This window comes from Syzygium oleosum, unplaced genomic scaffold (assembly GCF_021117445.2).
Source record: "Syzygium oleosum isolate NSW1041296 unplaced genomic scaffold, Sole_v2.1 Sole_v2.13, whole genome shotgun sequence".
NCBI lineage: Eukaryota > Viridiplantae > Streptophyta > Magnoliopsida > Myrtales > Myrtaceae > Syzygium > Syzygium oleosum.
Genome location: NW_026607497.1, coordinates 10,900,978 through 10,973,066, shown reverse-complemented (window position 1 = coordinate 10,973,066; position 72,089 = coordinate 10,900,978). Strand labels below are relative to the sequence as shown.

The 72,089-nt window shown below is 41.2% G+C and overlaps 4 protein-coding genes across 8 annotated transcripts; 2 read left to right on the top strand and 2 right to left on the bottom strand.

Moving 5' to 3' along the window:
• Positions 1 to 15,594: 15,594 nt before the first annotated feature.
• Positions 15,595 to 21,062, bottom strand: LOC130139630 (uncharacterized). 5 transcript variants are annotated; one of them, XM_056317021.1, is made up of 7 exons: positions 19,475 to 21,062; positions 19,295 to 19,393; positions 19,130 to 19,200; positions 18,405 to 18,518; positions 17,641 to 17,788; positions 16,412 to 16,485; positions 15,595 to 16,154 (listed from the first exon to the last, which is right to left on the bottom strand). In XM_056317021.1, exons 3-7 carry the CDS (start codon positions 19,169 to 19,171, stop codon positions 15,882 to 15,884), a joined length of 651 nt encoding a protein of 216 aa, XP_056172996.1. In that variant the 5' UTR covers positions 19,172 to 19,200; positions 19,295 to 19,393; positions 19,475 to 21,062; the 3' UTR covers positions 15,595 to 15,881. The 5 variants fall into 5 exon arrangements, with proteins under 5 accessions (XP_056172996.1, XP_056172995.1, XP_056172993.1 ...); XM_056317020.1 differs by having other exon boundaries at positions 19,295 to 21,062; XM_056317018.1 differs by having other exon boundaries at positions 18,405 to 19,393; positions 19,475 to 19,570; positions 20,860 to 21,062.
• A 2,557-nt stretch (positions 21,063 to 23,619) lies between these two features.
• LOC115687998 (probable serine/threonine-protein kinase At1g09600) lies at positions 23,620 to 46,615 on the bottom strand. Its single transcript, XM_056316941.1, has 9 exons — positions 46,176 to 46,615; positions 29,806 to 30,580; positions 28,029 to 28,313; positions 27,262 to 27,579; positions 26,566 to 26,793; positions 26,040 to 26,140; positions 25,449 to 25,563; positions 24,831 to 25,292; positions 23,620 to 24,229 (listed from the first exon to the last, which is right to left on the bottom strand). The coding sequence occupies exons 2-9, from the start codon at positions 30,247 to 30,249 to the stop codon at positions 24,026 to 24,028; spliced, it is 2,157 nt and encodes a 718-aa protein (XP_056172916.1). The 5' UTR covers positions 30,250 to 30,580; positions 46,176 to 46,615; the 3' UTR covers positions 23,620 to 24,025.
• Positions 46,616 to 54,429: 7,814 nt separating this feature from the next.
• On the top strand, positions 54,430 to 54,911 carry LOC130139614 (class II metallothionein-like protein 1A). The gene is made up of 2 exons (XM_056316938.1): positions 54,430 to 54,550; positions 54,690 to 54,911. Exons 1-2 carry the CDS (start codon positions 54,462 to 54,464, stop codon positions 54,850 to 54,852), a joined length of 252 nt encoding a protein of 83 aa, XP_056172913.1. The 5' UTR covers positions 54,430 to 54,461; the 3' UTR covers positions 54,853 to 54,911.
• Positions 54,912 to 55,953: 1,042 nt separating this feature from the next.
• Positions 55,954 to 56,808, top strand: LOC115668258 (uncharacterized). Its single transcript, XM_030589739.1, has one exon. The coding sequence runs from the start codon at positions 55,954 to 55,956 to the stop codon at positions 56,806 to 56,808; it is 855 nt and encodes a 284-aa protein (XP_030445599.1).
• Positions 56,809 to 72,089: the final 15,281 nt, after the last annotated feature.

The window sequence follows — 72,089 nt, the reverse complement described above, 5'->3', positions numbered from 1 at the left end:
ATGCAACCATGCTCGGAGTGAGCGGTTGTTGCCCCGTCACGATCTCGAACGGGCTCTAGTTTGTGGACTCGCTTCGCTGTAAGTTGTATGAGAACTGAGCTACGTCGATCAGTCTTGCCCAATTTACCTGTGTTGTGCTTACATAGTGCTGGAGGTATATTTCGAGAAGTGCATTCACCCTCTCCGTCTGTCCATCAGTTTGGGGATGCAAACTCGTGGAGAAGTTGAGATTCAACCCCAGCAACTTGAAGAGCTCAGTCCAAAACCGCTCAGTGAACCGAGGATCGCGATCGCTCATGATCATCCGTGGGACTCCCCAGTATTTGACGACGTGCTTGACGAATGGCTTGGCCACCTCCTCGGTCGGACAATCCTTTGCTGCGGACACGAACATTGCGTACTTGGAGAATCGATCCACTACGACCATGAGGGTCCGACATCCTTCGGACTTGGGTAGATTCACAATGAAATCCATGGAGAGACTCTCCCATGGACGTTCCGGGACGGGAAGTGGCTCAAGGAGCCCTGACGACGAACGTTGCTCGATCTTATCTTGTTGGCACACGAGGCATGTCCTCACATATGCCTCAACGTAGTCTCGTAAGTAAGGCCAATAGTACTGGTCCTCGACGAGCGTCATAGTGCGGTGGATTCCCGGATGTCCCGCCCATTTTGAATCATGGCACTCTTGCAGCACCTCCTTCCTTAGTCTCCCGTAAAGCGGCACATATAGTCGTTGTCCCTTGGTGTAGAGGAGATCGTCCTCCCACCAGAATTGCCTGATTTTGCCTTCCCGTGTGTACTCAAGAAGTTGCCGAGCCGTTGAATCACGCTTGAGCCCTTCCTTGATACGGTCGATCCATGGGCAGCTAGGTCGACTTATGATGTTGGCCAGCTCCGTCTTTCGGCTCAAGGCATCGGCCACCGAATTGGCCTTTCCTGGTTTATACTCCAGCATGTAGTCGAACTCGGCAAAGAAGTCCTGCCATCGAGCTTGTTTTGGACTCAGCTTCTTTTGGGTCTGAAAATAGCTCGCGGCCACGTTGTTCGTCCGCACGACAAACTTTGATCCTAGGAGATAATGCCTCCAAGTACGAAGGCAGTGCACCACCGCGATCATCTCCTTTTCTTGGACCGTGTAACAACGTTCGGTCTCATTTAGCTTCCGAGACTCGAACGCCACCGAGTGTCCATCCTGCATGAGAACACCACCTATCGCAAAATCGGAGGCGTCAGTCTCTACCTCGTAATGTTTGGCATGATCGGGTAGCACGAGCACTGGCTCCTCGATCATGGCCCGCTTCAGCCGATCGAACGCTTCTTGGCATCGACCCGTCCACTCCCACGGCTTTTCTTTCTTCAACATGTCCGTGAGTGGCACGGTGATGGTTGAATATCCCTGAATGAAGCGTCGATAGTAATTTGTGAGGCCGAGAAACGACCTCAACCTCAACTCAGTTACCTTAGTCGAAGGCTCCCATTCGACCATAGTACGGATCTTGGCCATGTCCATCCGTACTTGTCCGTCCTCAACGAGATGCCCTAAGAACGGTATAACCCGTTGGGCAAAGGCACACTTCTCGCATTTAAGGAACAGGTCGTTCTCACGCAAGACCTGGAAAACTCGTCTCAGGTGCTCGACATGCTCCTCGAGCGTCCGGCTATAGACAACAATGTCGTTAAGGTAAACCACAACAAACCGATCAAGGAACGGGTGAAGTACCTTATTCATTAAGGTGCAGAATGTGGTCGGCGCATTGGTCAAGCCAAATGGCATGACGAGGAACTCATACGATCCGTATCGTGTTACGCATGCGATCTTTGGCTCGTCCCCTTCGGCAATCCGTACTTGGTAGTAACCCGACCGAAGATCAAGCTTGGTGAACCACCGGGCTTCCCCAAGCTGGTCGAATAAGTCTGCAATGAGGAGGATCGGGTACTTGTTCTTTATGATCAGCTTGTTCAACGCCCAGTAATCTATGCACATACGGAGGGACCCATCGTGCTTCTTTTGAAATAGAACCGGGGCGCCGAATGGAGCTTTGGACGGCCGAATGTATCCCGCATCGAGTAATTCTTTGAGTTGCTTCCGTAGTTCTTCCAACTCAGGTAGGGCCATGCGATAAGGTGCCATGACCGGTGGTTGAGCATCGGGCACCAGCTCGATCCTATGATCCACCTCTCTTCGAGGCGGCAGCTTCTTGGGCAGCTCAGGTGGCATCACATCTTGGAATGAATCGAGGACGTGGGCCACTTCAGTTGGCACTTCACTCTTCTTGCCCTCGCCTTCCTCATCCTCGACCTTCAGGGGTTGCTAAGATGGTCACCTCGCCCTTGCTTGCTCCTTTCTTGAGCTGTATAGCCGAGAGCATCTTCCGATCGCATCCTGACTCGCGATGGATCGGGACCATGCATTCGCACCACGTGTTCAGAATACAAATACAATCCGCAAAGGGCATTACGCCCGCATTTATACGATCAAGTAATCCTAAACCCAACACAAGATCGTAATCATCAAGGGAGATTACCTCAATGTTTTCCTTGCTGGTCCATGGGCTAAGGTGAAGCTCCACGTCCCTAGCCACACCGCTAGTCGAGACTTCTTTGGAGTTCACTGTTTTGAGCCATCCGGCTCCTCCTTTCTCGACCTGAAGATTTAGCTTCTTCGCGGCCTCTTGGGATATGAAGAGGTCGGATGCACCAGTATCCACGAGCATACTCATCGTGGTATCCCCGATCTTCGAACATCATCCTTTTTGACTCCTTGGCTTTCTTGGCCTTAATGGAACCAAGGATTCGCAGCGAACCCAATCGCGCCTCCTCTCCCGGCTCATCTTCTTTGCATAGGGCCGCCAACTTGCCCCTCTTAGGACATTCCCGAGCCATGTGTGGCCCATCGCAAAAGAAGCACTTAAAGGTGCGTACCTTTCGTTGCCCCCAACCGCTCGACTCCAGTTGGGCCTTAGGTGGTGCCGGTGTTGGCTTGGCTCCATTCGAGCGTTTGTATTTGTTCCGGTCTCCCCCACCATTGGCCCTGTCCCTCAGACGAAAGTCGGGCTTGGCTGAGAACGAAGCTTTAGGTTCCTCTAGGGACTCGGCCACAAAAGTGGCCATCGTGAGATCTTTCACGTTGCACCGCTTGAGCTCTTGTTTGGCCCACGGCTTAAGGCCACTCATGAACTGATGGTACGCCTCCGTGTCATTCATTGACGGGATCTAAAGTAGTAACTCCGAGAACCGCTTCACATATTCACGGACGGTACCTCTTTGTTCAAAGCGCTTCAGCTCGTCGCGAGCTTCCTCCTCCGCATAGGCGGGATAGTAGTTTCGTCGAAATTTTTCGACGAACTTAGCCCAAGTCGTGATAGGGTCGCCACTCCTATCATCCGACCTGCGACGCCACCACAACAAAGCATTATCAGCTAAATACATTGCTGCTGTGTTTACCTTGCCCGTGTCGTTGTTTATCCCCGTGGCTTGGAAGTACCGCTCCATGTACCACAAGAAGTTGTCTACGTCTTTGGCCACTCGCGAGCCTTTGAACTCTCTCGGCTTGGGTGCGTCCATACGTGGTTGCATGGTGATCACCACATTCACGCATACTGCTTCTACTTCCGCGAGCTTCCCCTTGAGCTCGGCCATCTCTGCGCGCATGGCCGCCATTGTAGCCTCCCAGGTTTCGTCCCGCTGCTGCAACTCGTGGGTCACGGGCCCCAACACTTCGTCGCGGAGTTCTCCCATGCCGATTTTGAGCTCTTACATCTCGGCCAAGAGTTCCTCCCTTCCAGCTTCCACTCCTTCGACGGTCTATTGTAGGTCATCTACCATCCCTCGGACGTCCGTGACGGTTCCCTCTAACACCATCATTTGATGTTCCAAGTTGCCCGTTTGATCTCTCGAGCTAGAGGCAGCACGACTCCTCCTAGTTTGGACACCGACTCTCTCAGTCGCCCTTCCACGATCCTCGCGATCCTCACTTTGGACATTCGCGGCACTGGAACGTGGGTCAGCCATTGTGCTAACGAAGGCTCTGATACCACTCGTCATGGGTCGATCGATTAACAACGATCCCACACCCGTGCGGCCTTAGGATTTCTACCAAGTCAGCCTTGCACACACACATTCGAACTCACAAGAATAGAGAGAAAGCTGCGTAGTTGTATTTCTTGCAAGAATAAGCATGTACAAATGAAGGGAGAGGGTCCCCTATATATACAAGTGAGGGTCTAATCTGATCCGTTGATCCCATCATGATCCAACGGTGGTGTTTGAACCGATACCATCATTACATAGCTACTCAAGAAGTTGCAGAGACCCTAGGGGCGTGGGGAAGCTCAAGGGACGCTTGCCAAGGGAAGCTGCAGGGTCGTGTGTTAGAAGCAACTGAAGGGTCGCGGACGGTGTTCACGCCTAGTCACAGATGGGCCACATCCCATGCACGCATGGGCCATATCTCGTTCATGGACAGCCTCGTAGCCCTTCGTTCCCTTGGGCCGTGTCACAAGCATATGACTACTGGCAGGATCAACCAGGTAGCATTCATTCACGACATCCCCCAAGTATAATCCATCATGAAGCCCGAGAGCTCCACGTGGTCAAAGACAAGGCAAGAGCGTCATTCCAGTAAAGCGATAAACACTTAGAGATTTGGGAACAATGGCCAATGAACCCTTTTACCCATGAAGAAAGTTCCACATCTGAGAGAACAAATAAGCACTCATGATCCATCCGAACAATCATATGAGATGTTCGTGGAATGCAAGCCGTACTATTGAGTCCAACCAAACATCCAAAAGGATGTTGTGATGAAAGGGATAACGAAAGGCAAAAATTTCAGCCGCAATAGGTATGCAACATAGGAACTCACATTTTGCATCAAACGTTTACTCGTGGAGCAACAATTGATCGAAAGTGAGGGAAGCAGTTCGATACACCAGCACGGAGCCTGCCAACACACACATTCTTGTCATCTCTCACATGTCATCGCATACACTGGAAGTAAACCAAGCCGACTAATCTATAGCTTTTCGAGCATGAGAACTCGAGGAGCACATAGACTCATCAAATGAGGCCACATCTGCATCACTAGACGCGACAACAACAAGATCTTGTCCCTAATCATGGCTTTAATCTCCGTCTCTATCTCGCCTCCCCTTGGCCACTAAGGCCTCGATCATGGTTTGATCTTTGGCTCAAATCGGGACTCGATCGTTCACCTGATTGTAGGACGATCATTGCACCATCATAGCTCATTTATTATGCCGCGAGGCATAGTCTCTTCTTACCGAAACGACTCATGGATTCATCGATTCCCTAGGAACTCGATTATCGATTCATCCTGTATGGCCGCTTGGCTTGTCGATGACCCATGCACTTGGCCATAATGCCTGCATGAGGGGACCCACACGATGCATGGGTCATCAGTCCATCCATCTTTGTCTAGAGGTACTTTATTTGATCGGTCATGGTCTATTTCATCGGTTATTGATCCATATTATGACTCAATCTTGTGCGCATAACACAATTTCATGCATCACCCAACAATTGCCCATAGCCTAATCATGGCCTTCGAGCACCTCTACCACCCTAAAGATCCTTATGAGCAATTTTGCTCTCAGCAGGAGGAGACATTCAACATGCTTGAGATGGGACGTCTTTAAAAAAAAGTAGAAATTAAATTTTGATGAGATTTTTTGCAGGGATGCTTAGAAAAATGTGAACTAAATTATGGATACATCAGAAAAAAAAATTTGACGGTCGAAAAATATTACTTTTATTTTTGGTATTTATAAAATTGAAATAAATTTAAAATTAGAAAAAATAGTTGGATGGTGGGAAAACAAATGGGGGAGCCATTTCATGACTCAAACAAAATTTACAAAAAAATAATGAATTCAATTGGACAAGAAATGATCGGTAAAGTATTGATCAGACCATGTGAACCAAGCGCTCAGCCATGAGCCTTGTGCAAGACTGATGCACTCAACTAGGACCGATGCACTCGGCCACGATCATCAGCCGCGTCCCATGCACTCGGCCATGATAGTGGGACTCGATGCATGGGCACGATGCAAGGCACTAGGCACGCAATGCATGGGCACGAGGCAAGGCACGGGGACAGGATGCGAAGGCACAACACAAGGTGCACAATGCAACACTCGGCCATGAACTAACGAGCCTTGGCACGATGCACAGGCACGATCATCGATCACATCCCATGCACTCGGCATGATGCATGGACACGACGCAAGGCGCAGGGACATGATGCATGGCGCAGGGACTCAATGCACGACTCTCTTAAGGTAGCCAAATGCCTCGTCATCTAATTAGTGACGCGCATGAATAGATTAACGAGATTCCCACTGTCCCTGTCTACTATCCAGCGAAACCACAGAAAGGGAACAAGCTTGGCACAATCAGCGGGGAAAGAAGACCATGTTGAGCTTGACTCTAGTCCAACTTTGTGAAATGACTTGAGAGATGTAGGATAAGTGGGAGCCAAAATACCACTACTTTTAATGTTATTTTACTCATTCCATAAAACGGAGGCAGGGCAATGCCCCTTCTTTTAGAACTAAGGTCCGCGCATGCGAGCCGATCCGGGCGGAAGACATTGTCAAGTGGGGAGTTTGGTTGGGGCGGCACATCTGTTAAAAGATAACACAAGTGTCTTAAGATGAGCTCAATGAGAACAGAAATCTCAAAGATAACAAAAGGATAAAAGCTTGTTTGATTCTGATTTTCAGTACAAATACGAACCGTGAAAGTGTGGCCTATCGATCCTTTAGATCTTCGAAATTTGAAGCTAGAGGTGTCCAAAAAGTTACCACAGGGATAATTGGCATGTGGTAGCTAAGCGTTCATAGCGTCGTTGCTTTTTTATCCTTCAACGTCGACTCTTCCTATCATTGTGAAGCAGAATTCACCTAGAGTTGGATTGTTTACCCACCAATATGGAACGTGAGCTAGGTTTAGACCGTCGTAGGACATGTCAGTTTTACTCTACTGATGACAGTATCATAATAGTAATTCAACCTAGTATGAAAGAAACCGTTGATTCGCACAATTGGTCATCGCGCTTGGTTGAAAAGCCAGTGACGCGAAACTACCGTGTGTTGGATTATGACTAAACGCCTCTAAGTCAGAATCCAGGCTAGAAGTGATGCATGCGCTCGTCGATCGATTGCCAACTTGCAATAGGGGAGTTGTTCCCCCAAGGGCACGTGTCGTTGGTGAAGCCCTCACAATGGATGAACCGTGTGAGCCGCCTTGAAGCACAGTTACTATTGAGCGACAAGTAGAATCTTTCGCAAACAACTTAAATACGTGACGGGTATTGTAAGTGGCAGAGTAGCATTGCTGCCGCGATCCACTGAGATTCAGCTCTTGTCGCTTTGATTCGTCCATCCTCCAAATCCTAACTCCACAAATAAACCAACCAATTTCTCTTCCTAAACTAATATCAAGGGTCACCGTCCATAATGTGACACTAACTACTAAGTTTCGAGCATATGCATTGATCGTGCCATCATCATGCCCATGACTCAAGAGGGTGCATCATAAGTCATATGTTGTATACCAAGGCATAAGCGGTGAGGAACTTGGTTGGTTCGGTATGCAATGTGACTATGGAATGTAGATGGTGCGCTTGCTTGTGTGACTGGTGAATGTGGATCGTGTCCATGGACCATGTGCCTAGTGAATATGTTGCAACAAGGCACAAGAGGCGAGGAACCTGGTTGGTTCGACCAACAATGTGCCTATGGAATGTAGATCATGCACTTGGTTGTGTGCTTAGTGAATGTGGACTGTAAGCCTAGTGAATGTGGATCGTGTCCATGGACTGTGTGCCTAAGAAATAAATTATTTTTTACAAAGCGAAAATGCTCTGAGTAACTTGTTTCGGCCAACATGCCAACTCTTTAACATGACTTGAGTGCATAAGAAAAAGTCATATTTTAATAAGCAACCCCTGTATCCGTTGTGCCTAGTGAATATGTTGTAACAAGGCACAAGAGGCAAGGAACTTGGTTGGTTCGACCGGCAATGTGCCTATGGAATGTGGATCATGCACTTGGTCGTGTGCATAGTGAAAGTGGATTGTATGCCTAGCGAATGTGGATCGTGTCAATGGACTGTGTGCCTAAGAAGTTAATTGTTTTTGATAAAGCAGAAATGCTCTAAGTAACTTGTTTCGGCCAACATGCCAACTCTTTAACATGACTTGAGTGCATAAGAAAAAGTCTTGTTTTGATAAGCGACCCATGTATCCGTTGTAAATGGAAATTTTTGTAGTCCTTGTACTAATGATGGAAATCCCTGCCCTCCTTGGTAGCTCATGATATGCTAACTTCTAAGTTCCAACATTATGCCATGACTTGTGTACATAAGAAGAAGTCATGTTATAACAAGGCATAAGAGGAACTTGTAACTATAATACCAAGTGCCCACGAGTCACATGGCCCGGTCGTGCGCTTGAATTGTGTCCCTGTGCCTTGCGTCGTGCTCGTGCATCGAGTCCCTGTGCCATGCATCGGGCCTCCGTGCCGTGCGTCATGCCCGTGTGCATTCAGTCACCCCATGCTTCCTTGCGTCATGCCCATGCATCGAGTCCCTGTGCCATGCACCGGCCCGTGCATCAAGTCCCTGTGCACGAACGTATCAAAGTCCCGGGCTTGTAAAAGACGAGATTGGTGGCGCTTTTGCGCCATGATGATCAGATGGTTGGCTTGTAATATTTCTCAACAAAAACCTTCTTCAAATCCTGCAATTCTTCATTCATAATCATATCAAATTGGCTTTTGTCCATCGCGGAACAATACCAGTTTCCAGGGCCTAACTCGATTCAGATGGGCATATGAGCTCCAGACACATCTCCCTAATGTTGATAATTTTCTCATGTTGATGGAGTTTAGGTCGCACCCTTGTAGCATAGCGATTAGCAGCAGGCTAGTTGATGGTACTGATGACTGTAGTAAATCATGAACTAATTGTGTTACGGGATGTAGACGGTTGACATCAACACCAAGGAATATCACATGCCCCTGTCGTTGATGTGCGAGAATGGATTTAATAGCTCCATATCGCTGCCCCCAAGCTTGGCATCGATCTTGAGGCTAGATTTGCTGAATATTGATCGTTCGCTTTATTGGCCTGGATAGAAAGGCAACACTGAGTAACTAACTCGACTCGAATCTCACAGATCCATTTGAGGTGCTTACTATGACACCTTACCTCGCACGACGTTGAGATATTCAATTTTAGTTTCAATTAACCCAATGAAAATTCTAAATGAGGAGTCCCCACTAGTCTATTGGGATCGACTATAAACCAAGTGAGGTATGAGAATATACATCAGCTCATACCACAATGGTGCAAGGATTGTCCCCACTTGCCTATTGGGGTCGACTAGAAACCAATTTTAGTTTTGAATGCAAGTTGCGCCCGAAGCCATTTGGTCGAGGGCATGTTTGCTTGGGTATCACACATGGCGTTGTCCCTAACCCCTCGCCTTGAATTGGGCGGGTGAGACTTGGGTGTGTATGTTGGAATGGGCGTATGTCTCAACAAGCTACAAACACATCTCCCCGATATTGACAATTTTCTCTTTCCAGTGGAGTTGAGGCCACACCCTTGCAGCATAACGATTAGCAGCAGGCTAGTTGATAGTACCAATAACTACAGCAATTGACGAACTGATCGTGTGCGCGATGCGGGATGGTTGACATCGGTACAAAGGAACATCACATGCCCTACGCCATTGATGTGCTAGAATCGATTGAATAGATCCACATTGCTACCCCAAGCTTGGCATTAATCATGAGGGTGATCATTCACTTCATTGGCTAACATGCATGGTAAGGCAACATTGAGTGACTAACTCGACTTAAGTCTCGCATATCCATTTGAGGTGCTAGTACCAATGTCCCTCCTAGATATGATGCAAAGAAGAAATTGAGTACACCATCTCTTGACTCTATAAGGACTATCGCTGCATCTTCTAGCAGCTCAATCAATCTAGCCACATTAGAAAACATATGTTGATCGTGCAATCTTGATAAAAGAGCGATTCTTCCATCCGAATCTCTAATTTTCAACATTGCTACTTTTGGATAAACGGTTTACAATTGAGCCAATCCCAATCGAATGTGCTGAAATCGACTATGACCTACTTTCAATCAAATTTTTATCCATGACTGATCACCATTAGACTCCAATTATACTTGTTTTCATCAACTTCTATATTGATCAACTTGCCATTAGGAGTCGCCAATTACTACTCGGCATGTCAGGCTTCCTCTTGTCAATAACTTCCCCATCACCTTCAATCTTGAAACCATCAAAGGCATTGCTATGTGGACATCAAGCCCGAGGCACCTGTGAGACACCAGCCATTCCGTGAGGCTATGAAACGTCACTTTATCTCAGATCAATGGGAAGTTATTCTTTGACGACCACATGCAATTTCCTCTATCCATCACCGCATATGGCAAGAAGAACATCTTTCGTGCGATCCCGCTGAGTTGCAGCATGTACAACATGATGATATTTTTTAGGAAGATGGCAGGACTCCTCATTCTAATGCACCATCATGTTCATGAACGAGCTCAAGCTCCGTAAGTTGAAGGACTACTTGGCGAGGAACTTGCTATCAATCCCACTCGACATATTATGGGGCATGGATCTGGTGACGAAGGAGAACCCCACAAGGCACATAATATCACTCAGTCACATTCTATACTTTTGAGTATCACGAGGTGGACAACTTGAACTATGCGACAGTGAAAGGGTTCCAACACAGCTTGAAGCTAACCACCCAAGGCCTCGTGCTGTTTCCGAATTACTCGATCATGGCATTTCGGAAAAGGATGTCAATCATCAATTTTCTCAAGGAGCACATACGTGGATTCAGAATCAGCCAATTTGCAAGGAACATGAAGGAATTCGAGCGGGCATTGAAGGGGGTGAAGGTCATAATGACCCAACTCAGATCGAATGAAAGTACCTCTCAAAACGGGTGAAGAAGATCCACGAGTGAACTACTTGAACAAAATACAAAATTGAAATCAAGTACAATGACATTCCTTACTTGGATTTCAGCAAGAACAAACAAGAAGCATTACATGCCGATGGAGTTTTGCATGTTGGTCGAGGGGCAGAGGTACCGGAAGGAGAAATTAGGCAAGGAATGTCCTTGTACTTTATCTTTATTTTGTATTTCTCCTAGAAGTATTCACTAGGTTGATCTTTTTCATCTTGCCATCGGAGCTCTTGCAGCTGAAAGATATCGGGTGAGTAGTCTCGTCGGTGAGCCTCACAACCGTATACTTAGTTTGGTCCTGAGGTAGGTCATTGTGACCTTTACCCCTTTAACCCCTATGCGACTTCCCTCTTATACCATGCAAACTTGCCATGCAAACTTGCTGATGTTGAATCCATGTATATGCTCCTTGAGGAAATCGATGATCAACGTCCTCTTCCAAAAGGTCATAACCAAGTAATCCAAAGATAACGCAACATCCTAGGAGGGCAGCTTCAAGTTTTGTTGGGACCCTTGAACGTCGTGCACTTTAGGTCATTTGCCTTGGGATACTCGAAAAGATAGAATGTCGGCCGACCAAGATCATGTGTCTCATAGGGTTCTCCTTCATCACCAAATCCATACCTTGCAATAACGTCAAATGGGACTAACGACAAGTTACACACCAAGTAGTCCTTCAACTTATGGAGCTTGAGCTCATTCACGAGTATGACGGTGCATCCAAAGGAGGAGTCCTCGCTATCTTTCCCGAAATATATCTTCACGTTGTGCGTCCCGCAAGGCAACGGGACCGCATTAAAGATGTTCTTCTCGCCATATGTGATCAAGAATGGAAGAAACTGCATGTGATCGTTAGAGCATAACTTTCCTTAATCTGAAATAGAGTGGATTTTGATAGCCTCACGAGATGGCGGGTACCTCACAAGTGCCTTAGGCTTAATGTCCACATCGCAATTGTTTATGATGATTTCGCGATTGAAGGTGATAGGAAAGTTGTTGGCAAGAAGCCCGATGTGTCAAGTAGTAGTTGGCAACTCCGAATTGCAAGGTGATCAAGATAGAATTTGATGAAGACAAATGCAATTGGAGTCTATTGGGGAAATAGGTCATGGATAGGAAGCCGGTCGAAAGATGGGTCATTGTCGATTTTAGCACATCGGACCAACGGTAAGTCATTCATCCAAAAGCAACCATGCAAAAACTTGGGGATTCTGATGGAAGAACCGCTCTTTTATCAAGATGCAGAGATGAGCATGTTCTCTAATGTGGCTAGATTGATTGAGTTGTAAAGCATGTCAATGACAGTGCTTGTAAAGTCAGAAGATGGCGTACTCAATTCTTTCATTGCGTCATGTCTAGGTGGGACAACGGCTAGAAGCACCTCAAATGGATATGTAAAACTTGAGTCGGATGAGTCACATAGTGTTGCCTCCCATGCAAGCCAATAAAGTGAATGATCAATATTTCGCTAATCTAACTCTCAAGACTAATGCCAAGCTTGGAGGCAGCAAAGTGGAGCGATTCAATCAATTCCACGACATCGACAACGAGTATGAAGCAATTAGAAATACTTCAAATGACTTCGAGGCATTATGAAGTATTGACCATAAATGATTTTGCCATTACAAAATAAAAAAATTTCAGGTCTCTACCCTTCCATAGGGAGAAGTGGGTTTAGAGTTAATGTCAAATTGGGGACCCACTGTTCTTAATCGGCACGGGTTCTCCCAAACCCTAGCATCGCACGACATTGGGATTTTCATTTTAGTTTGATTTATCCTGTGAGAGGTCTATGTAAAGGAGTCACCACTAGTCTATTAAGGCCTGCTAGGAGCCAAATGAGATACAAGAGTACATCTCACTTCCTACGTAACCGGAGTTCTAAGTATTATCCAACTAAAGCTCTACCGTACCTATACTTGATTATTTGTCAACGGAGTGTTGCCTGCGGCCTTTTTGTCCGATTATGATCCTAAAATGTAAACTATCCATTCGAATAGAAAAGCAAATCACGGCACAAAAATAATATAAAAGAATAACAACCAATTCATCAAAAATAGTAATAAAAGAACGAATAAAAAGATAGATTGCAGTAAAGTAACCCAATATGTAGTGGGTAAAAAATATAAAATGGCCTTATTATTAAGCTCTAGGACACCCACCCCATGAGCTAAATTCAAATCAAATTCAATTTCTTCTAAGAGATTAATCTATTTGAACCTAAACTAAAATAAATATATTATCATGATCTAACTACCTAATCAGGCACGACCAAAAAAAAAACTACCTAATCAGGAACTATTTTTTAAATTTTTTTTAAATTTTTAATTTTCCGATTTGTTTAATTATTAATTTTATTATTATTGCTCTCTTTAAAAAGAGGACACGGGCCAAGTCCTTGGGCCCGATCCGTGCCTAGGGGCAGATTTGAAGTTCACAAGTCCAGGCCAAAAATGAAAATGGGCTTACTAATTTTGAATACAAACACACCAAGCCCATTGCCCATCATAACCGCTTCAAGCCCATTTTCTATCGCAACAGTACTAAATAAACCCATATTTTATCATTCACTATTTCTCTCCTTTTATTTTTCCTTATTAATTCGTTTTTATCTTCCCTGATCCCCTTCTTGCGTTCATTCTCTCGCTTAGTCTCCCTTCCGAGGACTTGAAATTTTTTTCTTCTTTCAAAGAGGAACCTTCTTGAACGTTTTTATGAGCACAATATTATTGAACCTTCATCTATGACCAAATACTTCCAACTCTCAAAACCAAGCGCTGCCGTCATCCATCTACAGCCATTGGACCGCCGCCATCGTCCACCGGCCACAACCTCACACAATCATGATATCAACTCCCGGCCATCCCAATCCAAACAAACAGCTCCAAGCACCAACATCGTTCACACCCACATAGATACCCAGAGCACAATTTCAAAACAAAAGCACAAGTTCAAGAGATCTCCAACCACAATTTCAACGAAATCCTCAACAAATTGCTCGTTTACAAAAGAAAATGGACATAAGAATCAATATAGTTCTACTCGGATTTGGAAAGAAAACCTCGATATTTATTCAGCTTCATACATGACTCAACTACATCCAGCAATGGACAGAACAAACGTGCAAACATGGACAGAAATCAAACCAACAATAGGTGAAGGAGATTCTCCGCTAAGAAGGAATGGATTCACAAAACAAATCAAGCGACAGATATTTTGAAGAAAGCCATTTAAGAAAAGTCAGATTGCGCTTTAATTAATCTATAATACAAGCTAATTGACACGGATCTAACTTGTACATTTCGTCGAACAAATGATGAGCATTTCGGAAAAATGATCTTATATGCAATACTAAGACAACATTTCGATCCAAAGTGTTTCTAGAAAAGTTTTAGTTCATATCAAAGAATATAGCTCTAATTCTAATCGTTTTCCAAGCAAACATCAATATCGACTTCAAAAAGCAGCTTTACTTGCAAAATAATCGATAGAGAGCATCTCGAGTCTTACCTTGCCAAAGAGAAATTACTGGTCAAGCTATCATGAGGAGGTTCAAGAAATTATCGCTGGTGAGGATCAAGTCCGGCGAAGGAGCTTCGAAGGACGATGCAGAACTTCGAGCTTTCTCAGCCAACTGCAGAGCAGAACTAAGGGGCCAAAACACCGCATGTGACACTCAGTTGATAAATGACCAAGTTTATATACCGAAAGGGCATTACTTGAATAAGTAGTGTAATCACTCCCTGTATTTAGATCTCTAGATGCATAGGAAATGAGATATACTCCCGCATCTCACTTAACTTATAGCCGACGGAATTTTCAAAGATTAATCAATTAAAATGAACTTTCCAATGTCGTCCAAGGTAAGGGTTTGGAAGAACCCGTACTGATTGAGGACCATTGGTCCTCAACAAGACATTACCTCTAAACCCGTCTTTCCACCGTCGGGAGGGTCATGACAGGACATAACACAAAAATATGAATGTTCGAATTTAGTTGAATCATGTTCATCCCATAATAAGATTAAAACCTCTTACACACCCTATTTATATGAATAATAAACATTTGACCTTTCTACCAATTTAAACATGTCTCACATTTAATCAAACATAAGTATGTAATTTATATCAACATGGCAAGTTTATTTACATTTAGACACATATATGTTTCTTTAGACGCATTTTGCATGTTCATATATAATAACCCAATCTTCAAATGTGTTAAATTTGTTGTCTTTTGTGCTACCCTTTTACTAAACCTGTACAGTTTAAGTTTTAAAGTTATGGCATGATTAACAAACATAGAATATTTGTGACACAAATAAAGATTGTCACAGGGAAACATAAGTTGCCAGCCATACTCATGTTTAGCATCTATTCCTTTCTAGGAGGGTCTGACAATGATAGCTGCATCAAAAGCATATGAAGCTATACTCGACCATTTCCTAACCCCAAAATCACATGATAGGAGTGTGGGAGGGGTAGTAAAACATTGACTAAAAGTAATTGACATCCTCAAAACACAAACCGACCATTGTTTACAGAAGACTGACTGCTGTTTCTTTTTCTCACTCTAGAGCTCCTAACTGCTGAAATGGTAACTTGAGGATCTGCATTGCCTCCTGGAAGATAGCGTCCAATTGAATGCAGAGGAGACAACAAAATCTGAAATACTACAATACAAAGAAATACAAACATATCCTTACCATCTGAAGACTCTAAGAGACATTTACCAGAAATAAATGTCAACGAGGACAGAACCTCATCGTTTGCATTTGATCCCTCCGATTGACAAAGCAAAGGTGCCTTACACCATGGTCAGGTCTAATGACTTGATCCTTCTACCTTATTCGAGTTTCCAGTTTCTCATCTCCCAAATCAAGTAAGTCATTCTCAAAAACCACATCAGAGGCATTGTTTGCATCTTTTACAGATGGTTGTACAAGTGGGGCCCCAGGTGGTCTTTTTTCATTTCCTAGATGAATCTCAGGCAGATATTTACGCACATCTTGATTTACAAGATTACGTTTTTCACTTCGATGATCATGCTTTTCAGCAGATGGAACCGTCATGTGTTTTTCTTGGAATAGCCGCGGTGCAATACCACCAAAGACCTGCAAAGAAATGGTTAGAAGGCACTTATCAGTTCTAGAAATAGCTTACAAGGTAATTCGAAATCTCACAGCTAACAGCCACTTACATGAAGGACAGTACTTCGAACGATAAACATTAATAAGAACACCAGAATTGAAATTTGAGGGCCTCAAAATATTTAGTCCTAACCAAACATGAAACTAGCCTCTTGTATGCACCACACCAGAAGATATAATGCTGACCAATAACAATATGGAGACAGAGGAATAGCAGCCACCTTATGAATCTGTATCACCTTCCTTTTTGAAAGCTGGATTTTCTTGTTCCTGCAATTGTCAAAACCAGCTACTCCTGGAATATATTGACAGGAATTCCTCAGTGGTAGGGCAGAAATAAACGAATACAATTACTTGCTTTAATCATAATGAATTGTACCAGAAAACCCAGATGCATACACCGAAAACCATGAGTAAATTTCCTAAAAGTCTAGAGGTCGGCTCTTGATTGAGATTCAATAAAGAAGGAAACTCAACTAGCTTGATCAGAGGAAGTTTTCAGAGAAATGAAGGCGTTTAATAGAAGTTTGCGTCAACAATCATTCCCCATACACAAAAGAAAGAACTTATCAGTTGTCATATTTCAAAATGAAAAGCATTCAGCACTTGGGCAATAATAATATAAGCAAAGGTTTTTTCATCCCTTTTTTTCCTCCTCTTGGTTTCTTCCATCTTTGCCATGCCTCCATGGACATTGCCTAAGAACAAACTCAAGGGAAAGATTAATAATTACTTGACCAGCCAAATCTATTCGCCGTTCAAAAGCTTGAGCCTGCTTCATCCTTTTGGGGATAGTATCACTTTTCAGAAACGCATTGAAAATAGAATATATCTAAAAGAGAGAGAAATCAAAGCCAGATCTCATTTCCTCAGGGTCAACCCATTGGAAATTACGTTTTTAGAAAGAATTGAAGAAAGCTCCAGGATCATATGAAAATGTCCCCACAGTTGTTGCTATGACCACAACAAGGAGTCAAGGACAGAGAAATCTGCCAGCTGCCAGATGCTCACAGCAGCCAGCAAGCACAAATTAGGATGTTTTTTACGATATTTAATTTCCTACCAGGTTCAACTTTCATCGGCAATTTAGACAGATAGGAGAGAAAAATCTAATGAAAACCTCTTCGTGAAACGACCCCAGTCCAAACACAACGAGATGTTTCAGAGGGGCCAGTAGCCCCATAAGAGTCATCTCCAATAGTAAAGCCAATCGCGTGCAGGCCTATAGAACCCTCCACAAATGCCAGCACATTATTCAATAAGCAAACCATTTGATTAGGTTCACTACCAGAAACTAATTACCAGGCCACACTGTATATGTTAAACATATTAGCACCTGATCTTTTGCCTTAGATAATAGATTTTCAACTGTAAATTTAGGGACCATCCTAAGAATAGATAGATTGCCATAGCCATCACTCAAAGAACAAATTCCCTGTCCTAGCCATACCACTGTCACCACCCAAGAGTTCAGCTGGAAACGTGGGCCCCAAGGTATTAGATTTGTTAGAAAGCTGTAACTTCTCTACTTTTGCAATCAAATTGCAAGTCGCTTTCTCTATTCTGCGACTTTTTCTTGCCGTGTCAGTTAGAACACACTGCCACCAAAAATAGAAAAATGTCAATATACTGTAAAATTCCAACATTCTCCTTCTTATGCACATAAAATAAGTAGAGTTGCAACACCAATCATAGGCCTGAAGAGATTAGAAAAACCATAACTAGCAAGTGACAAGTACTAGTCAAGGAAGATCAAGCATAACCATCTACACTGGTGGTGATTATGTCTAATAAAGGATATTTTTTCAATTCTATTACCAATTATACTGGAAATAGCATGTGTGCAAATTTTTGAAAATATTACATGAAAGGAAAACGAAGGATGCGTACTATCATAAATTACATTACACGAAAAAGAAGGATGCTTAACTTTTGAAAGTTAAGATGATTGAATCCATGATACATACCCAACTACTTTTAGAAAAGAAACCAACTTAAGTCAAGATGAGTGCATATAACACCCCACTTAACATACATGCAACCAGCTAAGATTGATAAGAAAAAAAGAAGCTAAGAGACATGAAAGGAATCCGAGACTTAGAACATGAGTTCCTTTCTATGGTTAATCTGTCATTTACTATATACATATCAACAAAAATTAATTAACAGCGGAATGAACATGCTTCATATGTTGACAACCAATAAAATGATTACCGTTGTTGTGGAAGTCCTTCTCTTTTCACTATTGAGTTTAGATAATAATGAAGGCCTAGTTTCAGCTGATGATTTCCCAGCTTTTTCCTTCAATTTGCCTCTTGTCCTTAACCTCTGACAAATGGGAAAGAAGGTCAAAACTATCCTGGAAGACGAACACTCTATAATTGTCACTATCACATCACATAATGGTGTCTTGTAGTTCCATTCCATACAACAATTGGAGTCAGATGGAGGTCATATCCACTTTGCATGCAAACATCAAACAAGGAATAGTATAACCCAAAGAATATAACCCAAAAATCAGAACAGAAGCACTGAAACCAACTCTTTCATTGTCAATAAAAGTAAACTTTCGAAGGAACTTCACTGCGAGCCATTCTTTCAACCATGAACAGTATTTTCATATTCAACAAGCTAAAGCATCATTCAAGCCCCAAGTGCAGATCATTATGACAATGTATTATTTTTTTCATCATATTTAGGTTAATTTTACTCAGGTTTCACAAAACTAGAGCAAAAGCTAGCATCCATTTACAGCACAGTCAGTTTGATTGCTTTACCCCTATTCCAGTAAACTTCTCAGCATTTGACCATGTGACAACTCATATACCAAGTAAAGTAAATTTAGTATGGCCAGAGCACGTAACCCAGACATTACCCAAACTCTCAGTTCCTCACAGGTGCAAAGATCTATTTGATCCAATAATACAGACTGTAACTACCTTAGAAGCTCTTTTTCGACGAACATAATCCATCAGAGGCATTGTAACAATAGGAACACCTTCTGCAGCACCTACGAATGCATAGTGAAAGATCAAATAATGTTCCAGTCAGCTCCTCTCATGATTTCTTTTCGCAAAGTGATATTCAGGAAAACTTTAACAGACCGGATCCCGCTGTCTTTCTTCTCTCCAGCTGTATCTCCACACTGGGAAGACTCTCAACAGGCTTTACCAATAATTTGAGGAATTCAATATACTCAGGATCTGGAAGGTGTGGAGGAATTATTACCTAATCATTCTACAAACATGCACACATGCAGCATGGTAAAGCTGGTAAAGTGGTACCTGTAATTAGGGTCCCTTCACGACTATCTTTCCTTAAACGTTGGGCCGGAAATCATTGAAAAGGAGCATACTCAACAATTGTTTTAAAATGAGCACCTGAAATGGATTAGAAAAAGAACCAACATTTAAGATTATTTTTTCACTCTTTGAAGGTCATTTCTTTGTGTAAATTGTTGAAGTATTCAGTCCAAAAGGATTCCATGACCCAGAATTCAATTCTGCAGAAATATATCCTGGGAAAAAAGTATAACCACTAACTTAAGCAGAAGAACACTTTCTAAAGTACACTACTTTAACAGGCGATAGATCCATGGGTGTTACTGAGATTTAGTTGAAGAGTTGCATGATGACCAACTGGAACTAAATTCGCTTTCTCAAGTATGCACAAAATTCACAGCACCATAACAAAGTATTTGAAATGAATCTAGTCAAAACTACCCTTCTCGTTCATAAACACGTGCCCATTAAAGAACCCCGCAAATTCAGTAACATCTTCCAGCCTCTTGAACTTGATATAGGCTCTAGAAAAAGTATAGCGCTTCTGGCTACAATATGTCAAGGAAAACAGAGTGAGATGATGCACGTCCTCTCACAACATTATCTTCAAGATAATAGAGGAAAGCATCAAAACAGTGGGCCAGAATTCAATTAAACCCAAGCCATAGATGCTAGGTAGACCATGCAGGTTCACATGCAGACAAATTACAGTGCACAGATGGGGAATCTACATTAGCAAGCATGCAAGGCGTTCACAAAAGAGAAGGGGTGAGGGAAGTTCCAGCAGAATATATCGAGAAATACCAAAAGAAACCTCATTTAAGAACCGCAATGTTGAGCTGGATTTTGAGTCTAAGATGTGAGGATCATACAATGTCACCCCCATTTTACAAGAACAGGAGAAAATTTACCGAAAGACCTTCAGAATGCCAAGGGGTTAAACTATGGAGCAACAAAACTACAGCCACGTTTGGTGATGACAACTCACTCCTTGCAAGACTCTAATGTACAAATTAAAATCATGTCGAATCTATTAGCACGTGCATAATAGACAGGCCGCCGTGATTGTCCTAATGGATTCACTTTCATTCAAATTATGCAATCAAGCCAAAGGACCTATCCCCTGGCATTCAACAATTTCCAAGGAGTAACAACGGGCATATGTGCCATTCAACTTCCACCTCAACCTCAATAGTCATGGACTTCTCGGTTCTAACTCTCACTTACCCTGTTGTGTTTGCATAAGTAACTACAGAGCCATTCAAAAGCACCCCTCACCTCAAGAACCGAAAAAAAGAAACGCAAAACAACCTGTGGGCTACGGCGATACATGAAATTAAAGGAGACAATACCTGACCAAGAACAGAGCAAGCGAAGGCCCCCTTAACCTGCTCTTGCCAGGACGGAAAGAGACCCAGTGGTACCGCCCGGAGAAGACATTGTCGATTTGCTCGGTCAGAAATGCCTGCGTAATCGACGGTGGCAAGTGACGCCAAACCACCTTCGTTCGGTCCAGCGGTCGCTTCTTCATCGCCGATCACCCTTGTACCAACCGAAAGATGCAGATTGGCATCAATCTTCTCTGCTCTGCTTTGTGTATTTGAACAGAGTATATATATATATCGACCAAAAAAATAACAGAGTATAAATATATACATATTATGAATTTTTGAAGTATTATAATAATTGAGTGCTGGAAGGCAAAAAATCTAAAGCAAGGTTTTCTTTAAAGGAAAAAGCCACCAAAAACCCAAAACTTTCTCACCTGGACATATTTACCCCGAACTTTTTTTTGTGACACCAAAAATCCCAAACTTTGCTATTTGTGACACATTTACCCCAATGCATTTAGTCTATGGGCATTTTCGTCTTTTTTGCATTTTCTTTTTTTTTTCCTTTCCGGCGAGGGCTGCCCTCGCCGGCGTCGGGCGAGGTCGACCCTCGCCGGCGTCGGCGAGGGCCGCCCTCGCGGATCTAGCGAGGGGCCCTCGACGCGGCGAGGTTGCCCTCGCCGGATCCGGCGAGGGCCGCCCGCGCCGGCGTCGGCGAGGGCCGCCCTCGCTCGCCCGAGCGAGGGCGACCCTCGCCGGCGCCGGCGAGGGTCTCCCTCGCCCGGATCGGCGAGGGCCGCCCTCGCTCGACGCGGTGAGGGCCCCCTCGCCGGATCCGGCGAGGAGGCCCTCGCCGGCGTCGGCGAGGGTCGCCCTCGCCCGACTCGAGCGAGGTCGACCCTGCTGACGCGGCGAGGGCCCCCTCGCGGAAAGAAAAAAAAAGAAAAAGCAAAAAAGACGAAAATGCCCATGGACTAAATACATTAGGGTAAATGTGTCACAAATAGCAAAGTTTGGGGTTTTTGGTGTCACAAAAAAAAGTTCGGGGTAAATGTGTCACAAGTGAGAAAGTTTGGGGTTTTTGGTGGCTTTTTCCCCTTCTTTAATGGGCATTGTTTATAAGAGTTATGGATCACAGAAAAATATAAAAAATTTGAATCCAAAAGCAAAAGGGGGCATAAAAGAGGATTATTAAATTGTGGTATAATTACATATTTTACTTAATTTATTGACTACTAGATTGCGTACAAAGATAAAAATACATGCCACTTATATGAGAAATCTGATATATTCTATGTCATACAAAGATGTACATGTATTAACAGTAAATAAAGATAAAGAAGAATTTAGTTTTCCTTTAAAATTAACATAATTACATTTGTGTCTAAAGAAATGGTTGTCAGAGGTTAATAGCATCATGCTAAGTTGTGTTGGGTCAAAAAGAGACAAAAGTGGGATGATCTCACCAAAGCAAAAGCATGATGGTGACTGGTTTTTAGAGATTTGTTGTGTTTCAATGAAGCCTTGCTGGATAAGTTAGCATGGAGAAACCTTGTTGAGAAGGGTTGTTATTATCCTCACGAGGAGTTTTAGAAGGTTAGGAAAGGTGTCAAAAGCTTCTTGGACATGGAGGTGTATATAAGATGGAAGAGAGATTACCAAGAATGGAGCTGTGTGGAAAATTTTGCTATTGTGAAGATAAATGGACAATTCCTAAGAAAGATACGATGTCGACACCACATAAAGACAGGACACTAGACTTGAAGAAGTTTAATTCAGGATGAACATGAACTTGTGTAGCCTTGGGTGAAAGTGGGCATCTATCTGCACAGTCTGCCTACTGTTTTCTCCGAGAGTCGTTTAAGAAATCTGTTAGAAGGGCTTGTTCTTCCGGAGCTATTGATAAGAAGCCGTGGAAATGGGCTGATAGGGTGTGTTCTAATACCTTCGCATGATATTTGAATAGGAGAATAATAACGATGAGAGCATGTTGCATTGAACACTAAATCAACTGTGGTCTTTGAAGCTATAGAGGAGCAGGAGCATGTGACTTCCTGGAGTTGTGAACCTGTGGTAGCCAGTATTAGGAGTCTATCAGCAGAAATGGCTCGAGAATGTGCCCCTGATTAGTTGAGATGTTAATGCTTGTGCAAATTGGGTTGCAACCCAAGTTAGGAGGATGTATCCGTTGAATTGGGTGTCTTCATCCCATCCTCTCCTTTGCAATTGATTTTTCTTGACATTAAAGACATCATGAATTGGATGGTTTTTACTCCAAGCACTATGGAATCATGCATGGAATTCAACTTCGATTGGCTGGAAAAAAAAACACTCAATGATAAGAGCATTCGGCATTTTCTACCGATTTAGAGCAACTCTCGATGAGAAACATCCGTTACAGGTAAAAAAAATCAAAATGTGTCTATTGTAAGATTTGGAAAACAAAAGGCCAAAAGAAAAAGTCTATTCATACAATGCCTCGTTCATTGGGAAAATATCCACCATTTCAAGAATGGACATCGAATTTAAACTTTTTGAATATATACTCCATAAATTTATGACATACGAACTCTATGAATTGTAACCTCACTTCAACAACAGACATTCATAATTGCACCAGCTGGCTTCATGTCATAATTGCCTCTCACAGTTTATAAGGAACTTCTCTCTCTCTCGGTACAAATTCTTGGTGTATTTAGCAATTTGTCTCACAAAAACAAGGAAACACACAATACCATAAGCACTAATAATGTCATCTTCCTAATGAAGAACCATCGATGAGAACCCATTCAAACTCGCGTACAATAACGTCTCAAATTACCAGATTTCAGCCATTTTATTCGAATTATGTAGTAACCTTTCCATAATCAAGGGACAATCAATGAAGAGATAGAGATGGGTCATCACTGTACAGAGACTGCTTCCAACAATAAGAGCAAGCACTGACAATATACAGCCCTTTCCATTGTTGAAGCACCAAACAAGACCGCCACTTAATTTTACCAAATCAGATTGCTTCAGATTTGATACAGCACGAGGAGCGTCTTCAAGTGGTTAGAATAAGTACTTGGTGGCGTACAATCAATCGATGCTCCCACACAAAATGCTTGTGTAAATCATATCTTTTACCATTTCTGGATAGGAATTCTGCGCTTCCTACAGTCATCGTTGCCATCCCATGGGCGTCATTGCTTCAAGAGAAAAATGCAATTAGTCCTTATCATCACCTACCATTTGCCCAATAGAGAAGTGACTCCGTCTGCCCGTGATCAGCATACTCTCTCTTCGTCTTGACCTTATCGAGGCGAGCTTTCCGTACGGCATTTTGTATTTGCCGCTCGTGCTCCTTGAGCATTTCATCAAGGTTACCTCCCGAGGGAAGCAAAGGTCCAGAATAGTGGATTCGGCTCTTTTTGGGAGAATAATTCTGCAATCACAAGCAAGAGAAGATCAGCTTTTCAGATCATAGCTTGCGAATCACCACACCAAAGGCAAGAGAAAATTAGTTGATGTCGTTCTTTGACATTTGACATGAAACTATGAGGAAAATTATTCTACAAAACAATTTTTTTAATGATTTTTTAGATACTTTCGATTGATCTCAAAAATTATACGAGCAAAGACATTCAATACCAATTGTCATAGGACGTCATCCCAAGGGTAGCCTAAAAAGTTACCAAATATCAAGTTTGTTTTAATGTGCAAAAAAAATGAAGAAATAAACATGCGCCTAGCGGTTAGCACAACTCAATTTCCAATGACCACATGGATATGGTGACGTCCACTTTTTTTTCAACTCCATATACCATACCAATTTGTTCAAGCATTTTATTCATGCTAATAACGGAAAACAAATACAGAGAATGGCAAGAAACAGCATTACTAAAGCCATACATATAAAAGGAAAATGGTTGAGTCAGATTATTTCACCTTCAACTTAGTGAAAAGGGAACCAGAAAAAGGAAAAAAAAAAAACTTTCCTAGCAGAGACAAGGTTAAATAGCTTATTCAAGTAATAATGCAATTACCACAATGGACTCCCTCCGGGAGTGCTCTCCACCCTTCTTAAACAAAGATATCGGCCTATATAGCAAATGATGTGACCAGTCATGCTTTCGCGATGATTCACCACCATCTAGATGATTACACCTGGCAACAATAGCCTCGTCCCTCCATTGGGCGTTAGCACCTGTCTCCCTACTACAATCGAGATGCGTATCATCTCCTACCGCAACAGAATTAGAAAACCTGGATAACTGTGATGCTCTTCTATGTATGAAAGATCTCTGCCTTGTCAACTCGGCACCACCACTTGAAGAATCAAGTTCTTGGTCTGGCACAATCAAAGCCTCACCCTCATTTGCATTTGCAATTTGTGTTGATCCATCAAGACTGGGTTGTGCTGATTGTCTAGATATAGTGAAATTGTTCTGGGTCATTCCTCCTGGTTTCTCACTGGTACTTTGGGGATTCGATTGCCGTTGCCGCTTCTAAAGTATAAATAAATAAATAAAGAAATGCAGTCAAGCTATGAGAAAATGGGTCCCTCTCCAATATGCATGCATACGCAGACTTTGTGTAAGGCACTCACATCCAACCCTTGAACTTACATATATGTATGAGATATAATTACAAGGACAAGCTACCTGAACGGATGCCTTCAAATCAGCATTGGCATTTGACATAGGCACAACTTTAGGCTCTTTCGAACCCTTTATAATTGCTTCAAGAGCACGAGCTTTACCAGCAGTAGCTTTACCCCTGGAATAAAAATCAAACAATAGTAGCATTAGTAGCATGATGCTGAGTGTAAGAAACACGTCTCATAAAGCAACTCTAAGTGGCTACATAAGAAAGTTTTTCCTTCCCCATATTTGGAAAAAGGGAAAAGTAACTGCAATAACAATGGTCGTATTTTATTTTAAAGTAGAAAAGTGGAAACTTGATGAAACTTTTTGTTCGTACAAGGATGAATTAGTGGATAGTTCATTTGCAACAAGTAACTAACAAAAAGTCTTTTTTTATTGGTTTGTTATTTGGCTAGATTTTGACAAGTAAGACTTCAAACTTTCCATAGAGGTATTATTTCATTTGGGATTTTTTTTCGCCTAAACACCTGTGATAAGATTTTGCATTAGTGCTAAAGACTATTTTCTCTAATCAGCACAAACCCACAGCCACATTTATGGCGGAAAGTGGAGGTTTCTTTTAGTGAAACAACACAGAAGATGACTCACTTTCTGGCTTCCTCATCTCGAAGTCTGGCACCGTACTCCTTGCTTGATGGATACTTTGGCAAACTTGACGGATCACACGGAAGAGGATTGGATGTGAAGAACTGGGATAGCAAATCAAAATTTAGGATGTTAGCAGTTGTAACTAAAAGGAAAATAAAAGCAAAAGATCAGCTTGCAGTGTAATAGATAGAAAGATTACTTGCTAAAATTTGTTCACTGAGTAGTAAGTCAAAATTATATGCACAGGCCCACTTGATTCGATATCCTATTAAAAAGTTATCACCTTATTTCATGAAAAAGGTTGTAGTTTGAAGGTTAGTATTTCTGGCAATGCTATCATGTCATGTCAAATTAAATGATTGCACTATTTAATGTCTTCAAAGAAATTTGCTAAACTATCCAAAGTTGCAATAACAATAAGAAAATCGGCACACACAAAATGTAAAATATTGAAAAGGAGACACGCTAGGGAGGAAAAACCGTACATGACATCGAGAAAGCTGAAAAGAAAAAATTTAGGACCTACCTCATTTCGAAGGGCTGAAGAAGCCGTTCCACGGCGTTCTGGTTCAACTGTGAGAAGAACATCTAACAGGGCCAATGCGGATGAAGGAAAATCCTTAAATGTCTCCAGGAGACAGCGCTTGTAAGGTTGCTGAGGCTTGAAAATGGTTGCATGTGGCAATTTTGACTTCTTCCAATATTCTTCTGAAGGAGACCCACAAAGTTTGAAAATTTTGTGCAATTGCTCCACCTACAAATGTTTCACGATCAGAAATTAATTGATTAACCACATTAAACAACTATATATTATAGACTCGTAAGTATTTAAGTCATTGCATTTTGACTTTAGCTTAACACAACAAAACATATTAAAGGAGATATGACTAATCCACCTTTTACAGAAAATGCCTGCCAATATAAATGTATAAAAAAAAACCCTGATATAGAAGCTTTTAAAATCAAATTTTGTTGCCATTTTCTATAAAATTACTGCTGATTATAATTTATGTCATCCATAAGTAGACTAAGGAATGCTCTTCAAGACTCTTGGATCAGATTGTATTTAACCCAAAGTATAGACCCCAAGCTATTGTACACAAGGCAAAATTGCTTAAGTAAACATTAGGTAAATAATTTTCGAAACACTATACGTCTGAAACAATGTTTTTTCCAATGTGCCAATATTGAAAACAAATTAGGCACTAATAAGGAATGGCACCTCTGTTCTTCCAGGCATTATGGGCTTCCCAGCAAACAATTCAGCTAGGATGCAACCAGAACTCCACAAATCCACAGCAACTCCATAATCTGAAGAACCAAGCAACAGCTCAGGAGGTCGGTACCAGAGAGTGACTACGCGACTTGTTAGAGGCTGCTTTTGATTGGTCCGGAAAAAAGTTGCTAATCCAAAATCTCCAATCTTGAGATTGCCGTTATTGTCGACTAATAAGTTAGAGCCTTTTATGTCACGGTGTAGAACACCATGGCTGTGGCAGTATTCAAGTCCACAAAGTAGCTGTCGCATGTAACATTTGATCTAGGGGAAGAAATTAAGAAAGAAGTTGGTAAAAGAAAGTTTATATCATCTCTATAGTTTAATAAGAAATTACTGGAAGTAGAAAGTGGTGAATCACAATTACAGACAATGCTTAAGAATGAAGACCTTATATTGAAGAAAGAGTTTTGACCTAAAGTTAAATGTCCACATTCTCCATTTTATAATCAAGACTATATTGCAAACAGTAAATGAGAAGATGCAGCATCAAATGGTAAATGAGAATATTTAGGGAATGAAGATGGAAACTCAAGCATCAATTGCGAGAAAACCTAGGAAGCTACATAAACCTACAAACATTTGTTCTGCTGTCCAATTGACGCAGTAGTCTCTTACAACAACTCCACCTTATCCATACTCTACCTAACTTCTTGGTCACATGAATAACGTTTAATTCAACTAAGGAAATATTAAACACGAAAAGTGTGTACCTGAGGTTCGGTGAACTTTATACTAGGACTGGCAGCTAGGCCTGCAAGATCATGGTCCATATATTCAAACACAAGATACAGACTGCCAGAAACCCTTGAAGTTATCAAACCCTCCAGCTTCATGACATTTGGATGGTCAAGCTTCCGCATGATAATTATCTCCCTTGCCATGAATCGAACACTCTCTGGGTCCATATTAGCAAATCGAACCTTTTTCAAGGCTACAATTGTATCCGTTTCCAGGTCGCGTGCTCTATATACACTGCTGTAAGTACCTTGCCCAATCTGTATCATTGGGAAGGACTTTAGAATCAAGATTCTTTTCACAATTAGACAACAAAAACATCAAGTATCAATACTCGTGAATAATCTCTTAGCCATTAATATCTCCAAGAGAGATGAGATTATTTGCTCGAATGCACAAAAGGGAAAAATGTTCAAGTATCCAGAGTTAAACAAAATGTATTTAAGATGTCTACTAACTCTCCCTCAATTCATGGAAGGATTCTACTTTTTTACTGGAATGTCAAATCAACGAGTTATGTGCTTTAGAATTCTCTGAATGAGGATAGAATGGTATATTAAAAATTAAGGCTCTCTTAATCACAAAATTCATATAGTTCTTCCATAATTAACATCTCATAGAAACTATCCATATAGTAACAATGACCCTTCAATCACATAGGCCATTGACGATGTTTAATGGATCAATGGCTTATCAATGGAGTGGTATCTAACTGAACTGGCCAGTTCCAACCAAAACCTCACTCAAACATCATCTCACGTAGCATGCCAGCTTTTTTTTTTTTTATTGGTGTTGAGGATGTCGAGGCTCTTCGAGCACCCGAGTAATCCCCATCGGATGTGACAGGCCCTCCGTCACGTGCACACCAAGTAATTACCATAGACACATAAGTATGTGCTCCTAGGGTGACTCCAAGAGAATGCACAAGCATGGTGATTTGCTAGGAAGCACGGACGCTCTCCGAGGGCCTCCGTGTCGTGTCGAACGTGTCGGACACTGACACTCGTCCAACAATCTTTTTATTTATTTATTTATTTATTTGTGGATTTGAATCGAATTAATTTGATTGAAATAATCATAAAAATGATAATTTATTATGTATATATAAAAACATACATTAAATATACGTGTCCCAACATGTCGGATTTCTTTTATTTTTGAGAAATGACTTGTCGTGTCGTGTCATGTTGTATCGTGTCGTGTGTCGGTGCTACTTAGGTGATTTGAGCTCAAGCCTTATGTGAGAATGACGAACATGCTCCCCAGTTGAGCAACCCCTTGGGGTTCACGTAGCATGCCAGCTTAAAAAGGATTAATATGGTTGAAAGTTTTCTCTAGGAAACATGCAGTGATTACAAGTTTGAGACCAAATATGTCCATTCGACATAGTTTGGTCTTAGCGTACTATTTAACACTTGCAAGAATAAAAAATGTTTACGCCTCTCCAGCACTGAAAAATCACAAGTTTTTTCATTCTCCTAAAATTTGTCAAATAAAAAATTTGATTAGGTTGAGAGCTAACATGTGAGCCAAGTAGTTCAAACATGCTTATCAATTAAAGTCTAGCTAACATGGATCTATGCAGCCTCAAAGTTGTCGAGAATTAGGTAGTAGTTTATGTCCATAACTTAGCAACTAGTAAACAAAAAGATTCAATACTAGCTAGAGAACATAAACTTGGATTAAAAGAAATGTGCATCTTTTTCCTTTTATAGGATGATTCATCATAAAAGGTAAAGGCTGAGAAATGACCTTTTCCAGCTTCTCAAATGAATCGGCCCTTCGAGGCACCCATCCGTTAATAGCTTCTCCGGCCACTGCTGTCAGCCAAGAAGGCCATCCGGCTGCCACTTGTGCTCCGCTCTCGCCGAGGGGAAAGCTACCTACTTTACCCACTTTCGACTGTATTTGTGTGCGTCCCCCACTTGCAACGTCCATTGTCGCTCGTCTTTGAAGGGGTTTCGACGGTTTCTCATTGAAATCATCACCTTTCCTATCCTCCACTACAGTCTCGACCTCATGTGGGCTTGGTATCAGTCGATCTGCAACGTCGTTGCCTCCGCCATTGGCTGTAACCGCCAGTTCGTCTCTCCTTGAGGATGCACCAGACCTTTTTGGAGATTTGCTAACCTTCGAACCCCTGTCTCTAATCTTGTAATGGCCGGGAAGAATTCCTTTGGAGCAAATGCAACCCATTATCCCACTTCAAAGTTGCCCTTTTCGTCAAATCAAAGTACAGGTTCGGAGAGAAACCCCCCTTTTCCACAATTGAGACTGTCATTGATCAGCATTCCCAAAAGAAACCAAACGATGCTTATTTCCTGTCAATTTCTGTAACTTTCCTTCGGTGAATTGCTTCGATGTGACAACAAAAAATGCTTAATCCTAAGGCAAATATGAATTAGGAAAAATCCTGATCCAGAAAATCAACCCAAGTTTTGCCCCGTCCTTATTTGCAAGCCAAAATAATTTCGAGGTGGTAAATGACCGTCGCTCCTCTCCTCTTATGCTGAGAAATCCCCAACGCCTGAAAAGCTCACGAAGAAGGAAACTCTGAATCGGATGCCAAATCACAAATGCTAATAAACATGAAGAACCCAGATCGCGAAGTTGCATGAGCATTGCAATTACCTCGAACGAGAACAAGGATGGGAATCAAACGTCCGAGCTTCGAAGCTTTTTGATCGATGCCCACGGAGGAAAATCCGAAATGGGAAATATCTAGAAAACCAAAAAATGTCTTCTCCAAGTGGGTTTTGCTTCGGAATGTGAGGCGAGAGAGGCAAGTAAGGAGGGAGATAGCGAGAGAGAGAGAGGGAGAGAATTGCGGATCAAGCTTGGACCCTGAAATGGCGAAGGGCCGATGGATGTGAAAAACGGGGGTTAGGACAGAGTGTGTGTGTCTACCCACAAATCCAATGCACGGCCGTCTCCCTCTCCTCTCGGATATGCTTCAACGAAGCGATCAAGAAGATCTCTCTTTTTTACCAAATTTTTCCCTCCTGTATAGGAGAGAGAGACAGAGAGAGTGAGTGAAGAGCCACATTTGAGCAAGTTTTCCTTGCAAAAGAAGATCGCACAACTGAAGTGATGTTGTTGTTGTCCACAAACCACATCAGTGACATGATACCTTCGCCATTTTATGTAGCGGTTAAATTTAAAATCTTTTATATTTTTCATTGATTTATTATCTCGGCACATGAAAATTTTTCTTTATTTCACGTTAATCGTACGTATTCAGTTCGCGCATTTCATTTACGTCGTACGTTGTACAAGCTTATTACATATAAAAGGGAATTACATAGCACGAGGTATTTGTAAATTCATCATTTTCTTAGGAGATGTGACCAAGCAAAATTCATTGGACTTTGCGATTTGCTAGATGTCACACATTTACCCGAAATCCGAAACAGTTTAATTGGAAAACAGTGTCGGTTCAGCAGAAAAAGGAAAGAATGTGATTGGTTTTCGAAATTATTAAAGATTGTATCCTTTTTTATTGGAACCAACACGTGCGGAAAATTTTCAAAAAAATCATAAAATTATTGTATTTGTGCCAATTCAGTGCTAAACATTTCAATTTGGCCAATTTAGTTATAAACCTTTTGATAATTTACCAATTAAGACCTCTTAGATGACATCTTGACATAGATACCGGTTGTCTTACGTGGCACGGTTGGCACTGACTTAAACAATTTGTGTAATTTTTTTAAAATATTTTTGAATTTTTTATTCCTTTGCTTTTTTTTCTTTGTGGGCGGCAAGGACACTGGTCACGAAGGCCTCGCTAGATCTGCGCACGCGCCCCCGCCAGCCACTTGTGAAAAGGCCCTTGCCCAGATCTGGCGAGGCTTTCATAACCGGTGAGGGTCGTCGATGACCCTCGTCGACACAATGAAAAAAAAGTAAAGAGAAAAATAAAAAATTCAAAACAATAATAATTTTTTTATTTTTTAAAAAAATTATAAGAATTGTCACGTCAGCACCAGCCATTTCATGTAGGATGACCGAAATCAACTTTAGCGATTTCCAACCAAAATTTGCTAAAAGGACTCAATTAGCAAATTATTAAAAAATTTAGAATTGACTTGGCACAAATACAGTAAGTTTAGGATTTTTTTTGATAATTTTTCCTAAACTGTGAGTTTGCAAGGTAAAAAAAAAATTTAGCACAAGCTTGCAATTTAATAAATAATTAATGTACTTTAAGATTTTACTCACTCACCATCACCGTCCATACTGCTGCTTTTATTGATCCCCAAATTATGAGTAATTGGTTTTAGGGTGAGTTGAATCCCGACCCTTTGTTTAGAATCGAGAATCAAATCGATCGGTTCTGGAATCACCAATTCCTGAATGGCCAAAACTATGAATAGGACCATTTTATGCCATAGTAAAAAAAACCAGATTCATATAATCTATTGCACCATTTCACTATAAAAACATTCATTTGGTCAGGTAGTTATGCAGTTGTTTCTTCGTGTTGAAGACCACGGTTTGCTTCATGAAAGTTGCAAAATTTTAATCTAATAACTGGAATGGTTAAACCGATTCCTAGATAGAACTGACGGTCCGGCCTTGGTATTGAAACTGAACAAGTCTTGGGCTAGTTCTAGGTTCACGGGTCGGAAGCCGAACCAATTCTCCCTAAATTCGGCCTTCAATTAATTGGCTTAAGTCGGTTCGCTCCGATTCTCCGATTGAGCCGAACCGGTGCTGACCCCTACCCCAAATTGAGATGGAAAGAAGTTAATCCCTCATAACATTGCTCTAAAGTGTCAATGTCGATTTGTAAATTTGTAATATTGCTTGATCTAGGTGGTCGGACTGCACACTAGAGAGACATATGCATAGGTCTTCCGCCTTTGGTTGGATTTCACCTCTGTTTACTCAATTAATCTTTACAATTATACGCAAAGTGGTTGAAAGTTACATGAGTAAGTTTACCCTATGGATTTCGAACACAAAAAAAAAAAAAAAAAAAAAGTTCACCCTATGGATGGACATGTAGACTCACAAACGCCATTCATCGGAAATACAAGCTAATATCACGTCTAATAATTGAATTTTTTAGTGCAGTGACCGTTTATAATAAATATTCAGTATTTAAATATACAAAATTTACTAAAATTTAGGGACCGCTAACGGAGCTCCGCAAAATGAGGCGGATTCCATGGCCTTGGTCAAAGTTGTAACGGAAGGGAATGCAAATGCATTTTGCATGGTAAGAAAGAGCCACGTGTCCTTCATGCACTGCTCATAGCACCATGTGCTCTAAGAAAGAGCCATTTGTCATCCTCCATGCATGGCCCCCATCTTCACCTTGCTTATATAAAGGCCTTCCTTCTAATGCCCTCGTCCATCTTGAGCCTCTAACGTAACAGTAAACAAAGAGCTGAAAGAGCAGTTCTCATGGCTGATCTGACCGGAAGCCGCGTCGTCGTCGACTGCAACAACAGCTGCGGCTGCCCTCGTCCTTCCCCTGCCTCCGCCGCGTGCAGGTGAGGTGGTGGAGTCGACTTGAGGATTCCACGGCACCAGCAAACACGCGTCGGGAGCACAATTTGCTCGCGTTCCGCGTTAGCTACTTTGGTTTCTGGTGTTATCTAAGCGATTTCGACGCTGGTTGTTTTGTGACAGGTATGCGGCGGCAGGAGGGGAGGACCAGCAGAAGTGCTTGTCCGGGAACAACTGCGGCTTCAAACCCTGCGCTTGCGGGCCGTCGGTGGCTGCCGCTGAGAACGAGCGGTTCTACTGCCGGTGCGGGCCGACATGCACATGCAGCACCACTTGTGGTGCTTGAAGAAGCGATGTTTGAAGTATGATGAGGATCGATGATGCGTTGGCTTTGGCAAAAATAATTATAACCTTACTTAATGTTGAGAATGTTTAAGAATATGTCGACATTTGGCCTTATAGTAATGAATATGTCGGCATAGTTATATAGTTAAGCTCTTTTAAGTACAAGTAATTTGAGACTATCAATGTAGTAGAATTCCAAAATTATAAAATAAATATTTTTAAGTTAGAAAAGTGTCGTCTTAAGCATATATTATATGATACTGTGCTCGACATCTTGTAACATGGCACTGGAGTGACTTTTGTATATGTGAGATTGCGAAAGGGACTTTATAACCCAATTATATCGTGATAATATGTTAAAAAATGACGGATGTCGAGGGTTTAAGCTAAGAAATCAAATACATTCGCGCGTGCATTCTTTTTTTATTTATAAGATGTTTAATTTGATTAATAAAAGAATTTAAATTGCACGCAAAAACACAGTAATGAAGATATCTTATAAATAAAAATCACGGGGAAAGCATAGCGCGCTTTTCTATTTATTGATGGCTATTTTTCAGACTACTTGTTATTAATTGGACAGCCAAAATTATGCTGAATTTTTTTAGTAGTAACTCACGAAAACAAATATCGTATATAACTAATGAAAAGTAGCTCAAGCAGGAGGACCTTTCCTTCGTCCAAGGGTAGATTTGTAATTCGTGATATAAGCAGTGGAATTTTAAACCAGAAAAAATTGTAGAATAGTATTATATTGGTAGATTAGGTTTATACTAAATGGCATAATTGTCATTGTATTGTTTTTAGCCCTAAACCCTATGTATATATATTGTAAATTGTTTCATCAATGAAAGCAACATTTTGCCCAAACTCTACATGGTATCAGAGCGGTGATCCTCGAAGCTCGTCTCTCACGTCCCTTAAGCAATATCTAGTCCTCCTCTGATACGGTCAGATTGATTCCCCGGCGTGGTTTGATTTCTCAGTGTCGTCGCTGCTTCCGTCCAGCGGTCTGGTTTTGCTTTCTCGTTGAAATTCTCAAGATCTTGTTTGCCGGTGTTGATCTCTGCCTCCTGCGAACCTGTCTGCGATTTGCTGCATCCTCGCTCAGTCGCCATGGTAGACAATTCTCAAACCTCTTCAGCCATCGCTCCCGCACATGAGCAGCTGAATAGCCCTTATTTTATGCATCCTTCTGATAACCCTGGATCTAATCTCGTCGGCATGGTCCTCACGGGTGATAATTACAACAATTGATCTCATGCCATGGAGATTGCTCTTTCCGCCAAGAACAAGATGGTATTTGTTACCGGAGAAATTAAAAAACAAGCCGCAGCCGATCCTACCTATGCGTCATGGATTCGTGTTAACAATATGATTCTATCCTGGATTCTTAATTCCATCCATCCAGATTTGGTGCCAACGATTCTCTACACAGAATCAGTTGCGAATGTCTAGGCCGATCTCCGCGAACGTTTTTCGCCATCGAATGGTCCTAGGGTTTTTCATCTTGAGCAAAAGATATGCACCCTTGCACAAGATGACGATGCCGTGACCAAGTACTACAACAACTTGCGAAGTTGCTGGGATGAATTGAATAATTTGGATCCGTTACCGCAATGCTCTTGTTCAGCTCATTCTATCATTACCAAACAACAAGAGAATCGGCGATTGTTTCAATTTCTCATGGGTCTCAATCTGAGGTACGCTAATGTTATTAGTCAGATATTACTAATCGATCCATTACCTAGTGTTGCACGCGCATATGTACTAGTTCTTCAGGATGAGTCGCACCGCCATATCCAATTGGATCGCCCATCGTCCGATCAGACCAACACTTTGCTTAGCACTCACGGCAACCATACTCTGCGGCCATACGCGGATTCCTTATCCCACGGACAGCCCGGCTCTCTTGGCGCTCCCGTTTCGTCCACCAACCTGGCTAAACGGACGAACACGTCCCGCGGTCGAGAAAGATGCGCCCACTGTGGCATCCCGGGACATACACGGGATGTGTGTTTTCGACTTCATGGCTTCCCTCCCAACCACAAGCAACGCCGTGGACAGCCATCTACCTCTTCTCGGCCCACAGACAACAAGTCCAACAATACTTCCGATGCGGGACCTCCTCCGTTCACAAATGATCAATATATGCAACTGATGCGTTTGCTGCAAGAGGTAAACATCCCAAAAGCGAACCTCTCAGGTAATGTTCTTGGCTTATTTTCGAGTTCATTTAATTCTAATACTTGGGTTATTGACACTGGCGCCACCAACCACATCACATTTGAACCCCATCACCTTACAAACCCGACTCATTATCCCTCTCCACATCCCACCATTGGGATTCCAAATGGTGTTGGTGTCCCTGTGACATCACACGGTTCGGCCCCTCTTACCCCAACTATCTCCCTTGACAATGTCCTTTGCGCTCCCTCTTTCAAATATAACTTATTATCAATCTCCAAGCTCACTCAAACTTTAAATTGGTCAGTCACCTTTTTTCCTAAACATTGTCTTTTTCAGGACCTCTTGACGAAGAAGATCATTGGTCGGGGCCATGAGCGTGGTGGTCTCTATTATCTGGAGATTCCTACCGAACCTGCCAGCCTCTATACTGCAACTTCTTCACCTCAACTTTGGCACACCCGCTTAGGACATCCATCTGAGTCAGTTTTATCCACTTTGCAGCAAACTTTATGTTTTAGTCTAGCAAAACGATTGAGTCCATGTGATGCTTGTCATTTATCTAAACAAACGCGTCTGTCTTTTGCGTCTAGCACTATTACTACTTTACGTCCCTTTGAGCTTATTCATGTTGACATTTGGGGACCTTATTCTTATTTTACGCATCAGACATGTCGTTATTTTTTTATCTATTGTTGATGACTATTCACGCTATACTTGGATTTTTTTGCTTACTTTTAAGTCTGATGCAATTAATTCTCTGATTCGCTTCTTTGCTTTTGTTGAGACTCAATTTCAAACCAAAGTCTAAAATGTTCAATCTGATAACGGGACCGAATTCCTTTCCTCTCGATTGCAAGAGTTTTTTCGCGCCCATGGTGTTCACCACCAGCGCAGTTGCCCTTACACTCCTCAACAAAATGGAGTTGTTAAGCGCAAACATCATCACCTGCTCAATGTTGCTCGTGCGTTACGTTTTCATTCTGGCATGCCTCTTCATTTTTGGGGTGATTGTGTCTTAACTGCTACTCATCTCATTAATAGACTACCTAGTCCTCTCCTACACAATAAAACCCCATATGACCTTCTCTATGGCAAACCACCTTCCTATTCTCATCTTCGTGTCTTTGGCTCATTGTGTTACGCTTCTACCGGCCATCTTCACTCCGATAAATTTGGCCCCCGATCTCGCCGATGTGTTCTAATTGGTTATCCCACAAACCACAAAGGTTACTGTCTTTATGATCTCCAAGACCAAATAATTTTTACCAGTCGCGACGTCGTTTTCTATGAACAAGATTTTCCTTTTCGTCAAACAATCGACCATACCACATAAGAACATACTCCGGTAATTCCGTTACCCATACCCGATCATGGTGAAACCTCCCCTCCTCCCTCCACCCCGGTACTTGCACCGACCCCACCTCCTCAGCCCCCTGTACCCACAGCCGCACCATCACCCATTGCACCCGAAGACGTGCCTCGGCCACGCCGTCCACCTGGATACCTTTGAGACTACCACTGCGCTATTGTGGTCTCCGATCAATCCTCTTCGGACTCTAAGGTAACTGAATCAAGTAATCTTTACCCCTTATCCAACTGTTTATCGTACTCGCGTTTTTCACCCACTCACCGTGTTTTTTTTAGCCTCTATATCCTTAAAGCAAGAACCTGAAACTTATGACGCTGCGTGTCAATCTCCTAAGTGGCGGGAGGCAATGTCTTCTGAGATACAGGCCCTTGAACAGAATGACACTTGGGAAATTATTCCTCTTCCTCCTGACAAACAACCCATTGGATGTAAATGGGTTTACCGAATCAAATATAAGTCTGACGGCACCATTGAGCGCTACAAAGCTCGTCTCGTTGCAAAGGGTTACACTCAAACAGAGGGGATTGATTATCATGACACCTTTGCGCCTGTTGCTAAAATGGTAACCGTTCGCACTTTATTAGCTCTTGCTGCAATTCGTCATTGGCCTCTCTACCAATTAGATGTCAATAATGCTTTTCTGCATGGTGATCTTGACGAAGAGGTCTACATGAGGTTTCCACCGGGTTTTCATACTAAGGGGGAGAATTTAGTCTGTCGGCTTAAAAAATCACTATATATGGCCTTAAACAGGCATCGAGGCAATGGTTTGTTAAATTCTCTTCTGCACTGCTTGATGTTGGTTTTCAACAGTCCAAGGCGGACTATTCACTTTTTACATTGGTCTGTCGCTCTCTCTTGACCATTGTCCTTGTTTATGTTGATGATTTGGTTGTCACGGGTGATGATGAAATTATGATTCAACTTCTCAAGCGATTCCTTGACACACAATTTCGCATTAAGGACTTGGGTACTCTTAAATACTTCTTGGGCATTGAAGTTTCTCATTCCAAGTCTGGGATTTTCTTGTCACAAAGGAAATACACTCTTGATATTTTGTCTGACGTTGGTCTTCTTGGAGGACGTCCTGTTGATACTCCGATGGAACCCAATATACAATTTTCAGATTCCTCTCCAACTCTCAAGGATCCAGGTTCATATCGACGACTTATTGGTAGATTATTATATCTTACAGTAACTCGTCCAAATTTACTCTTTGCAGTGCAACATCTTAGTCAATTTATGCACTCTCCTAATGAAGACCATTGGAATGCCGCACTTCGCATTGTGCGGTATCTCAAGCATGATCCCGGCACTGGTTTGTTTTTCCCATCCAATTCTACTCTCCAACTTAATGGTTATACTGATTCCGATTGGGCATCTTGTTCTACATCTCGACGTTCTGTTTCGCTACTTGCATGTTTCTTGGTTCTTGTCCCATCTCATGGCGTTCCAAGAAACAAACCACTATTGCCCGTTCCTCGGCGAAGGCTGAATATCGTGCTATGGCGTCCGCCGCTTGCGAAATCACATGGCTTCGCACGCTTCTCTCGGATCTCCACGTCAACACTACCACTGCTGATCTTTTTTGTGATAATAAAGCGGCCATCCACATTGCCACTAATCCCGTCTTCCACGAACGCACCAAACACATCGAGATTGACTGTCACTTGGTTCGTGAAAAAATTCAAGATGGCACTTTGCGCACTCTTCATATTCCCGGTCACTCCCAACTAGCGGACTTGTTCACGAAACCGGTCACACGTGATTTATTTTGTACTTTTAAGAACAAGTTGTTGACATGTTTACATTCACCAACTTGAGGGGGAGTATTGGTAGATTAGGTTTATACTAAAGGGCATAATTGTCATTGTATTGTTTTTAGCCCTAAACCCTATGTATATATATTGTAAATTGTTTCATCAATGAAAGCAACGTTTTGCCCAAACTCTACATACTATGATGTAAATGTCTAGTACCCTAATTTTACAAGATTTTCTGCATATAAGCCAAAACAAATTCTAATTTGTTGAATGTCAATCGGAATTAAAGCCACATATTCAATACTGGCAAAAATTGCGAGAGGGGTAAGAGCCAATACGACATGTTAGTTAATCGTGTATCTTCAAGCAGCGCTCTTATCTATCTATCTATATTATATAGAAAGCAAAATTTTCAAATTTGATGTCCGTGAATTTTGGTCCATGTGTAATGTTGTCCATGTACAATTAATTTATTCAATGTAATCCATGAATTATTGGTAAATATCCAATCTAGTCTCTAAATTATATGAAAATATTTAATGTCGTATTTAACTTAATTCGATTTGATGAAATCCGCTGGTGTGTAACCCGTTAAAAATGGTGGAAAAAAATAAGTTACGTAATCCACATTATCGCACGATGGACATATTAACGCCCTAATTCTTTCTTCTTCTCTAAATTAGATAGATAAAAGGATAGACATATTGACTCGTCAATTTTAAAAATTCAACTCAACATATAATAATCTACGTTATCAAATAATTTCTGATTTGTCATTCGAGTAAAACAGAAGGACTGCATGGACACACAGTTCAGGGACCATGTTAAACGAATTAAATGTTTACGGACCATATTTTACATTGAATAGAATTTTAGGGATTATTTGTATCATGTCACCGATGAAAAGACAAAAGTAACCCGTTTTTTCATTGATTAATACGTCACTAAAAAATGAGAAAAGAGTGAAAATGCAGTGCATGGCGGCGACCCACTCAATTTTCCCGCTCCACGTCGGTATGGTTATTTACTTACCTCCCTCTAGATCTGTCAAAATTGGTCATAAATCCATTGATTAACCCATATTTAATAAGATGAGTCATTATATGGGTTATCCATGTTTAGTAAATTGGTTATGGGTTGAGAATGACAAAATCCAAAAAATATAAATGTCAAATGGGTTCACAGTTTCTCAAAACCAATCCACTTTTGTAACTCTCTCTGAACTCTCTATGAGAAAATAATGGACTCAATGAATTATTCCAAGTTCAAAGAAATTTTGGTAGACCCGCAAGATGGGCTTGACTTCACCCTTATTAAAATATGAAGACGGCTTTTTTTCCCAATTATTTTTTATTTTTATTAATCTTCTAAGCTTCGTCTATTAATTATTGGCATATATCTTTGTGGGTTGCATTTGGCATTGTTAGTTTTACGCAATATTCGAATCTTAATACAAGCTAATATAACGTCTAATAATTGAAAGTTTTAGTGCAGTGAGCGTTTGTAATTAAAACTCAGTACTTAAATGTACAAAACTTACTAAAATTTAGGGACTGCTGACGGAGCTCCGCAAAATGAGGCGGATTCCATGGCCTTGGTCAAAGTTGTAACGGAAGGGAATGCAAGTTCATTTTGCGTGGTAAGAAAGAGCCACGTGTCCTTCATGCACTGCTCATAGCACCATGTGCTCTAAGAAAGAGCCATTTGTCATCCTCCATGCATGGCCCCCATCTTCACCTTGCTTATATAAAGGCCTTCCTTCTGATGCCCTCGTCCATCATTAGCCTCTAACGTAACAGTAACAGTAAACAAAGAGCGGAAAGAGCAGTTCTCATGGCTGATCTGACCGGAAGCCGTGTCGTCGTCGACTGCAACAACAGCTGCGGCCGCCCTCGTCCTTCCCCTGGCTCCGCCGCGTACAGGTGAGGTGGTGGAGTCGACTCGAGGATTCCACGGCACCAGCAAACACACGTCGGGAGCACATTTTGGTCGCGTTCGACGTTAGCTACTCTGGTTTCTGGTGTTATCTAAGCGATTTCGACGCTGGTTGTTTTGTGACAGGTGTGCGGCGGCAAGAGGGGAGGACCAGCAGAAGTGCTTGTCCGGGAACAACTGCGGCTTCAAACCTTGCGCTTGCGGGCCGCCAGTGGCTGCAGCCGAGAACGAGCGGTTCTACTGCCGGTGCGGGCCGGTATGCACGTGCAGCACCACTTGTGGTGCTTGAAGAAGCGATGTTTGAAGTATGATGAGGATCGATGATGCGTTTGCTTTGGCAAAAATAACTATAACCTTACTTAATGTTGAGAATGCTTAAGAATATTTCGACATTTGACCTTATAGTAAAGAATATGTCGGGCATAGTTATATAGTTAAGCTCTTTTAAATGCAAGTAATTTGAGACTATCAATGTAGTAGAATTCCAAAATTATAAAATAAATATTTTAAATTAGAAAAGTGTCGTCTAAAGCATATATTATATGATACTGTGGTCGACGTCTTGTAGCATGGCACTGGAGTCACTTTTGTATATGTGAGATTGCGAAAGGGACTTTATAACCCAACTATGTTGTGATAATATGTTGAAAAATGACGGATGTGGACGGTTTTAGCAATGAAATCAAATACATTTCGTGCGTGCATTCTTTTTTTATTTATAAGATGTTTAATTTGATTAATAAAAGAATTTAAATCGCATGCGAAAACACAGTAATGAAGATATCTTATAAATAAAAATCATGGGGAAAGCATACCGCGCTTTTCTCTTTATTGATGGCTATTTTTCTGACTATTTGTTATTAATTGGACAAGCAAAATTATGCTGAATTTTTTTAGTTGTAACTTACGAAAATAAATATCGTATATAACTTAAAATAGCTCAAGCCGGAGGACTTTTCCCTCGTCCAAGGGTGGATTTGTAATTCGTGATATAAGCAGCGGCATTTTAAACCGGAAAAAATTGTAGAATAGTACTATAATGTAAATCTCGAGTACCCTAATTTTACAAGATTTTCTGCATATAAGCCAAAACAAATTCTAATTTGTTGAATGTCAGTCGGAATTAAGGCCATGTATTCAATGCTGGCAAAAATTGAGAGAGGGATAAGAGCCAATACGACATGTTAGTTAATCGCGTCATCTTCAAGCAATGTTCTTATCTGTCTATCAATATTATATAGAAAGCAAAATTTTCAAATTTGATGTCTGTGAATTGTGGTCCATGTAATGTTGTCCCTAAACTGCCAATTTGTTCAATGTGATCCATAAATTATTGGTAAATGTCCAATTTAGTCCATACATTATAAGAAAATGTTTAATGTCGTCTTTAATCTAATTCAATTTGATGAAGTCCTTTGGTGTGTAATCCGTTAAAAATGTTGGAAAAAAATAAGTTACGTAATCCATGTTATCGCACAATGGACATATTAACGCTCTAATTCTTTCTCCTTCTCTAAAGCAGATAAATAAAACGAAAGATATATTGACTCGTCAATTTTAAAAATTCAACTCAACATATAATAATCTACGTTATCAAATAACGTCTAATTTGTCGTTCAAGTAAAACGGAAGGACTACATGGACCAACAGTTTTGGGACCTTGTTGAACAAATTAAAAGTTTAGGGACTACATTTTACATTGAACCTAAATTTAGGGATTATTTGTATTATGTCACTGATGAAAAGACAAAAGTAACCCATTTTTTCATTAATTAATATGTTGCTAAAAAATGAGAAAAGAGTGAAAATGTGGTGCATGGTGGCGACCAACTCAATTTTCCCGCTCCACGTCGATATGGTTACTTACTTACCTCCCACTAGATCTGTCAAAATTGATTATAAATCCATTTATTAACCCATATTTAATAAGTTGAGTCATTATATGGTTAGCCGTGTTTAATAAATGGGTTATGGGTTTAGAATGACAAAACCCGAAAAATATAAATGTTAAATGGGCTCACAGTTTCTCAAAACCAACACACTTTTGTGACTCTCTCTTCACTCTTTATGAGAAGATAATGGACTCATTGGATTGTTCCGACTTCAAAGAAATTTTGGTGGACCCGCAAGATCAGCTAAACTTCACCCTTATTAAAATATGAAGACGGCTTTTTTTCCCAATTATTTATTTTTTTTATTAATCTTGTAAGTTTCGTCTATTAATTGTTAGAGAATATCTTTCTGGGTTGCATTTGGCATTGTTAGTTTTACGTAATATTCTAAACTCAGTTCTTGTCATTGCAATCCATGATTAGCATAAATAATCTTCTTTGATATCTTACATTTCATTTAATCAAAATTTCAATTCCTCCATATTATTTATTGCTATAATTTTATAAATTCACTACCAAGTACTAACGTTCTCTTATTCTTCATTGTGACTAAATACAAAAATTGAAAATTCTATGCCATGTTGAAAAACAATTCTTTAGCATCGTACAGTCTAAATAACGATTTCATCCATGTAACACGTACACATGAAGAGCTTAAAGTGGGTTAACCAAGTGAATACATATTTTCATAGGTTGGATTAAATATGAAAGTATTTTAGTAAATGGGTTGGGTCCAATATGCGTTAGATACGAGTCATTAAATTTATATAGCATATAAATGAGTTAATTTTGGTCAAACCATTTTCGACTCATCCATTTGACGGCCTTACCTCCCACTTCCCCTCTTCTCTACATCTTCTCTTCCACTTACCATCATCATCTACATAACTTTGTTCCAATCTCTGTGCTTGCTTCGCAATGTCAAGAGACCCAATAGCAATCCAAACTATCAACACCGCAAAAATAATCAGGCATGTCCGAAGCGGATGCATCGGGGCTAGTGTTGGGTGCTCATTTTTTGACAGGGCCATTAAGGGCCTGTTTGGTAACGTGCTAAACAGTGAAAATTTCTGTTCTTTTGTTCCCAGAAATAGTTTGGGAACAGAAATGCGTTTGGTAAATTTTTTGTTCCCGGGCACATTTTTGCAAAAATTTGTGCCCAGAAACAGTTTTGGAAGAGAAACAAGAAGTAAAAAAAAGTTGACTCTTATTTCTCGGCATAATTTTGAGAATCAGTTTTTTTTTCTTTTTCTTCTTTTTGTGTTGCTCTTCTTGGGTTGTGGTCGGTCGCCGGCGACCGGCCACAGCCCAAGGCCGGCGAGGGCGTCACGGCCCTCGACCGCCGCCGGCGGAGGCGAGGGTCCTCCCTGCCGGCGAGAGCGAGGGTTGGACCCTCGCCGCCTGGGCGAGGCGGCTCGCCGTTGATCATGGCGAGGCTCGGCCTCGCCAGATCTGGGCGAGGCCGACCTCGCCATGACCGATGGCGAGCCGCCTCGCCCAGGTAGCAAGGGTCCAGCCCTCGCCCTCGCCGGCAAAGGGGATCCTCGCCTCCGCCGACGGCCGACGAGGGCCATGACGCCCTCGCCGACCCTGGGCTGTGGCCGGTCGCCGGCCCTGGGCAACCGGCCATGGCCTGAGTAGAAAGAAAAAAAAATATTAAACAATTCAAAATATTATTAATAAAAAGAAATTTTATGTAGTTACCAAACACATTTCTGTTCTTTTTTATTCTAGGAATAGAAATTTTGGACAGTTACCAAACGCCTTCAAATGCTCAGAAATTATTTTCGGGCACAGAATCAAAAAGAATCATTTCTGAGTAGAAATAGTTCCCGGGTACATAATGGTTGTTATGCGCATCCTAATCATATCACTAACCGAAGAAGCCTGTGTGTTCCATGGGCCTTCCTACTAGTATCTCCAAAGAGAGTTGCAAAGCCCATTGGGCAAAGATGTAAATCGAAAGATAGAAAAGGTCCCGGAAATTTCTTAAATCAAAAAGGCTTAAGAAGAGCGAAATTTGCTTTTTGAAGTTGACGACGGAGCTTGAATAGGGACGTTTTACAGCTCGAGGTTCACATAAAGTTCAGTGAAAGGCTCTCGGGGCGTGACATCCGGGCTTCAATCGCGCAGATTTATTGCAATGTGTACTTAAGACATGATGAACCTTGGGAGCGTGCTGATCAACCGGAGAACATTCAAAAGCGTGCTCAAACTTCCTTAGTCTTTGCTTGGACGTTGCAATCAAATTTGGCAGGAAAAGCTTGCGGAACTTCTCAATATGGAACAGCACTTCCCATGGACGTCATCCACAATCTCAATATTACTTGAAGAGTAAACGTGGGACAAGAGAGCCGGACTACTATGTATTGACATTTCGATTGTAGTCCTTGAAAAAAGTGTGGTTTTGGACCTCTAGTCCATTAAAATCTATAGAGTAAAACTCCGATGTGATTCTATTATAATTAAAGTTAGAAATGATAGAGTAATCGTCCTTGTGTACACTATGTGGCACTTCACTTTAATTGTCACGTGGCAAGATGCATGTCATGGTTTTACAACACGGATTATGTTCAAGCGGTAAGCTTTTAACTCAATGACTTCTCATCTCCTTTTTTCTATCTCTTATTATGTTTAAATTTTTAGAAAATGGATAAAATGAAAACATATTAAGATTTTATTCATACTTGAGAGGCAACTTGAAAACAAATATATAAAAAAGTATGGGTAAGGGCAGAGTCGGTGAGCTTTAGTTTTTGCAACACCACAGCCAAGCAAAAAAACTTTTTCAATGGAACTTTTTGTCTACAATTCAAATATTTAGTTTAAATTTGAAAAAAATAGATAAAGAGAGAACAATTTTTAATCTATGGCCTATCAATTTCTGTAACTTTTCTTCGGTGAATTGCCTCAATGCGAAAACAAAAAATGCTTTATCCTATGGCAAAAATAAATTATGAGAAAACCCCGATCCAGAAAATCAACCAAAGTTTGCCCTGCCAAAATAATTTCGAGGGGGTAAATGACCGTCAGCACTTTCCTCTTATGCTGAGAAATCCCCAATGCCCTGAAAAGCTCATGAAGAAGAAACCTCTGAATCAGATGCCAAATCGCAAATGCTAATAAACATGAGGAACCCAGATCACGAAATTGCATGAGCATTGCAATGACCTCGAAAACAAGAACAGGGGTGGGAATCAAACGTACGAGCTTCGAAGCTTTTTGATCGATGCCCACGGAGGAAAATCCCAAATGGGAAATATCTAGAAAACCAAAAAATGTCTTCTCCAAGTGGGTTTTGCTTCGGAATGTGAGGCGAGAGAGGCAAGTAAGGAGGGAGATAGCGAGAGAAAGAGAGGGAGAGAATTGCGGATCAAGCTTGGACCCTGAAATGGCGAAGGGCCGATGGATGTGAAAAACGGGGGTCAGGAGAGAGTGTGCGTGTGTCAACTCACGAATCCAAATCCAATACACCGCCTTCTCTCTCTCCTCTCGGATACGCTTCGACGAAGCGATCCGGAAGATCTCTCTTTTTTACCAAATTTTCCCTCCTGTATAGGAGAGAGAGAGAGAGAGAGTGAGTGAAGAGCTACATTTGAGCAAGTTTCCCTTGCAAAAGGAAATCGCACAACTGAAGTGATGTTGTTGTCCACAAACCACATCAGCGACATGATACAGTTGTCATTTTATGTGGCGGTTAAATTTCAATTCTTATACATTTTTTATTGGCTTATTATCTCGGCACACGAAAATTCTTCTTTATTTCACGTTAATCGTACGTATTCAGTTCACGCATTTCGTTTACCTCGTACGTTGTACAAGCTTATTGCATAAAAAAAGGGAATTATACAGCACAAGGTATTTGTAAATTCATCATTTTCTTAGGAGATATGGCCAAGCAAAATTCGTTGGACTTTGCAATTCGCTAGATGTCACACATTTACCCGAAATCCGAAACAGTTTAATTGGAAAACATGGTCGGTTCTGCAGAAAAAGGAAAGAATGTGATTGGTTTTCGAAATTATTAAAGATTGTGTCCCTTCTTATTGGAACCAACACGTGGGAAAAATTTTCAAAAAATCATAAAACTATTGCATTTGTGTCAATTCAGTGCTAAACATTTCAATTTGGTCAATTTGATTAATTTGGTCATAAACCTTTTGACAATTTACCAATTAAGTCCTCTTAGAGGACATCCTAACATAGATACCGGTTGCCCTACATGGCACAGTTGGTGCTGACTTAAACAATTTGTGTAATTTTTTTAAAATATTTTTGAATTTTTTATTCCTTTGCCTTTTTTTCTTTGTGGGTGGCGAGGACACTGGTCGCAAAGGCCTCACTAAATTTGTGCACGCGGGCCCGCCAGCCACACGTGAAAAGGCCCTCGCCCAGATCTAGCAAGGCCTTCATAACTGGTGAGGGTAGCCGATGACCCTCGTCGGCACAATGAAAAAAAAGTAAAGAGAAAAATAAAAATTCAAAACAATAATAATATTTTTATTTTTTAAAAAAATTTTAAGAATTGTCACGTCAGCACCAACCATTTCATGTAGAATGACCGAAATCAACTTTAGTGATTTCCAATCAAAATTGGCTAAAAGGACTCAATTAGCAAATTATTAAAAAATTTAGAATTGAATTGGCACAGATACAATAAGTTTAGGACTTTTTTTGAAAATTTTTCCTAAACTGTGAGTGTGCAAGGTAAAAAAAAAATTTAGCACAAGCTTGCAATTTAATCAATAATTAATGTACTTTAAGATTTTACTCACTCACCGTCACCGTCCATACAGCTGCTTTTGTTGATCCCCAAATTATGAGTAAATGTTTTTAGGGTGAGTTGAATCCCGACCTTATGTTTAGGATTGAGAATCAAATTGATCAGTTCTAGAATCACCAATTCCTGAATGGCCAAAATTATCAATCGGACCATTTCATGCCATGGTAAAAAAACCAGATTCTTATGATCGATTGCACCATTTCACTATAAAAACATTCATTTGGTCAGGTAGTTATGCAGTTGTTTCTTCATGTTGAAGACCACGGTTTGATTCGTGATAGTTGCAAAATTTTAATCCAATAACTGGAATGATTAAACCGATTCCTAGATAGAACCGACTGTCCGGCCTTGGTATTGAAACTGAACAAGTCTTGGGCTAGTTCTAGGTTTGCGGGTCGGAAGCCAAACCAATTCTCCCTAAATTCGGCCTTCAATTAATTGGCTTAAGTCGGTTCGGTCCGATTCTACGATTGAGCCGAACCGGTGCTCACCCCTACCCCAAATTAAGATGGAAAGAAGTTAATCCCTCGTAACATTGCTCTAAAGTGTCAACGTCGATTTGTAAATTTATAATATTGCTTGATCTAGGTGGTCGGACTGCACACTAGAGAGACATATGCATAGGTCTTCCGCCTTTGGTTGGATTTCACCTCTGTTTACTCAATTAATCTTTACAATTATAGGCAAAGTGGTTGAAAGTTACATGGGTAAGTTTACCCTATGGATTTCGAGCACAAAAAAAAAAAACAAAATTTACCGTATGGATGGACATGTAGACTCACAAACGCCATTCATCGGAAATACAAGCTAATATCACGTCTAATAATTGAATTTTTTAGTGCAGTGACCGTTTATAATAAATATTCAGTATTTAAATATACAAAATTTACTAAAATTTAGGGACCGCTGACGGAGCTCCACAAAATGAGGCGGATTCCATGGCCTTGGTCAAAGTTGTAACGGAAGGGAATGCAAATGCATTTTGCGTGGTAAGAAAGAGCCACGTGTCCTTCATGCACTGCTCATAGCACCATGTGCTCTAAGAAAGAGCCATTTGTCATCCTCCATGCATGGCCCCCATCTTCACCTTGCTTATATGAAGGCCTTCCTTCTGATGCCCTCGTCCATCTTCAGCCTCTAAGGTAACATTAAACAAAGAGCTGAAAGAGCAGTTCTCATGGCTGATATGACCGGAAGCCACGTCGTCGTCGACTGCAACAACAGCTGCGGCTGCCCTCGTCCTTCCCCTGGCTCCGCCGCGTGCAGGTGAGGTGGTGGAGTCGACTCGAGGATTCCACAGCACCAGCAAACACGCGTCGGGAGCACATTTTGATTGCGTACAGCGTTAGCTACTCTGGTTTCTAGTGTTATCTAAGCGATTTCGACGCTGGTTGTTTTGTGACAGGTGTGCGGCAGCAGAAGGAGAGGACCAGCAGAAGTGCTTGTCCGGGAACAACTGCGGCTTCAAACCCTGCGCTTGCGGGCCGCCGGTGGCTGCCGCCGAGAACGAGCGGTTCTACTGTCGGTGCGGGCCGACATGCACGTGCAGCACCACTTGTGGTGCTTGAAGAAGCGATGTTTGAAGTATGATGAGGATCGATGATGCGTTCGCTTTGGCAAAAATAACTATAACCTTACTTAATGTTGAGAATGTTTAAGAATATGTTGACATTTGACCTTATAGTAAAGAATATGTCGGCATAGTTATATAGTTAAGCTCTTTTAAATACAAGTAATTTGAGACTATCAATGTAGGGCCGTTTGATTTGACTTTGGGAGAATGCAAAATATATTGCAAATACCTTTGGACTAAAGGAATTTTTCGAAATGCAAGTAGTGTTTGGTAAATATTTTTTAAAATCAACTTAGGCTAAAGGACTTTTGCTTTTTAAAAAAAAAAAAAAAAAGGTTCCGGCGGAGCTTAACCACCAGCCATCGCCGCCAACCAAATCTGGTTGCCGGCCACCACTGCCTCACCTCAAGCGAGGCAGCCTCAGGTCGTGCGACCTCAAGCGCCACCTAGGTGAGACCTTGGCGACGCCTGAGGTCCGGCGACCACCCCAAGAGGCGATCGCCGGGGTCGCGCGACCTTAGGCGTCAATCGCCGGGGTCACGCGACCCCTAGGCGGTGGTCGCCGAGGTTGGGGTCGGGCTAGCCCTGAGGTGGCGGTCACCAGGCGTCGGACCTACCTCCGGCGAAGATGAACAATTGCAATGAATATTGCAAATTGCATTCCGAAAATGCAACTTCTGAAGACACCTCCGCTCTTGCATTGGCCACAAGTCCCTTGAAAAGCATTCCAAATGCAATTGCATCTCCCCAAAATGAGTAAAAAAAGTTGCCAAATACCATTTATAAATGAGCATTCCAAATGCTGAACCAAACGGAGCGTAGTAGAATTTCAAAATTATAAAATAAATATTTTTAAATTAGAAAAGTGTCATCTTAAGCATATATTATATGATATTGTGCTCGACATCTTGTAACATGGCACTAGAGTCACTTTTATATATGTGAGATTGCGAAAGGGACTTTATAACCCAATTATGTCGTGATAACATGTTGAAAAATGACGGATGTTGACGGTTTTAGCTAAGAAATCAAAGACATTCGTGCATGCTTTTTTATTTATAAGATGTTTAAATTGATTAATAAAAAATGTAAATCGCATGCGAAAACATAGTAATGAAGATATCTTATAAATAAAAATCACAGGGAATCCATATCGCGCTTTTCTATTTATTGATGGCTATTTTTCTGACTATTTGTTTTTAATTGGACAAGCAAAATTATGCTGAATTTTTTTAGTTGTAACTCACGAAAATAAATTTCGTATATAACTTAAAATAGCTCAAGCGGGAGGACTTTTCCTTCGTCCAAGGGTGGATTTGTAATTCGTGATATAAGCAGTGGCATTTTAAACCGGAAAAAATTGTAGAATAGTACTATGATGTAAATCTCGAGTACCCTAATTTTACAAGATTTTCTGCATATAAGACAAAACAAATTCTAATTTGTTGAATGTCAGTCGGAATTAAGGCCATATATTCAATGCTGGCAAAAATTGCGAGAGGGATAAGAGCCACTACGACATGTTAGTTAATCGAGTCATCTTCAAGCAGCGTTCTTATCTATCTATCAATATTATATAGAAAGCAAAATTTTCAAATTTGATGTCTGTGATTTGTGGTGCATGTAATGTTGTCCCTAAACTGCCAATTTGTTCAATGTAATCCATGAATTATTAGTAAATATCCAATCTAGTCCCTAAACTATATGAAAATATTAATGTCGTCTTTAAGCTAATTCGATTTGATGAAATCCGCTCATGTGTAATCCATTAAAAATGTTGGAAAAAAATAAGTTACGTAATTCACATTATCGCACGATGGACATATTAACGCCCTAATTCTTTCTCCTTCTCTAAAGTAGATAAATAAAAAGATAGATATTGACTTGTCAATTTTAAAAATTCAATTCAACATATAATAATCTACGTTATCAAATAACGTCTAATTTGTCGTTCAAGTAAAACGGAAGGACTGCATGGATCAATAGTTTTGGGACCATGTTGAACAAATTAAAAGTTTTTTTTTTGTAAGGTAAGTAGTATATAAACTTTTCAGCGCGCAACTTACAAAGAGAAGCCGAACACAAAAACCTCGTACCAGAAGTGACACATAGAGGTGTCCCGACGGGTGCAAAGGTGTTATGACTTTGTCAAAAGGTGAACAACAAGTGCGCAAATAGCTACGGCCCAAACATTAGGCAACAAATTAAAAATTTATGGACAACATTTTACATTGAATCGAAATTTAGGGATTATTTGTATCATGTCATTGATGAAAAGACGAAAGTAACCCATTTTCTCATTAATTAATATGTTGCTAAAAAATGAGAAAAGAGTGAAAATGTGGTGCATGGCGGCGACCCACTCAATTTTCCCGCTCCACGTCGGTATGGTTATTTACTTACCTCCCACTAAATCTGTCAAAATTGGTTATAAATCCATTTATTAACCCATATTTAATAAGTTGAGTCATTATATGGGTTAGCCATATTTAGTAAATAGGTTATGGATTTAGAATGACAAAATCTGAAAAATATAATTGTTAAATGGGTTCATAGTTTCCCAAAATCAACACATTTTTGTGACTCTCTCTTCACTCTTTATGAGAAGACAATTGACTCATTGGATTGTTCCAAGTTCAAAGAAATTTTGGTGGACCCGCGAGATGGGCTTAACTTCACCCTTATTAAAATATGAAGATGGCTTTTTTTCCCAATTATTTATTATTTCTATTGATCTTGTAAGTTTCATAATTTAATTATTAGAGTATATCTTTCTGGGTTGCATTTGGCATTGTTAGTTTTACGTAATATTCTAATCTTAGTTTTTGTCCTTGCAATCCATGATCAGCACAAATAATCTTCTTCAATATCTTACATTTCATTTAATCAAAATTTCAATTCCTCCATATTATTTATTGCTATAATTTTATAAATCACTATCAAGTACTAACTTTCTCTTATTCTTTTTTTTTTTTTTTGGTAACCCAGGGAACCCCCGCACGGCCGACAGCCGGGAGGTAAACCCTGGGGGCGACACGTGCTAGCCACCACACACGTGCACCGGTTAAGTCACCCTGCGACGCCCGGGATTCGAACACTCAACCTTTTGCGAGAGGAAAAGTGCCCTTTCCAGCAGCGCCACCCAGGCGGGTGGTTCTCTTATTCTTCATTGTGACTAAATACAAAAATTGAAAATTCTATGCCATGTTGAAAAAACAATTCTTTAGCATCGTACAGTCTAAATAACAATTTCATCCATATAACACGTGCACATGAAGAGCTTAAAATGGGTTAACCAAGTGAATACAGACTTTCATAGGTTGGATCAAATATGAAAGTATTTTAGTAAATAAATTGGGCCGATATGTGTCAGATACGAGTTATTAAATTTATATAGCATATAAATGAGTCAATTTTGGTCAAATCATTTTCGACTCATCCATTTGACGGCCTTACCTCCCACTTCCCCTCTTCTCTTCATCTTCTCTTCCACTTACCATCATCATCTACATAACTTTGTTCCAATCTCTTTGCTTGCTTCGCAATGTCAAGAGACCCAATAGCAATCCAAACTATCAACACCGCAAAAATAATCAGGCACGTCCGAAGCGGATGCATCGGGGCTAGTGTTGGGTGCTCATTTTTCGACCGGGCCGTTAATCATATCACTAACCGAAGAAGCCCGTGTGTTCCATGGGCCTTCCAACTAGTATCTCCAAAGATAGTTGCAAAGCCCATTGGGCAAAGTTGTAAATCGAAAGATAGAAAAGGTCCCGGAAATTTCTTAAATCAAAAAGGCTTAAGAAGAGCGAAATTTGCTTTTTGTAGTTGACGACGGAGCTTGAATAGGGACGTTTTACGGCTCGAGGTTCACGTCAAGTTCAATAATTAATGTACTTTAAGATTTTACTCACTCACCATCACCGTCCATACTGCTGCTTTTATTGATCCCCAAATTATGAGTAAATGGTTTTAGGGTGAGTTGAATCCCAACCCTGTGTTTAGAATCGAGAATCAAATCGATCGGTTCTGGAATCACCAATTCCTGAATGGCCAAAACTATGAATAGGACCATTTTATGCCATAGTAAAAAAAACCAGATTCATATAATCTATTGCACCATTTCACTATAAAAACATTCATTTGGTCAGGTAGTTATGCAGTTGTTTCTTTGTGTTGAAGACCACGGTTTGCTTCATGAAAGTTGCAAAATTTTAATCTAATAACTGGAATGGTTAAACCGATTCCTAGATAGAACTGACGGTCCGGCCTTGGTATTGAAACTGAACAAGTCTTGGGCTAGTTCTAGGTTCACGGGTCGGAAGCCGAACCAATTCTCCCTAAATTCGGCCTTCAATTAATTGGCTTAAGTCGGTTCGCTCCGATTCTCCGATTGAGCCGAACCGGTGCTGACCTCTACCCCAAATTGAGATGGAGAGAAGTTAATCCCTCATAACATTGCTCTAAAGTGTCAATGTCGATTTGTAAATTTGTAATATTGCTTGATCTAGGTGGTCGGACTGCACACTAGAGAGACATATGCATAGGTCTTCCGCCTTTGGTTGGATTTCACCTCTGTTTACTCAATTAATCTTTACAATTATACACAAAGTGGTTGAAAGTTACATGAGTAAGTTTACCCTATGGATTTCGAACACAAAAAAAAAAAAAAAAAGTTTACCCTATGGATGGACATGTAGACTCACAAACGCCATTCATTGGAAACACAAGCTAATATCACGTCTAATAATTGAATTTTTTAGTGCAGTGACCGTTTATAATAAATATTCAGTATTTAAATATACAAAATTTACTAAAATTTAGGGACCGCTAACGGAGCTCCGCAAAATGAGGCGGATTCCATGGCCTTGGTCAAAGTTGTAACGGAAGGGAATGCAAATGCATTTTGCATGGTAAGAAAGAGCCACGTGTCCTTCATGCACTGCTCATAGCACCATGTTATCTAAGAAAGAGCCATTTGTCATCCTCCATGCATGGCCCCCATCTTCACCTTGCTTATATAAAGGCCTTCCTTCTAATGCCCTCGTCCATCTTGAGCCTCTAACGTAACAGTAAACAAAGAGCTGAAAGAGCAGTTCTCATGGCTGATCTGACCGGAAGCCGCGTCGTCGTCGACTGCAACAACAGCTGCGGCTGCCCTCGTCCTTCCCCTGGCTCCGCCGCGTGCAGGTGAGGTGGTGGAGTCGACTTGAGGATTCCACGGCACCAGCAAACACGCGTCGGGAGCACAATTTGCTCGCGTTCCGCGTTAGCTACTTTGGTTTCTGGTGTTATCTAAGCGATTTCGACGCTGGTTGTTTTGTGACAGGTATGCGGCGGCAGGAGGGGAGGACCAGCAGAAGTGCTTGTCCGGGAACAACTGCGGCTTCAAACCCTGCGCTTGCGGGCCGCCGGTGGCTGCCGCCGAGAACGAGCGGTTCTACTGCCGGTGCGGGCCGACATGCACGTGCAGCACCACTTGTGGTGCTTGAAGAAGCGATGTTTGAAGTATGATGAGGATCGATGATGCGTTTGCTTTGGCAAAAATAACTATAACCTTAGTAAATTCTCATGTCGACATTTGACCTTATAGTAAAGAATATGTCGGCATAGTTATATAGTTAAGCTCTTTTAAATACAAGTAATTTGAGACTATCAATGTAGTCGAATTCCAAAATTATAAAATAAATATTTTTAAGTTAGAAAAGTGTCGTCTTAAGCATATATTATATGATACTGTGCTCGACATCTTGTAACATGGCACTGGAGTGACTTTTGTATATGTGAGGTTGCGAAAGGGCCTTTATAACCCAATTATGTCGTGATAATATGTTGAAAAATGACGGATGTGGAGGATTTTAGCTAAGAAATCAAATACATTTCGTGCGTCCATTCTTTTTTTATTTATAAGATGTTTAATTTGATTAATAAAAGAATTTAAATCGCATGCAAAAACATAGTAATGAAGATATCTTATAAATAAAAATCATGGGGAAAGCATACCGCGCTTTTCTATTTATTGATGGCTATTTTTCTGACTATTTGTTATTAATTGGACAGCCAAAATTATGCTGAATTTTTTTAGTAGTAACTCACGAAAACAAATATCGTATATAACTAATGAAAAGTAGCTCAAGCAGGAGGACCTTTCCTTCGTCTAAAGGTAGATTTGTAATTCGTGATATAAGCAGTGGCATTTTAAACCGAAAAAAATTGTAGAATAGTATTATATTGGTAGATTAGGTTTATACTAAAGGGCATAATTGTCATTGTATTGTTTTTAGCCCTAAATCCTATGTATATATATTGTAAATTGTTTCATCAATGAAAGCAACGTTTTGCCCAAACTCTAGATGGTATCAGAGCGGTGATCCTCGAAGCTCGTCGCTCACGTCCCTTAAGCAATATCTAGTCCTCCTCTGATACGGTCAGATTGATTCTCCTACGTGGTTTGATTTCTCAGTGTCGTCGCTGCTTCCATCCAGCGGTCTGGTTTTGCTTTCTCGTCGAAATTCTCAAGATCTTGTTTGCCGGTGTTGATCTCTGCCTCCTGCGAACCTGTCTGCGATTTGCTGCATCCTCGCTCAGTCGCCATGGTAGACAATTCTCAAACCTCTTCAGCCATCGCTCCCGCACATGAGCAGCTGAATAGCCCTTATTTTATGCATCCTTCTGATAACCCTGGATCTAATCTTGTCGGCATGGTCCTCACGGGTGATAATTACAACAATTGGTCTCGTGCCATGGAGATTGCTCTTTCCGCCAAGAATAAGATGGTATTTGTTATCGGAGAAATTAAAAAACAAGCCGCAGCCGATCCTACCTATGCGTCATGGATTCGTGTTAACAATATGATTCTATCCTGGATTCTTAATTCCATCCATCCAGATTTGGTGCCAACGATTCTCTACACAGAGTCAGTTGCGGATGTCTGGGCCGATCTCCGCGAACGTTTTTCGCCATCGAACGGTCCTAGGGTTTTTCATCTTGGGCAAAAGATATGCACCCTTGCACAACATGACGATGCCGTGACCAAGTACTACAACAACTTGCGAAGTTGCTGGGATGAATTGAATAATTTGGATCCGTTACCGCAATGCTCTTGTTCAGCTCATTCTATCATTACCAAACAACAAGAGAATCGGCGATTGTTTCAATTTATCATGGGTCTCAATCTGAGGTACGCTAATGTTATTAGTAAGATATTGCTAATGGATCCATTACCTAGTGTTGCACGCGCATATGCACTAGTTCTTCAGGATGAGTCGCACCGCCATATCCAATTGGATCGCCCATCGTCCGATCAGACCAACACTTTGCTTAGCACTCACGGCAACCATACTCTGCGGCCATACGCGGATTCCTTATCCCACGGACAGCCCGGCTCTCTTGGCGCTCCCGTTTCGTCCGCCAACCTGGCTAAACGGACGAACACGTCCCGCGGTTGAGAAAGATGCCCCCACTGTGGCATCCCGGGACATACACGGGATGTGTGTTTTCGACTTCATGGCTTCCCTCCCAACCACAAGCAACGCCGTGGACAGCCATCTACCTCTTCTCGGCCCACAGACAACAAGTCCAACAATACTTCCGATGCGGGACCTCCTCCGTTCACAAATGATCAATATATGCAACTGATGCGTTTGCTGCAAGAGGTAAACATCCCAAAAGAGAACCTCTCAGGTAATGTTCTTGGCTTATCTTCGAGTTCATTTAATTCTGATACTTGGGTTATTGACACCGGCGCCACCAACCACATCACATTTGAACCCCGTCACCTTACAAACCCGACTCATTATCCCTCTCCACATCCCACCATTGGGATTCCAAATGGTGTTGGTGTCCCAGTGACATCACACGGTTCGGCCCCTCTTACCCCAACTATCTCCCTTGACAATGTCCTTTGCGCTCCCTCTTTCAAATATAACTTATTATCAATCTCCAAGCTCACTCAAACTTTAAATTGGTCAGTCACCTTTTTTCCTAAACATTGTCTTTTTCAGGACCTCTTGACGAAGAAGATCATTGGTCGGGGCCATGAGCGTGGTGGTCTCTATTATCTGGAGATTCCTACCGAACCTACCATCCTCTATACTGCAACTTCTTCACCTCAACTTTGGCACACCCGTTTAGGACATCCATCTGAGTCAGCTTTATCCACTTTGCAGCAAACTTTATGTTTTAGTCTAGCAAAACGATTGAGTCCATGTGATGCTTGTCATTTATCCAAACAAATGCGTCTGTCTTTTGCGTCTAGCACTATTACTACTTTACGTCCCTTTGAGCTTATTCATGTTGACATTTGGGGACCTTATTCTTATTTTACGCATCAGACATGTCGTTATTTTTTATCTATTGTTGATGACCATTCACGCTATACTTGGATTTTTTTGCTTACTTTTAAGTCTGATGCAATTAATTCTCTGATTCGCTTCTTTGCTTTTGTTGAGACTCAATTTCAAACCAAAGTCCAAAATGTTCAATCTGATAACGGGACCGAATTCCTTTCCTCTCGATTGCAAGAGTTTTTTCGCACCCATGGTGTTCACCACCAGCGCAGTTGCCATCACACTCCTCAACAAAATGGAGATGTTGAGCGCAAACATCGTCACCTGCTCAATGTTGCTCGTGCGTTACGTTTTCATTCTGGCATGCCTCTTCATTTTTGGGGTGATTGTGTCTTAACTGCTACTCATCTCATTAATAGACTACCTAGTCCTCTCCTACACAATAAAACCCATATGACCTTCTCTATGGCAAACCACCTTCCTATTCTCATCTTCGTGTCTTTGGCTCATTGTGTTACGCTTCTACCGGCCATCTTCACTCCGATAAATTTGGCCCCCGATCTCGCCGATGTGTTCTAATCGGTTATCCCACAAACCACAAAGGTTACCGTCTTTATGATCTCCAAGACCAAACAATTTTTACCAGTCGCGACGTCGTTTTCTATGAACAAGATTTTCCTTTTCGTCAATCAATCGACCATACCACATCAGAACATACTCCGGTAATTCCGTTACCCATACCCGATCATGGTGAAACCTCCCCTCCTCCCTCCACCCCGGTACTTGCACCGACCCCACCTCCTCAGCCCCCTGTACCCACAGCCGCACCATCACCCATTGCACCCGAAGACGTGCCTCGGCCACGCCGTCCACCTGGATACCTTTGAGACTACCACTGCGCTATTGTGGTCTCCGATCAATCCTCTTCGGACTCTAAGGTAACTGAATCAAGTAATCTTTACCCCTTATCCAACTGTTTATCGTACTCGCGTTTTTCACCCACTCACCGTGTTTTTTTTAGCCTCTATATCCTTAAAGCAAGAACCTGAAACTTATGACGCTGCGTGTCAATCTCCCAAGTGGCGGGAGGCAATGTCTTCTGAGATACAGGCCCTTGAACAGAATGACACTTGGGAAATTATTCCTCTTCCTCCTGACAAACAACCCATTGGATGTAAATGGGTTTACCGAATCAAATATAAGTCTGACGGCACCATTGAGCGCTACAAAGCTCGTCTCGTTGCAAAGGGTTACACTCAAACAGAGGGGATTGATTATCATGACACCTTTGCGCCTGTTGCTAAAATGGTAACCGTTCGCACTTTATTAGCTCTTGCTTCAATTCGTCATTGGCCTCTCTACCAATTAGATGTCAATAATGCTTTTCTGCATGGTGATCCTGACGAAGAGGTCTACATGAGGTTTCCACCGGGTTTTCATACTAAGGGGGAGAATTTAGTCTGTCGGCTGAAGAAATCACTATATGGCCTTAAACAGGCATCGAGGCAATGGTTTGCTAAATTCTCTTCTGCACTGCTTGATGTTGGTTTTCAACAGTCCAAGGCGGACTATTCACTTTTTACATTGGTCCGTGGCTCTCTCCTGACCATTGTCCTTGTTTATGTTGATGATTTGGTTGTCACGGGTGATGATGAAATTATGATTCAACTTCTCAAGCGATTCCTTGACACACAATTTCGCATTAAGGACTTGGGTACTCTCAAATACTTCTTGGGCATTGAAGTTTCTCATTCCAAGTCTGGGATTTTCTTGTCACAAAGGAAATACACTCTTGATATTTTGTCTGACGTTGGTCTTCTTGGAGGACGTCATGTTGATACTCCGATGGAACCCAATATACAATTTTCAGATTCCTCTCCAACTCTCAAGGATCCAGGTTCATATCGACGACTTATTGGTAGATTATTATATCTTACAGTAACTCGTCCAAATTTACTCTTTGCAATGCAACATCTTAGTCAATTTATGCACTCTCCTAATGAAGACCATTGGAATGCCGCACTTCGCATTGTGCGGTATCTCAAGCATGATCCCGGCACTGGTTTGTTTTTCCCATCCAATTCTACTCTCCAACTTAATGGTTATACAGATTCTGATTGGGCATCTTGTTCTACATCTCGACGTTCTGTTTCTGGCTACTGCATGTTTCTTGGTTCTTGTCCCATCTCATGGCGTTCCAAGAAACAAACCACTATTGCCCGTTCCTCAGCAGAAGCTGAATATCGTGCTATGGCGTCTGCCGCTTGCGAAATCACATGGCTTCGCACGCTTCTCTCGGATCTCCACGTCAACACTACCACTGCTGATCTTTTTTGTGATAATAAAGCAGCCATCCACATTGCCACTAATCCCGTCTTCCACGAACGCACCAAACACATCGAGATTGACTGTCACTTGGTTCGTGAAAAAATTCAAGATGGCACTTTGCGCACTCTTCATATTCCCGGTCACTCCCAACTCGCAGACTTGTTCACGAAACCGGTCACACGTGATTTATTTTGTACTTTTAAGAACAAGTTGTTGACATGTTTACATTCACCAACTTGAGGGGGAGTATTGGTAGATTAGATTTATACTAAAGGGCATAATTGTCATTGTATTGTTTTTAGCCCTAAACCCTATGTATATATATTGTAAATTGTTTCATCAATGAAAGCAACGTTTTGCCCAAACTCTACATACTATGATGTAAATGTCGAGTACCCTAATTTTACAAGATTTTCTGCATATAAGCCAAAACAAATTCTAATTTGTTGAATGTCAATCGGAATTAAAGCCACATATTCAATACTGGCAAAAATTGCGAGAGGGGTAAGAGCCAATACGACATGTTAGTTAATCGTGTATTTTCAAGCAGCGCTCTTATCTATCTATCTATATTATATAGAAAGCAAAATTTTCAAATTTGACGTCCGTGAATTTTGGTCCATGTGTAATGTTGTCCATGAACTATTAATTTATTCAATGTAATCCATGAATTATTGGTAAATATCCAATCTAGTCTCTAAATTATATGAAAATATTTAATGTCGTATTTAACTTAATTCGATTTGATGAAATCCGCTGGTGTGTAACACGTTAAAAATGGTGGAAAAAAATAAGTTACGTAATCCACATTATCGCACGATGGACATATTAACGCCCTAATTCTTTCTCCTTCTCTAAATTAGATAGATAAAAGGATAGACATATTGACTCGTCAATTTTAAAAATTCAACTCAACATATAATAATCTACATTATCAAATAACGTCTGATTTGTCATTCGAGTAAAACAGAAGGACTGCATGGACCAACAGTTCAGGGACCATGTTAAACGAATTAAAAGTTTAGGGACCATATTTTACATTGAATAGAATTTTAGGGATTATTTGTATCATGTCACCGATGAAAAGACAAAAGTAACCCGTTTTTTCATTGATTAATACGTCGCTAAAAAATGAGAAAAGAGTGAAAATGCAGTGCATGGCGGCGACCCACTCAATTTTCCCGCTCCACGTCGGTATGGTTATTTACTTACCTCCCTCTAGATCTGTCAAAATTGGTCATAAATCCATTGATTAACCCATCTTTAATAAGATGAGTCATTATATGGGTTAGCCATGTTTAGTAAATTGGTTATGGGTTTAGAATGACAAAACCCAAAAAATATAAATGTCAAATAGGTTCACAGTTTCTCAAAACCAATCCACTTTTGTGACTCTCTCTGTACTCTCTATGAGAAAATAATGGACTCATTGAATTATTCAAAGTTCAAAGAAATTTTGGTAGACCCGCAAGATGGGCTTGACTTCACCCTTATTAAAATATGAAGACGGCATTTTTTCCCAATTATTTTTTATTTTTATTAATCTTGTAAGCTTCGTCTATTAATTATTGGCATATATCTTTCTGGGTTGCATTTGGCATTGTTAGTTTTACGCAATATTCGAATCTTAATACAAGCTAATATAACGTCTAATAATTGAAAGTTTTAGTGCAGTGAGCGTTTATAATTAAAACTCAGTATTTAAATATACAAAATTTACTAAAATTTAGGGACCGCTGACGGAGCTCCGCAAAGTGAGGCGGATTCCATGGCCTTGGTCAAAGTTGTAACGGAAGGGATTGCAAATGCATTTTGCATGGTAAGAAAGAGCCACGTGTCCTTCATGCACTGCTCATAGCACCATGTGCTCTAAGAAAGAGCCATTTGTCATCCTCCATGCATGGCCCCCATCTTCACCTTGCTTATATAAAGACCTTCCTTCTAATGCCCTCGTCCATCTTGAGCCTCTAACGTAACAGTAAACAAAGAGCGGAAAGAGCAGTTCTCATGGCCGATCTGACCGGAAGCCGCGTCGTCGTCGACTGCAACAACAGCTGCGGCTGCCCTCGTCCTTCCCCTGGCTCCGCCGCATGCAGGTGAGGTGGTGGAGTCGACTTGAGGATTCCACGGCACCGGCTAACACGCCTCAGGAGCACATTTTGGTCGCGTTCGGCGTTAGCTACTCTGGTTTCTGGTGTTATCTAAGTGATTTCGACGCTGGTTGTTTTGTGACAGGTGTGCGGCGGCAGGAGGGGAGGACCAGCAGAAGTGCTTGTCCGGGAACAACTGCGGCTTCAAACCCTGCGCTTGCGGGCAGCCGATGGCTACCACCGAGAACGAGCGGTTCTATTGCCGGTGCGGGCCGACATGCACGTGCAGCACCACTTGTGGTGCTTGAAGAAGCGATGTTTGAAGTATGATGATGATCGATGATGCGTTTGCTTTGGCAAAAATAACTATAACCTTACTTAATGTTGAGAATGTTTAAGAATATGTCGACATTTGACCTTATAATAATGAATATGTCGGCATAGTTATATAGTTAAGCTCTTTTAAATACAAGTAATTTGAGACTATCAATGTAGGGCCGTTTGATTTGACTTTGGGAGAATGGAAAATACATTGCAAATACCTTTGGGCTAAAGGAATTTTTCGAAATGCAAGTAGTGTTTGGTAAATATTTTTTAAAATCAACTTAGGCTAAATGACTTTTGCTATTTTTTTCTTTAAAAAAAAGGTTCCGGTGGAGCTTAACCATCGACCATCGCCGCCGGCCAGATTTGGTCGCCGGCTACCACTGCCTCACCTCAAGCGAGGCAGCCTGAGGTCGCACGACCTCAAGCGCCACCTGGGTCACGAGACCTAAGGGACGCCTGAGGTCCGGTGACCCCAAGCGGCGATCGCCGAGGTCGCGCTACCTTCGGCGGCGATCACCGGGGTCGCGCGACCTTCGGCGGCGATCGCCGGGGTCGCGCGACCTTCGGCGATGGCCGCCGGGGTCGGGCTAGACCTCAGGCGGCGATCGACGGCCGCCGGACCTGCCTCTGGGGAAGATGAACAATTGCAATGAACATTGCAAATTGCATTCTGAAAATGCAACTTCTGAAGACACCTCGACTCTTGCAATGGCCAAAAGTCCTTTGGAGAGCATTCCAAATGTAATTGCATCTCCCCAAAATGAGTAAAAAAAGTTATCAAACACCATTTGTAAATGAGCATTCCAAATGCTGAACCAAGCGAGGCGTAGTAGAATTTCAAAATTATAAAATAAATATTTTAAAATTGGAAAAGTGTCGTGCTAAGCGTATATTATATGATATTGTGCTCGACATCTTGTAACATGGCACTAGAGTCACTTTTATATATGCGAGATTCCGAAAGGGACTTTATAACCAAATTATGTCGTGATAATATGTTGAAAAATGACGGATGTGGAGGGTTTTAGCTAAGAAATCAAATACATTCGTGCATGCTTTTTTATTTATAAGATGTTTAATTTGATTAATAAAAGAATTTAAATCGCATGCGAAAACATAGTAATGAAGATATCTTCTAAATAAAAATCATGGGGAAAGGATACCGCGCTTTTCTTTTTATTGATGGCTATTTTTCTGACTATTTGTTTTTAATTGGACAAGCAAAATTATGCTGAATTTTTTTAGTTTTAACTCACGAAAATAAATATCGTGTATAACTTAAAATAGCTCATGCGGGAGGACTTTTCCTTCGTCCAAGGGTGGATTTGTAATTCGTGATATAAGCAGTGGCATTTTAAACCGGAAAAAAAATTGTAGAATAGTACTATAATGTAAATCTTGAGTACCCTAATTTTACAAGATTTTCTGCATATAAGCCAAAACAAATTCTAATTTCTTGAATGTCAGTCGGAATTAAGGCCATATATTCAATGCTGGCAAAAATTGCGAGAGGGGTAAGAGCCAATACGACATGTTAGTTAATCGCGTCATCTTCAAGCAGCGTTCTTATCTATCTATCTATATTATATAGAAAGCAAAATTTTCAAATTTGATGTCTGTGGATTGTGGTCCATGTAATGTTGTCCCTAAATTGCCAATTTGTTCAATGTGATCCATAAATTATTGGTAAATGTCCAATTTAGTCCCTAAACTATATGAAAATGTTTAATGTCGTCTTTAATCTAATTCGATTTGATGAAATCCGCTGGTGTGTAATCCGTTAAAAATGTTGGAAAAAGATAAGTTACGTAATCCACGTTATTGCACGATGGACATATTAACGCCCTAATTCTTTCTCCTTCTCTAAAATAGATAAATAAAAAGATGGATATATTGACTCGTCAATTTTAAAAATTCAACTCAACATATAATAATATACGTTATCAAATAACGTCTAATTTGTCGTTCAAGTAAAACGGAAGGACTGCATGGACCAACAGTTTTTGGACCATGTTGAACAAATTAAAAGTTTAAGGACCACATTTTACATTGAACCGAAATTTAGTGATTATTTGTATCATGTCACTGATGAAAAGACGAAAGTAACCCATTTTTTCATTAATTAATATGTTGCTAAAAAATGAGAAAAGAGTGAAAATGTGGTGCATGGCGGCGACCGACTCAATTTTCCCGCTCCACGTCGATATGGTTATTTACTTACCTCCCGCTAGATCTGTCAAAATTGATTATTACTCCATTTATTAACCCATATTTAATAAGTTAAGTCATTATATGGGTTAGCCATGTTTAGTAAATGGGTTATGGGTTTAGAATGACAAAACCCGAAAAATATAAATGTTAAATGGGTTCACAGTTTCCCAAAACCAACACACTTTTGTGACTCTCTCTTCACTCTCTATGAGAAGATAATGAACTCATTGGATTGTTCCAAGTTCAAAGAAATTTTGGTGGACCCGCAAGATGGGCTTAACTTCACCCTTATTAAAATATGAAAGACGGCTTTTTTTCCCAATTATTTATTATTTTTAGGGAAAAAACCACCAAAAACCCCAAACTTTGCCATCTGTGACACATTTACCCCAAACTTTTTTTTGTGACACCAAAAACCCCGAACTTTGCTTTTTGCGACACATTTACCCCAATGTATTTAGTCCATGGGCATTTTCGTCTTTTTTACTTTTTCTTTTTTTTTTTTTTTTGCCTTTTCCTTTCGAGGTGCCCTTATCGCCGGATCCGGCGAGGGCCCTCGCCGCATCGAGATAGGGCGGCCCTCGCCGGAGATCCGAGCGAGAGCGGCCCTCGCCGGCGTCGGGCGAGGTTCGCCCTCGCACAGGGCGACGAGGGCGGCCTCGCCCGACTCGGGCGAGGTCGACCCCATCGGCGTCGGGCGAGGTCGACCTCGCGCGAGTCGGGCGAGGGCCGCCCTCGCTCGCCAAGGCGAGGCGACCTCGCACAGGGCGGCGGGCGGCCTCGCCATCTGGCGGAGTCGACCACTTGCACGACGTCGGGCGAGGTCCGCCCTCCCCACAGGCGAGCGAGGCGGCCCTCGCCCGATCTGCGCGAGGTCGACCCTCGCGGCGTCGGGCGAGGTCGCCCTCACCCCTGGGCGAGCGAGGGCGGCCCTCGCGAGATCCGGGCGAGGGCGACCCTCGCCGGCGTCAGCGAGTCGCCACTCGCCGTCTGGCGAGGCCGCCCTCGCGGCGTCGGGCAGGGGCCGCCCTCGCTCGCCCGGGCGGCGACCCTCGCCGACGCCCGCGAGGGCCGCCTCGCTCGGCGCGGCGAGGTCGACCTCGCCGGATCGGGCGAGGCCGCCGCTCGCTCACCCGAGCGAGCGGACCTCGCCCGACGCCGGCGAGGGTCGCCCTCGCACAGGCGACGAGGGCGGCCCTCGCCCAGCTCGGCGAGGTCGACCCTCGCCCGACGCCGGCGGGTCGACCTCGCCCGGCGCCGGCGAGGTCGACCTCGCCCGACGCCGCGCAGGCCGCCTCGCCGGATGGCGAGGCCGCCCTAGCTCGGCCGGCGAGGGCCCCCTCGCCGGGATCCGGCGATGGGCAGCCCGCCGGATCCGGCGAGGCCCCTCGCGGAAAGGAAAAAAAAAAAAAAAAAAAAAAAAAAAAGCAAAAAGACGAAAATGCCCATGGACTAAATACATTGGGGTAAATGTGTCACAAAAAGCAAAGTTCGGGGTTTTTGGTGTCACAAAAAGAAGTTCGGGGTAAATGTGTCACAGATGGCAAAGTTTGGGGTTTTTGGTGGTTTTTTCCCTTATTTTTATTAATCTTGTAAGTTTCATTTGTTAATTATTGGAGTATATCTTTCGGGGTTGCATTTGGCATTGTTAGTTTTACGTAATATTCTAATCTTAGTTCTTGTCATTGCAATCCATGATCAGCACAAATAATCTTCTTCGATATCTTACATTTCATTTAATCAAAATTTCAATTCCTCCATATTATTTATTGCTATAATTTTATAAATTCACTACCAAGTACTAACTTTCTCTTATTCTTCATTGTGACTAAATACAAAAATTGAAAATTCTATGCCATGTTGAAAACAATTCTTTAACATCGTACAGTCTAAATAACGATTTCATCCATATAGCACATACACATGAAGAGTTTAAAGTGGGTTAACCAAGTGAATACAAATTTTCATAGATTGGATTAAATATAGTATTTTAGTAAATGGGTTGGGTCCGATATATGTCAGATACGAGTCATTAAATTTATATAGCATATAAATGAGTCAATATTGGTCAAACCATTTTCGACTCATCCATTTGACGGCCTTACCTCCCACTTCCCCTCGTCTCTACATCTTCTCTTCCACTTACCATCATCATCTACATAACTTTGTTCCAATCTCTTTGCTTGCTTCGCAATGTCAAGAGACCCAATAGCAATCCAAACTATCAACACCGCAAAAATAATCACGCACGTCCGAAGCGCATGCATCGAGGCTAGTGTTGGGTGCTCATTTTTCGACCGGGCCATTAATCATATCACTAACCGAAGAAGCCCGTGTGTTCCATGGGCCTTCCAACTAGTATCTCCAAAGAGAGTTGCAAAGCCCATTGGGCAAAGTTGTGAATCGAAAGATAGAAAAGGTCCCGGAAATTTCTTAAATCAAAAGGGCTTAAGAAGAGCGAAATTTGCTTTTTGAAGTTGACGACGGAGCTTGAATAGGGACGTTTTACAGCTCGAGGTTCACGTCAAGTTCAGTGAAAGGCTCTCGGGGCGTGACATCCGGGCTTCAATCACGCAGATTTATTGTAATGTGTACTTAAGACATGATGAACCCTGGGAGCGTGCTGATCAACAGGAGAACATTCAAAAGCGTGCTCAAACTTATGTCCTTAGTCTTTGCTTGGAGGTTGCAATCAAATTTGGCACGAAAAGCTTGCGGAACAATACGGAACAGCATTTCCCATGGACGTCATCCACAATCTCGATAGTACTTAAAGAGTAAACGTGGGACAAGAGAGCCGGACCACTATGTAGTGACATTTCGATTGTAGTCCTTGGAAAAAGTGTGGTTCTAGACCTCTAGTCCATTAAAATCTATAGAGCAAAACTCCGATGTGATTCTATTATAATTAAAGTTAGAAATGACAGAGTAATTGCTCTTGTGTACACTATGTGGCACTTCACTTTAATTGTCACGTGGCAAGATGCATGTCATGGTTTTACGGTACGGATCATGTTCAAGCGGTAAGCTTTTAACTCAATGACTTCTCATCTCCTTATTTCTATCTCTTATTATGTTTAAATTTTTAGAAAATGGATAAAATGAAAACATATTAAGATTTTATTCATACTTGAGAGGCAACTTGAAAAAAAAATAGAAAAAAGTATGGGTCATGGCAGAGTCCGTGAGCTTTAGTTTTTGCAACACAACAGCCAAGCAAAAAAACTTTTGTAATGGAACTTTTTGTCTACAATTCAAATATTTAATTTAAAATTGAAAAAAATAGATAAAGAGAGAACAATTTTTAATCTATGGCCTATCAATTTCTGTAACTTTTCTTTGGTGAATTGCCTCAATGCGAAAACAAAAAATGCTTAATCCTATGGCAAAAATAAATTAGGAGAAAACCCCGATCCAGAAAATCAACCAAAGTTTGCCCTGCCAAAATAATTTCGAGGTGTTAAATGACCGTCAGCACTTTCCTCTTATGCTGAGAAATCCCCAATGCCCTGAAAAGCTCATGAAGAAGAAACCTCTGAATCCTGATGCCAAATCGCAAATGCTAATAAACATGAGGAACCCAGATCACGAAATTGCATGAGCATTGCAATGACCTCGAAAACAAGAACAGGGGTGGGAATCAATCGTACGAGCTTCGAAGCTTTTTGATCGATGCCCACGGAGGAAAATCCGAAATGGGAAATATCTAGAAAACCAAAAAATGTCTTCTCCAAGTGGGTTTTGCTTCGGAATGTGAGGCGAGAGAGGCAAGTAAGGAGGGAGATAGCGAGAGAGAGAGAGAGAATTGCACGACTGAAGTGATGTTGTCCACTAACTACATTAGTATTAGTGACATGATATATTTGTCATTTTAGGTAGTTGCTTAAAGTTAAAATCAGATATATTTTTATTGTCTTATTATCTGGTCACATGAATTTTTTTTTCATTTGACATTAGTTGCCCGTATCTAGTTTATGTATTTCATTTACCTCAAACGATGAACAAGCTTATTATTATACATGAAAGAGGAATTATACTGCTCAGGGTATTTGTAAATTCATCATTTTCTTAGGAGATGTGGCCAAGAAAAATTCATTGGACTCAATGATTCGCTAGATCTCACACATTTACCCGAAATCCAAATAGTGTAATTGGAAACCATCGCCGGTTTCACAGAAAAAGAACCTGATTCGATTTTAAAATTATTGAAGATTGTTTCCCGTTGTGTTGGAACCAACATGTGAGTGTGCAAGGTAAAAAGAAAGTTTTAGCACAAGATTACAATTTAAAAAGCAGTTAATGTACTTTAAGATTTTACTCACTGACCATCACTATCCATACCGCTACTCTTATCGATCCGCAAATTATGAGTAATTAGTTTTAGGACAGCTCGAATCCCAGCTTTATGTGTAGAATTGAGAATCAAATCGATCGGTTTTGAAATCGCCAATTCCTGAACTGCCAAAACCAAAAAAAAACTAAGCGGGAAGCTACCGCCCCATCACCTGTGGGGCGTCAACCATGGCTGGCAGGGTCGCCGATGCCTCGGTGAGGGTCGTTGGCACTCACGCAGCCTTGGCGAGGGTCACTAGCCCTCACTTATGGCCGGCGAGTTGTAAAAAAAAACAAATAAAATAAAATAAAAAATTAATAAAAAAAACTTGAAAAAATATTATTAAAAATTGTCTACATTAGCACTAACTGGCCAAAGTTGGCCGGATAGACTGAATTGGCATAAATGCAACAATTTTAGGACTCAATTGGCCAAAAAAATGTTTATCATCGAATTGACGTAATTGCAATTTTTGTAGGATTTTTTTTTTATAGTTATCCCCTCTTTCTAGAGTTTACGCAGGAAGACAGCTCTTCGATTCTACCTCTTGTTCTGGCACAAAACAGAAGAAAGTCAACCTCTTTAGTCTTTATTGGTTATCAGTTAGATATAATTTGATTATTGTAATAACTTGAAATGAAAAAATATACGAGTCTCCAAGTGTGATTGACTCAAAAAGGACAAGTGACAATATTTGCAGTTGACTAGTTTGGCCAGATTCTTATTACTTTGTTGCCGGCTTTCCAAGTTGTAGAATATTGACATTCGCAAACAGAACAAATCAACGACAGAAAAATGAGGGATAATTGTCTTAAAAATCTTAAATTTATTACATTTTTGTCAATTCAATTTTAAATCTTGTAATTTTTTCACTTGCCAGTTGAGTCTATTTGGCCAATTTTGAACGGAAATCGCTGACATGTATGCCAGCAGTCATACTTGACACGGTCGGCGCTGATGTGGATAATCTTTAATAATATTTAAATATTTCTTTCGAATTATTTATTTTTAAAATTTTTATTTTATTTTTCCTTTTTATTTTCCTTCTTTACTTTTTTTTTCCTTTTCTCATATTTTTTTTAATTTTAATTTTTTTTCTTTTTCCCTCCAGTAGCTTCACTGAGCCTCATCTCCGCCAGCCTCAAGTGAGGGCCGCTCGAGCTTGGGCTGGCAAGGGCCACCCTTGCTTGGGAAGGGACCTGGCAAAGGGTTGCCCTTGCCAGCCCTGGCGAGGGTGAACTTCGCTAGCTGAGGCTCGGGCATCCCTCGCCTGAGGTCGGCAAAGGGAAAATGAAAAATGAAAAAAGAAAAGATGAGAAAAGGAAAAAGAAAAGGTAAAGAAGGAGAACAAAAGAAAAGAAAAAAGGAAAATTCAAAAAATAAGTAAAAAAATTAAAGAAAAATTAAAATTGTCCACGTCGGCACTGGTCGTGCCACGTAAGACGGTTGGCATTCACGTCAGAGATTTCCGACCAAAATTGGCAAGATGAATTTAATTGGCAAAACGTGAAAAGGTTTATGACTCAATTGATAAAATTAAAAGATTTAGGATTGAATTGGCAAAAGTGCAACAATTTTATGACTTTTTGGACAATTTTTCCTCATAATTATATAGTTAACCTCTTTTAAATATTAATGCAATTTGAGTTTCAATAATATAAAAAAAACTCAGAAATGCGTCGAAAGCCCTAAAGCTTGTGGAAAGCGCTCACTTTTCTGAAGTCTAGTGTTAAGAACTATTTTTCCTGACTATTTGTTTTTACTTGGACAATCAAAATTATGCGGAATTTTTTTAATAATGACTCACGAGAACTAACATTAAATATAACTAATAAAAAGCAGCCGAAGCTGGAGGATTTTTCTCCCTCACGGGTATAATTGTAATTTGCATGATATATAGTGGCATTTTAAAGCAGAGAAAAATGGCAAGTGTCAAATTGCACTGGAACCAACATATGAACACTCGTGCTTTCAATTTTTTTTTCTTTTTCAACTTTTTAGAAAAAGGCTTTGATATGCCTTCATTGAAATCCATTCTGATAAAAAGAAATCAGAGAAGAAAAGACCAATAATGAGCCGAAAAGTTAAAAGCACGGTTTGAATTCAAGAATACATATAATTCCATATATTGTTTTTTGAATTTTCGGGTGCAATTAATAGATTGTTATTGTCTCTGTGATCGTTATGACAAATTGAAGTGTTCAATTTATATAATAGTGCAGGTAAATAGCTAAGGTGGCTCGATATATTCTTTTAATGCCGGAAAAAACTGCGAGTGAGGTAAACTGTTTACTACATGCTAGTTAATTGTGTCATCTTCCAATAGAGTGTTTATCTCTTTATTTATATTATATGGAGCAAAATTTTAAGTTTAATATCTACATTTCATATGCATAAAATATCCGTAAATTTTTATGATATTGATAATTAGAATTCGATATATCCAGCGATTACCTAATAAATTTCCTATTTTTGGGAGCACGTAACTTGGACCTAATTTTCAACCAGCCCATAAATCATTCTTACTATCTGAAGAAGCCCAGGCCCATGTAGTTTGCATGGGCCTTCCAACTAGTAATTGCCAAAGATAGCTATCAACCCCCGCGAGAAAAGGTAGATTGGGATTTATTTATAGTCGCTTGGTTTTATTTAAGGGTGCGTTTGGTTTAATTTTTTGGGAAGTTTTTGAGAAAATGCAAAGAATTTCAAGTTTTCAAGTTAGAATACAAGTATTGATTGGTAAATTGTAATTTAAAAGTGCATTGGGAAACAATTTTTCATTTAAAGGGTGTTTTGAAAAATCACACTTTGTGAAGCACTTTTGCTGTTTTTTTTATTAAAAAAAACCTCAAAATTGATAAAGGGCTCAGCAGGCAACCGGCAAATGTGAGCCAGATCTGGTCGGTCAGGCGGGCATCACCTGGGGTCATCCAAACCTAGGCGATGCGGCCTAAGGTCACATAAACCAAGCGCGACCTAAAGAACGGTCGCCTGAGGTCATGCGACCTCAAGCAAGGCTAGTCAATGCCAAACTAACTTACTGGCAGCTAGATTTGGCCTTGTCGGTCACCTCGCGTATAGAAGATGAAATAGTTGTTACGAGGGCAAAATCGAAAAAATGAAAAACGAAAAAATTGATGAGGGTAGTTTTG

Excerpts from the sequence above, each read along its gene's own strand:
- LOC115687998 (XM_056316941.1), bottom strand. The coding sequence starts at position 30,249 with ATGGGTTGCATTTGCTCCAAAGGAATTCTTCCCGGCCATTACAAGATT. Across the intron at positions 26,141-26,565 it reads CTTCAGCCCTTCGAAATGAG|TTCTTCACATCCAATCCTCT; the intron begins GTAGGTCCTAAA and ends TTGCTATCCCAG. Across the intron at positions 24,230-24,830 it reads CCCGGAGGGAGTCCATTGTG|AATTATTCTCCCAAAAAGAG; the intron begins GTAATTGCATTA and ends TTGTGATTGCAG.
- LOC130139630 (XM_056317017.1), bottom strand. The coding sequence starts at position 18,617 with ATGGAATGGAACTACAAGACACCATTATGTGATGTGATAGTGACAATT. Across the intron at positions 17,789-18,404 it reads GAAGGACTTCCACAACAACG|TGTGTTCTAACTGACACGGC; the intron begins GTAATCATTTTA and ends TTTTGGTGGCAG. Across the intron at positions 16,486-17,640 it reads ACTCTTGGGTGGTGACAGTG|GAGTAGCTGGTTTTGACAAT; the intron begins GTATGGCTAGGA and ends AATATATTCCAG.
- LOC130139614 (XM_056316938.1), top strand. The coding sequence starts at position 54,462 with ATGGCTGATCTGACCGGAAGCCGCGTCGTCGTCGACTGCAACAACAGC. Across the intron at positions 54,551-54,689 it reads CCTGGCTCCGCCGCGTGCAG|GTATGCGGCGGCAGGAGGGG; the intron begins GTGAGGTGGTGG and ends GTTTTGTGACAG.
- LOC115668258 (XM_030589739.1), top strand. The coding sequence starts at position 55,954 with ATGGTAGACAATTCTCAAACCTCTTCAGCCATCGCTCCCGCACATGAG.